The sequence below is a fragment of the Neomonachus schauinslandi genome, chromosome 11, assembly GCF_002201575.2.
Source record: "Neomonachus schauinslandi chromosome 11, ASM220157v2, whole genome shotgun sequence".
NCBI lineage: Eukaryota > Metazoa > Chordata > Mammalia > Carnivora > Phocidae > Neomonachus > Neomonachus schauinslandi.
The window spans coordinates 90,044,866-90,115,616 of NC_058413.1; the positions used below are offsets into that span (position 1 = coordinate 90,044,866).

General features: G+C 47.3%; 2 protein-coding genes across 3 annotated transcripts in view; one reads left to right on the plus strand and one right to left on the minus strand.

Moving 5' to 3' along the window:
• The first annotated feature begins 3,153 nt into the window (after positions 1-3,153).
• On the plus strand, positions 3,154-49,036 carry FEZ1 (fasciculation and elongation protein zeta 1). Of its 2 annotated transcripts, XM_021696358.2 has the most exons (10): positions 3,154-3,309; positions 10,398-10,753; positions 19,057-19,156; positions 34,223-34,309; positions 36,207-36,375; positions 39,457-39,728; positions 40,693-40,773; positions 41,890-41,965; positions 46,001-46,066; positions 48,688-49,036. In XM_021696358.2, the coding sequence occupies exons 2-10, from the start codon at positions 10,443-10,445 to the stop codon at positions 48,702-48,704; spliced, it is 1,179 nt and encodes a 392-aa protein (XP_021552033.1). In that variant the 5' UTR covers positions 3,154-3,309; positions 10,398-10,442; the 3' UTR covers positions 48,705-49,036. The 2 variants fall into 2 exon arrangements, with proteins under 2 accessions (XP_021552033.1, XP_021552035.1); XM_021696360.2 differs by lacking the exon at positions 34,223-34,309 and having other exon boundaries at positions 3,220-3,309.
• An 11,998-nt stretch (positions 49,037-61,034) lies between these two features.
• The window catches only part of PKNOX2 (PBX/knotted 1 homeobox 2), a 252,855-nt gene continuing 243,138 nt past the window's right edge, over positions 61,035-70,751 (minus strand). Inside the window, exons 11-13 of the mRNA XM_021696423.1 lie at positions 63,363-63,439; positions 62,281-62,459; positions 61,035-61,289 (exon numbers count right to left, since the gene is read on the minus strand). Coding sequence (XP_021552098.1) covers positions 61,063-61,289; positions 62,281-62,459; positions 63,363-63,439 — 483 coding nt within the window. The 3' untranslated portion in view covers positions 61,035-61,062. The remainder of the gene's footprint in view (positions 61,290-62,280; positions 62,460-63,362; positions 63,440-70,751) is intronic.

Here is a 70,751-nt window from a genome sequence, read left to right on the forward strand (position 1 = left end):
TCTCTCTCCTTCTCCCTCTGGCCTTCCCCCTACTCACACACTCACTTTCTCTCTCTCTCTCTAAGATAAATAAATAAATTTTTACAAAAAAAAAAAATAAACAGGGGCGCCTGGGTGGCTCAGTCATTAAGCGACTGCCTTCGCCTCAGGTCCTGATCCCAGGGTTCTGGGATCGAGCCCCTCATTGGGCTCCCTACTCCCGGGAAGCCTGCTTTTCTCTCTCCCACTCCCCTACTTGTGTTCCCTCTCTCGCTGTGTCTCTCTCTGTCAATTAAATAAATAAAATCCTAAAACACAACAAAACAGAATGTGGTATATCCACACCATGGAACATCATTCCATTTTTAAAAAGAATGAAATTCTGACCCATGCTACAACATGGATGAACCTTGAAAACATATGCTACGTGAAATAACCCAGACACAAAAGGACAAACTTAGAATAGTCGAATTCATAGAGACAGAAAGTTGAGTGGTGGTTTCAGGGTGTGCAGGGAAGAAGGAATGGAGATTTATTATTTAATCAATACAGAGTTTCAGTTTGGGATGATAGAGGTGATGACGGCAATAATAATGTGAAGGTACTTAATGCCACTGGATTGTGCATTTAAAAATGGTTAAAATGGTAAACTTTATGTTGTGTGTTTTTTACTACAATTAAATGAAAGAATATTTGCTGGAAGAATAACTTCGCTTGTGTTTTAGGACAATCTCATTCCAGATGCTTAGAGTATCAGTCATCAGCTTCTAGTTCCTTTAAATCCTCACAAAAATAAGAACAACAGAATTCCCTTACTGAATACTTACTATATGTCAGGTACTATGTTAAGCATTTTGCGTGCATCATTTTATTTAATCTGCACAACAACCTTGTAGGAGATATTGGAATCCCCACTTTACAGATGAGGAAACTGAGGCTCAAAGCTGGTAAGTACCTTGTGCAGGGTCACCAGCTGATACACAGAACACTGGGGTTTGACCCTAAATTTTCTGCAAAGCCCAAGCTCTTTATCACTTTGCTGTGCTTCCTCAAAAACCTCTCTCAAACCTGTGAGTCCCATGCTTTGAAAATCAGGACAGAAGGTGGCCTCTGGTACAGTGTCCCCAAGCTTCTCCTAAAGAGGATAATGGCCAAGATTTACATAGTGCCTTCTATTGTGCCTGAAAGTACTTTACATATATTAACTCTAATCCTACGACAGGTCTCAGAGGTGGGTGCTATTTATTTATCCTCATTTTACTGATGAGGAAATGAGGCACAAGAAGGTTAACTCGCCTAAGTCACAGAACTGGGTTATCATCCCAACAAAGTAGACTCAGGGGACCCTTTTAAAAAATTTTTATTTTAATTTATTTTATTTTTATTTTTTTTAAAGATTTTATTTATTTATTTGTGTGTGAGAGAGCACGAGCAAGGAGAGTGGCGGGCAGAGGGAAAAGCAGGCTCCCTACTGAGCAAGGAGCTCGATGTGGCGGCACTTGATCCCAGGACTCTGGGAAGGCAGGCGCTTAACGACTGCGCCTTCGGCTCATGTCATAATCCCAGGGTCCTGGGATCGAGCCCCACCTCGGGCTCCCTGCTCAGCCAGAAGCCTGCTTCTCCCTCCCACTCCCCCTGCTTGTGTTCCCTCTCTCGCTGTGTCTCTCTCTGTCAAATAAATAAATAAAATCTTTAAAAAAAATTATTTTAGAGAGAGAGACTGGGGAAGGGCAGAGAGAGAGGGAGAGAGAGAATCTCAAGCAGACTCCATGCCCAGCGAGGAGCCCAACCCAGGGCTCCATCCCACGACCCTGAGATCATGACCTGAGCTGAAATCAAGAGTCTCACCCTTAACTGACTGAGCCACTCAGGTGCCCCGACTCAGGGACCTTTTACCTACCTCCTTTTTTTTTTTTTTTAAGATTTTTATTTATTTATTTATTTGAGAGAGAGAAAGAGAAAGAGAGAGAATGAGCAGGGGGAGGGGCAGAGGGAGAAGCAGGCTTCCCTCTGAGCAAGGAGCCTGGTGCAGGACTTGATCCCAGGACCCCAGGATCATGACCTGAGCCAAAGGCAGACGCTTAACAGACTGAGCCACCCAGGTGCCCCTAACCACCTTCTTCTTTCCCCACTCTATCTGGTTGATGCCACCTGAAGGGCAAAGTGACCAACTCGTCCTTTCCTCTCAGTGGGACCTTATTCCCTTGCTCCACCTTTGTCTCATGATTGAAATGTCTGTGGAATGAATGCATGAATGAGCAAAAAAAGGGCTCCAGCTGCTTTCAGCTGAACCTCTCAGTGTTGCCCAGGGGTCCTTCACCACACTTCCGCCAGTTGATCTGACTTCATCTCTAACTTGACCAAAGTATTTGGGTTCTCCAAGCAGACATGCTCATCAGGTGCCTTCCATTGATACCTGCAGAGCCTGTGTTTTTAGTTATCTGCTTTCATGAATTACTAGACTTTGCATTGACAGCATCCATAAGGACAGACTTATGCATAGTGGACAAGATAAATGAATGACGAGTTAATTTTCATAAGACCCCAGGGTCCTTCCTTATAATCCCCTCGTGAATTATCCTCTATTACCTCAAGTCCTCCTGTGCCAGAAACCTCACTCAGCTTTATCAGCCTGGATCCAGCTCTCATCCTGCATCTTGGGGCGGTAAACGCCTTTATTACTTTTGGCTTGAGGTCTGAACTGGGTTCGGGCTGGCAGGCATCCCTCAGTTTGCCCACCTCAGTCTCCATTAGAGTAGAATGAGTCAGAGCCCAAAAAAGTCCAAGGGAGTCTTTGGTGTGTTTGAGGGCATCCGCCTGCCCATCCACTCAGCCACCTGCCTGTGTATTTATGGAGAATCTACAGTGTCAGGCGCTGTGAGGTATCCGTATTGAGAGTTACTGCACGCACACATCTTGGAGCTTCTGAATATTCATGAGGGAAGCAGAACGTCCAATGTTAGAGGCGGGAGAAATAGTAAGTCATAAATATTAATAAAGGCAGGCCACATGCTGCCGGGAAGGCTCGGAATGCTAATGAGAAGATGACGTCCGGCCCGGCGCGTGCCAGCGGGCCGGTGCCCGAGCGCGGGCGCGCCCCCGAGCGCCCGGGCACGAGCACGGGGAGGGGGCGGAGGGGGCGGGGTGGAGGAGGGGAGCGGAGCCCGGCGCCGACCGAGCTGCGGGGGGAGCGCTCGCTGGCTCGCCGCTGCCGCTGCTGCCGCCGCCGCCGCCGCCGCCGCGCTGTGCTCCGGCCGCTCCCCGCGGCCCGTGGATGGGGGTGTCCCGCTGAGCCCCGCGATCCGCCTCCCTCCGCCAGGACCCGGACAGGTGCCGTCGCGGGGGGCGACCTTAGCCCGGCTGACCCACTGCCGTGGGTGGGGGTTGGACGGGGGTGGAGAAGGAGGGGGTGGAGAAGGAGACTCCGGCTTCTCGGCCAGCAGGTCGGGGGGTGCCGAAGCCCCGCGCCCCCAGCCCGTCCCATCCTGGAATCGGAACGGAAGAGCCCCGAGGCCGTAGCCCTCCTGCCCAGCCCTTCACGGGAGCGCAGCGCCCGGGTCGGGAGCTGTGGGATGATGGGCACTTCAAGCATCATCAGATCAGAGCCTCGGCCCCCCAGCCAGGCCTGGCGTGCGTGTGCGTGCGAGTGTGTGTGTGTGTGTGTGTGAGAGAGAGAGAGAGCGAGAGAGCGAGAGAGAGAAGGGAGGCGCGGCGCGGTCTGGGGGCTGAGGGAACCGGGAACGCTGTCCGATGGTGTGGGGCAGTGGGTCTGTACCTCCTCCCTGGACCGTTATCTGGTCCGGCTACTCTTCAACGCCCCAGAGTCATCTATGCTCCTAAGAGCCTGAGCCCGCACCCGCCCGTGCCCCTCCCTGGGGTGCCGAGCCCGTCCCCAGGACCATGCATTCCTGCAGTGTCAGAACCTCTATCAGCTGCCGCAGACGCTGCGGGAACGATTGTTTTACTACGGACCAGGTCGCAGAAAGGACGAGGGTGGTGGTGGCTGTGGGGGCGCTGCCCTCCGGTGGGCCCAGGGCCTCTGGGGCTCAGGGGCGCGAGGCTTGACAGAGCCCCAGGACGGGCGTGTTATTCCAGCCCTCTCTTCTTTTTTGCCTATCCCTTCCCTTCTCGCCGCTCGACACCCCCGGAGCTCCCTGCCACTCCCGTGTCCCGCTCTTGTTTGGCCAAAGGGCCGTGGAGTATGTGTGCGGCCTGCGCGGGGTGAGCCCAGCTTTCTTGGAGCGCCAGCCATTGTGCTGCTTGGAAAAGCCTTTCTTTACCCCAACAGACCCGGGCGGGGGGGTGGGGGTGGAGAGGGGGATGTGAAATGAGGGTGAACGGAGCAGCAGGAGGAGGGGAAAGAGGGGGAAGCAGAACCGCAAAGGGGTTGCTGACTTATATGCAACGAAATACTCTTTTTGCGGAAATGGGAAGCTGGCACAGTCCTGTGTCCTGGCTGGTTTTGCTGAGCAGCAGTGGGACAACTGCGGTGGATCAGTGCAGGGCAGATTTTAGGGATGAGGCGGGTGAGGGGCTAGAAATCAACTGATCTATGGGACAGGTAAGAGGAAGAAGGGGGAGATGGAATGGGGCCTCTGTGGAGGTGCAGAGGCCCAGCAGGGGGAGGCATGGTGAATTCTCCTCTGCTCCGGCTTCACTCTGCTCAGCTTAGCAAAGCAAGGAGAGAAAATTTGTTACTGCAGCCCCAAGCTGCATCATTACGCTGCAAGGGAGAGGCTTCTGTGTTTCCTACCCGGTCTCTGTTAAGCTCAGAGCCGTCTTTTCTTTTCCAAATTATACCATCTATTGGGAGCCAAAGTAAATGGAATAGATTATAGGACATAAACTATAGCCCTGCACTGTGTTCTAGGATACAGAGAAAAAGGCAAGGTGACCCTTCTGCGGTTCCCTTTCCCTGCCATTCTTCCTGCCTGCCTTTTTTTAAAAGTTGGTTTGGGAAGCGTAGAGACAGAGGATAAGCTCTGAATTGTATTGACCCTAGCTTTTCAGGGAGGAGGCCTCTGAGATGAGTTGGGAGTGAAGACAGGGCCGAACTTGTCAGGATGCAAGAGTAGGACATTTCAGTGGGGGTGCAGAGGCACCTCACCAAGGGAGAAGAGCCAAAGAAAGTGAGCTAAATGAAGGACAGAAGGCGCACAGGTTCCAGAAGGGTGGCCAGTGCCAACCCAGAGCCCTTCCTTGAGCCAGACTCTCATGGCCTCTGCCACAGCCTGGGGTCTTTCTACAAATACCTGGCTCAGCTTGGGTGTTGAGTAACTTTCAGTTTCCAGTGCAGGCTTTCAGTTTATGTTTCATCTCCAGGTGGTCATTCATCCAGAGCTGCTTGGCTCCTGGGTCGTGAGTCAATGAAAAGAAATCAGGCTACATTGTGGATTGTTGAGATGACCATGTTTCTGAACTCTGGAGCTGTGATATCCCGTTCTTTTATCATCATCTAGGTGAATGCATTTTCTCCAGAGGCTGCCTGGGCTGAGGATAGGTGCTTTCAGCATAATCCTCCTGTTGCCAACACCCAAATCTCAATCTTTGTCTTAGATTCTGGTTAGATTGCTCTCTTGTTGCTGGTTAATAGTATAGACTGTGCCATTTCAAACTAGCACCCCACTGGTATTGCTTACTCTTTCCGGCTCCCCCTTCTGTCTTAGAGAAGAGTACAGATTTAAAGGAAGTGTAAATATCTGGAACATCAGCTGGTTAGCTTTCATGTCTCTCTGAAATGGGGCCAGTGTTCCAAGAAACTTTGACCAAATAAAATCGAAAAAAAGGTGATAAAGTTTATTCAGCAATAGTTCTCCCATTTGATCAACATTTGGAGCATTGCACGTAGACTGTCATGGCAGGGGGAGTTTTTTTTTTTTTTTTACTTGAAACATCCTCCCCCTACATTTCCATGAAACTGAGTTATCCTCATTTTCCTAAATTCATTGACATTTATTGGCCACTACATATGCCATACATTGTGCTTAGCACTCCCAAAGATTATCTTCATTATTCTACAAAATAACCTTCAACTTAAATACTATTTTATTTTTTTTAAAGATTTATTTATTTGAGAGAGAGAGAGAGAGCATGAGCAGGGGAAGGAACAGAGGGAGAGGGAGAGAGAGAATCTTAAGCAGACTCGCCACTGAGCATGGAGCCCGATGTGGGACTCCATCTCATGACTCTGAGATCATGACCGGAGCCCAAACCAAGAGTGGGATGCTTAACTGACTGAGCCACCCAGGCGCCCCTAAATACTATTTTAAACTTCATTTTATGGATGAGGAAACTGAGGCACAAATTTATCAGAGGCTGGTAATTTGCCCAAGTCTCACACCTAAGAAGTGATAGGATCAGGAGGGGAACCTGGAGTCCAGGCTCTTAACCATCACAGAGTCCCGCTCTAGCCCACACAAATCCCTCACCTGTAAAGCCTTTTCTTGCTCCCTGTTATACTCTGTGATCTTTTCTCAACTTACTTTGGCACTCAGGGATTCTCAATCTTTTTTGTGCTGTTGGCCCTTTTGGCAATGTAGAGAAACCTATGGGATTCTCCTCCAAATATGTTTTTAAGTGCATAAAATATAGTTATATTCAAAGAGCCCTTTTAGGGGTCTATAGACCCTAGATGAAGAATCCTCAGGAGGAGGCAGAGTCCCTGTGTCACTTACTAGCCACCTCCTGGGGTCTTAACTGTAGTCAATAATTGGCAATAGTTGTGTATTGTTTTATAGCTGCGTTGTCCAATATGGTAGCCATAGGCCACCTGTGGCTAGTCTAAATGGAAATGTACGGTGAATACACACTGGATTTCAAAGACTTAGTATGAAAAAAGAATGTAAATTGTTTCATTAATATTTTAAAATATAGATTACATTTTGAAAGGCAACCTTTTAGATATATTGGATTAAATGAAATACATTATTAAAATATATTATTAAAATTAAGATCATTAATAAGTTATTAAAATTAAATTGCAAAGCTATTAGCTCTACACTAACACCTTCATATTTTAACAGATGAGAAAAACAGGACTCATGATGCTTCTCACTTAGCCACACATTGGCAGGTCTGTTTGGCTCTTGAGCGTATGTTCTTTTTTTTTTTTTTTTTTTTTTTTTTTTTTTTCCCCTTAAATTTTTTTTTTTTATTCTTATGTTAATCCCCATACATTACATCATTAGTTTTAGATGAAGTGTTCCATGATTCATTGTTTGTGCATAACACCCAGTGCTCCATGCAGAACGTGCCCTCCTCAGTACCCACCACCAGGCTAACCCATCCTCCCACCCCCCTCCCCTCTAGAACCCTCAGTTTGTTTTTCAGAGTCCATCGTCTCTCATGGTTCGTCTACCCCTCCGATTTCCCCCGCTTCATTCTTCCCCTCCCGCTACCTTCTTCTTCTTCTTTTTTTTTTTTTTTCTTAACATATATTGCGTTATTTGTTTCAGAGGTACAGATCTGAGATTCAACAGTCTTGCAAAATTCACAGCGCTTACCAGAGCACATACCCTCCCCAGTGTCTATCACCCAGTCACCCCATCCTTCCCACCCCACCCCCCACTCCAGCAACCCTCAGTTTGTTTCCTGAGATTAAGAATTCCTCATATCAGTGAGATCATATGATACTTGTCTTTCTCTGATTGACTTATTTCACTCAACATAATACCCTCCAGTTCCATCCACGTCGTTGCAAATGGCAAGATCTCGTTCCTTTTGATGGCTGCATAATATTCCATTGTATATATATACCAGATCTTCTTTATCCATTCATCTGTTGATGGACATCTTGGCTCTTTCCACAGTTTGGCTATTGTGGACATTGCTGCTATAAACATCGGGGTGCACGTACCCCTTCGGATCCCTACTTTTGTATCTTTGGGGTAAATACCCAGTAGTGCAATTGCTGGATCGTATGGTAGCTCTATTTTCAACTTTTTGAGGAACCTCCATACAGTTTTCCAGAGTGGCTGCACCAGCTTGCATTCCCACCAACAGTGTAGGAGGGTTCCCCTTTCTCCGCATCCCCGCCAACATCTGTCATTTCCTGACTTGTTAATTTTAGCCATTCTGACAGGTGTGAGGTGGTATCTCATTGAGGTTTTGATTTGGATTTCCCTGATGCCGAGCGATACTGAGCACTTTTTCATGTGTCTGTTGGCCATTTGGATGTCTTCTTTGGAAAAATGTCTTTTCATGTCTTCTGCCCATTTCTTGATTGGATTCTTTGTTCTTTGGGTGTTGAGTTTGATGAGTTCTTTATAGATTTTGGATGCTAGCCCTTTATCTGATATGTCATTTGCAAATATCTTCTCCCATTCTGTTGGTTGTCTTTTGGTTTTGTTGACTGTTTCTTTTGCTGTGCAAAAGCTTTTTATCTTGATGAAGTCCCAATAGTTCATTTTTGCCCTTGCCTCCCTTGCCTTTGGCGATGTTTCTAGGAAGAAGTTGCTTCGGTTGAGGTCAAAGAGGTTGCTGCCTGTGTTCTCCTTTAGGATTTTGATGGACTCCTGTCTCACATTGAGGTCTTTCAACCATTTGGAGTCTATTTTTGTGTGTGGTGTAAGGAAATGGTCCAGTTTCATTCTTCTGCATGTGGCTATCCAATTTTCCCAACACCATTTGTTGAAGAGACTGTCTTTTTTCCATTGGACATTCTTTCCTGCTTTGTCAAAGATGAGTTGACCATAGAGTTGAGGGTCCATTTCTGGTTGAGCGTATGTTCTTTCGAAGATATCATACTGCTTTTCTATCTCTTTATCTTGATATCTTATCATGTTGCCTTTGCGAGCCATAAATACTTAGAATATGTTTTGATGGGATGTGATGGTAATTGGCTTAATTCCAGTATAATCCCAGTAAGAGCTGGCTAGGTCCTCGCCTGGCATGACCTTTGCCTCACTTATTTAGAGTTTAAGTTTTATAGACAGAGAGGGAGAACGGCACTTGCAGGGCAAAACCCCTGGTTTTTGCTGTCTGTCAGGTTCTCCTCAGGTGGTGGTTCCAATTTCAGCATCTAACTGGACCAGTAATCACACACAGGAGAGAAAAGTTTGGTTGCCTTTGCATTTTACAGGGAAGAAAGTGGAGTATGTAGGGAAGGGTATGCTAGACAATAATGCTGGGCTGCTGAAATGGAAAATGAGAAAATGTATGTGAGGGACAGATGATCATTTTTCAATGAGCGCACATTGATTGATTGCCTAGCTGCACACCAGGGGGTGCTAGGAGCCATGCGTGATGTCCAGAGGACGTCTGTGCCTCCTGAGGAATTTACATTAAAACTGGGGAAGGGCTTAGATATCCACATGGTTGGATAAATCACAGTTGAAGGCAGTGTATGAGGAGGACCGAGAGCCATGGAAAAGAAAGCAGGCCCGAGTATGCAGCCTTTCAGCGGGGGGTGCCCGAGATGGTTATGGAGGCTGGCCTTGCAGCGCATGGGTATTTGGGTCTCTCTCTGTCAGGATAACCAATCATTTGATCCATTCCTTTAGCCCCAGACAGAAGCTCTGTATCTTAGAAAAGCTCAGGTGCTTGTTTGAAAGTCTCTATTGGTCTATGATGTATTTATTGATAGTAATACCCAGGTCCATGAATCCCTCTCCAAAACCCTTGGGGCCAGGCATTTTAGAAAGCAGTAATAGAGTGCATATTCTGCATATCACCTCCTGGGGACTGGGGCAGCAATCACCGTAATTAAAAACATTAATATTTCCGCAGCAAAACACACTAAATGGGATAAATTAAAACCATAAGCAACTTTATATTCATGTAGATCAGCTTTAGTTGCCAAGTGAGGTCAGGTCAGGTTTTGCCACCAAATAAGTTATGAAAGACTTCTGGTTTTCAGAGCATGTGGATAAGGATGTAGACCTATGGTAATAATAATAATAATGATAATGATAATAATAATAATATTAAACGGAGAACGTATGGAACAACAATGATGTTTATTTTCTTCCAGGCACTGTTCTAAGCACTTACCTGGGTTTACTCCCTTAACCCTTAAGACGATCCCTTGCAGATTATTATTTCTGTCTTGAGAAAAAAATAAAAGGAAGTACAGAGAGTTAAGTAAGTTGTCAGGTTGCAACTGGTAAGGGTCAGAACAGGATGCAAACCTAGGCAGTCTGGTTCAGGGGCTGCATCTTAAACCACTGTGCTTTGTCTTTTGGAGCAGGGAACTGGAAGCAGGCATGTCTCCAAAGTTTACTCCTCTTAGGTTATTCACACTGACGACACTGTTTGAACGCTTCACGTGTATAACAGTGAGCAGCAGTGATGGATACCTGGAAAGTGGAATCTTCGTTTTCAGAGGGATCCAGAGTCAGGGACTACCTGGTTATGGCTCCTCAGCAGGGCTGGCACAAAAGCCCAGTCCCAGCTCACGTTACCTTGTTTATTTCTCCTAGATAAACGAGTCCTGAGAGTTGCCCTTGTCCTATCGCTGGGCAAGAATGGAGGCCCCCCTGGTGAGTCTGGATGAAGAGTTCGAGGACCTTCGGCCCTGCTGCTCAGAGGACCGGGAGGAGAAACCACAGTGTTTCTATGGCTCATCTCCCCACCATCTAGAGGACCCCTCCCTCTCTGAGCTGGAGAATTTTTCTTCCGAAATAATCAGCTTCAAGTCCATGGAGGACCTCGTGAACGAATTTGACGAGAAGCTCAATGTCTGCTTTCGGAACTACAACGCCAAGACGGAGACACTCGCTCCCGTGAAGAACCAGTTCCAGATCCAGGAGGAGGAGGAGACCCTGCAGGACGAGGAGTAAGAAGTCTTAATTGCCCTCTGTTGCTTCAGACGCGAGCCCCGTAGTCTGGGGCTCCTTGACATAGAACTGGTTTCTGTCCGTGGGCTCGTGGCATATCACTTAGACTTTTCTGTGGTGGGGCAGGGCCCCGGTAATTGTTGACATTATACTGTTGTGTCCCTGTACAGTGACCTGAAGAGCTTTCTTAAAATGGAAACCTTAACGGAATGAAAGATTTTTAGAAAATAGGTTTTCTTTTATACGAAATGGAATTTTAGGAGCATGATCCATTTTAGGGTCTGCTATCTTCAGTTTTCTTTTTTTTTTTCCTTTCCAAAGATTTATTTTGCACGAGCCTTCTATGGCTTTCTTTTTCCTCATTAAAGCACACATTTTACTTTGCTTGCATGTGGAGCTGTTTCCCTTATTATTTCTAGTAGCTTTAATTACATACATTAATTAGAATTCTTAACCCTTAGAAGGCTTGCTTTCTGGGGAAAACGAAGAAGTAAACAATGGTGAACTGTTTGTTATAACAGCATTCTTCAGACTGGCTAATTTAAGGATACATTTAATAATTTCTAGAAGCACATGTTACAGGACTTTTTCCTTTGGTGCCCACTGTTCTTGGTCACAGCGCTTTGAAGAATGAAGAGGTAGATGGGGCAGACTGGTGGGCAGCAAAGCAAGGTTTATTGAGTGATAGTACAAAGCTCCCAAAGAAGGAGGGGACCCGAGAGGGTTGCCCCTCCTTTTTTAAAGATTTTATTTATTTGAGAGAGGGAGCATGAGAGAGAGCACAAGCAGTGGGGAGGGGCAGAGGGAGAGGGAGAAGCAGATCCCCCGCTGAGCAGGGAGCCCGATGCAGGGCTCCATCCCAGGACCCCCGAAATCATGACCTGAGCCGAAGGCAGACATTTAACCAACTGAGCCACCCAGGTACCCCTTCAGTTTTCTTTATATCAGTAGTAATCCACCCAGATACTAGAAATAAGGACCAGGAAAAAATTATTTAACTGTGACAGAGGAATCTGTCACTGGAACAATTTGCTTCAAGAAACAGCAGAATTATGAAAATCACCCGTTTACAAACCCTCCTCAGGACTGGAAAGTCGTCTACAAATGTTAAGATATGTCCAAACAAGAAAGCATACAAACTGAACTGAGAGCCCAGGGAATTACCTTGGGCACAATAAAGGTGATAATTAGGTGACCTGGCTTTTGAGGAGGCAGCGTCCCTGTGTCACTTACTAGCCACCTCCTGGGGTCTTAACTGTAGTCAAGAAAAGGGCTTTGAGAAAAGTGCTGTTTGAGGAATGACTAGAAAAACAGGAAGGGGTTAATTCGGTACATAAATTAAAGAAGGGTGTTTTGGGCACTTAATAAAAACAGGCCTGAATTCCCTATAGAGAGAAAATATGCATCAATTGTTTTTTAAGATTTTTAATTTATTTGACAGAGAGAGACACAGTGAGAGAAGGAACACAAGCAGGGGGAGTGGGAGAGGGAGAAGCAGGCTTACCATGGAGCAGGGAGCCCGATGCGGGGCTCGATGCGGGGCTCGATGCGGGGCTCGATGCGGGGCTCGATCCCAGGACCCTGGGATCATGGCCTGAGCCGAAGGCAGATGCTTAACGGCTGAGCCACCCAGGCGCCCCTGCATCAGTCGTTCTTAAGGAATCACACAAGAAACGTCAAGTAGTTGTAATGCAACTTTGGAGCAATTGGGCTTTTGGTTTCTCTTTTTATGAACTTGAGCCGGGGGAGGGGGGAGTGTTGCCCATAAATAAGTGGGGTAAAAGGTCATGTCCAAGACAAGGGAGCCTGACCTGTGTGGGAGGTAGTTGCTGACTTGATGACCCTGTGAGTGTACCCGGGCTCTGTGTCTGTCTGTCTCATTCACTATTATATCCCCATGTCTAATATAGGGCTTGGTTGTGTTGTAAGTAATCCAGGAATATTTTTTGAATGAAATACTGAATGTCGAATGAATTGGGTGAGCCATTATGGCTGGCTTTGTAGGTGAAGGTAATGCATTTCCAGATCCACACCATTTCCTTCTCTCCTTTTTAATTAATGTTGGCCTGAAGTCATGATCAGAGAGAACATTTTACTCTGGTGACTTGGAAAGAACCTAGTTCCTTACCTCACCCAGGCAGTGCTCTGAAAATGACATTTTATTTATTTTTTTAAATATTATTCTTCTTTTGATTTTTTTTTTTTTTAAGATTTTATTTATTTGATAGAGAGAGACAGCAAGAGAGGGAACACAAGCAGGAGGAGTGGGAGAGGGAGAAGCAGGCTTCCTGCGGAGCAGGGAGCCCGATGCGGGGCTGGATCCCAGGACCCTGGGATCATGACCTGAGCCGAAGGCAGATGCTTAACGACTGAGTCACCCAAGCGCCCCTGAAAATGACATTTTAAGATGCGTCCCATTCCTTTGCTTCCAACAAATCATTTCTTCCCTATCTAACCACCCTCCCCCCCCGCCCGCCGCCACCGCTCCCCACTGCCTCATTAAAGATGAAGGCCCAGTGAGCAGGTTCTTACTCTCTTCTAGCACATTAGCAGAGGCCACTCAATGTTAATTACCATCACATGGGGTTATTGGTCCGCTCACCCTGATTTTTCTGACTTGCCTGCCTCATTGACTGCCTCAGCTAAAAGATCAAAGGTTGAATATTTCCTTAGAGATAAGGTACGGTTTGGGAATAGCATAGAGGGAGGAAGCCAGGAACAGAGAAATTAACACTGCGCTTTCTAGGCGGTCAATGTATCTAAACATTTCCAACTTAAAATAAAAATCAGAGTTAAATTGCACATTTTGCCTATAGATACCTATCCAGACACTGTAAAATTATAACCTATAAAATTATGATGGAGTAAGGAAAAAGATAATTTAATATCTAATCTGGTTATGATTCTCCTGAGCATAGCTTGTGATAAACTTGCTTAGGTTTGATATTGGGATGGGTATTTCATCCACAAATGGACTGAAAGTGTTTTGGCTGGGTTAGAGCTAAATAATAGAAACATAAAACAAAAGCTGTGGGGGCACCTGGGTGGCTCAGTCGGTTAAGCGTCTGCCTTCGGCTCAGGTCATGATTTCGGGGGTCCTGGGATGGAGCCCCGCATCGGGCTCCCTGCTCGGCGGGAAGCCTGCTTCTCCCTCTGCCTCTGTCATTCCCCTGCTTGTGTTCTCTCTTGCTCTCTCTCTCTCTGACAAATAAATAAACAAAATCTTTAAAAAAAAACCCAACAAACAACAAAAGCTGTGAAATTCTTAGTCAAACTGACCTCCTTAAAGATAGCACAAGTCATAAAGCGAGTGCAGTAATTCCCTTTAAAGTTTGGATTTCTTTCCTTCTCATGTGGAACTATTTGGCCAATAGGGAATTGGCTGAGATGTCAACTCTGATTTGTCAGGGCGTGGAAGTTTTAGATACTACAAGAGAGTCAAATTTGAATAGCTATTTCCTGGTTGTAAGTTTAGAAACTTCCAGAATCTATTCTTTGCACATGTGTGATCATCCTTTCCTTTGTCATAAGAGATTGAATATGGAGGCCAGAGACCCTTTAGGGACCTCAGCCCACCGCCTGCCTCACTGGGGTTGTGATAGGCCCTGGATGCAGGGGGGCCAAACATGTGAGAACAATCACAGTTTCCTGTTCTTTAGATAGAATTATTGGGTTAAAGGTGTTAAAAATAAAGTCTACATGGGGTTGCGCCTGTCTGGCTCGGTCGGAAGAGCATGAAACTATTGATCTTGGGGTTGTGAGTTCTAGCCCCACGCTGGGTTTAGAGATGACTTAAATAAGTAAAAACTTAAAATCAAATAAAATCCACACGGTAAATAAATACCCCGTAGTCAGCCATACTTGAAGGTGAAGACAAGTAAATACCAAATACTCAGGATAGGGAAAGCCGATGGATAACTGATTTTTAAGAAAGTTACTTCTCTTCTCAGAGATTGTTTCCCCAGAGGGCAGAGGTAGTATTGATTCCAGTTAAGTCCTTGAAAGAATCTAAAAAGTTGTTCAAAGCCATTATGTGCTAATAGTAATTCCTAAGTCTTAACTGCGAAACAAGTATTAACAAACTCACGTGAACACACAGCCAAGTGTGGCTATCGGCTTGACTGGACACAAAACACTGGCTGAGGGCAGGAGCCAGCCTTGAGGGTATTAAGGAAAATGTTATCAAATTGGAATTCTAATAAGCGCTCTAGGCTAGCTCCCTGCCATATTGTCAAGAAAAGGTACAAAGAGGGGTGCGTGCGTGTGTGTATGTGTGTGCGTGCGTGTGTGTGTGTGTGTGTGTGTGTGTGTGTTGGGGGCTGGGCAGGACTCACGGAGCCTTGATGGCCATGTTGCCAGTAGACCCAGGTCTTTGTACTCGGGTCCTGTCACAACCCATCCTGCTCAGTCCGTTTGCTCTGCCAGTGTCTGTTTCCGAATCCCCAGCCCTGTATGGTGAAAGAGAGTTTAGTCCGTTCCATAGGCACCTAACTAAGCCCAGGCCATAAACCACGCACATGAAGAACCTTTTCTGTCATTACAGGGACTGAGAGAGCAAACTGAATCGTGCGTGCCATGGCAGCATAATGACAGGAATTGAGGCAACCTGTTTAATCTTGGCTCTTTGATAACAGATCTAGGAGGTAACATTCAGAGTCTCCCTTCCCCAAGATAAGAGTAAGTAGCGGGGTGCTTCTCAGGGAAGTAGAATTTCACGGTCCCCCTCAGGGTGCCTATAAAAGGGAGTATATTCATTCCCAAGGCCCCTGCTGTGGGATAACAGATAGCCTCTCTCGGGAAGAAAGCCTTTCCCATTCTCTTCCTCACAAAAGCTTTGTGTTTTTCCCTCCCACCGCTGGCTCTTGGCTCCCCTGGCTGGCTGCCTGCCGTGAGTGTTCTGCCTTTGGCTTCCATTTAACCGTCGCTGGGGCAGGAGAGCTAGACCGGAAGCCCCCATGGCCCCCGCTGCCCCCACCGTTCCTCCTTTTGTAGACCGATGAAAGCATCCTGTCCAAGGATAATGTAGTTAGAGATCTTTCACGCAGAGCCGGTTTCTGAACTGCTGTTCTAGCTTGTGATTGGGAACTTGGTATATTATTCTCATGCCCCTGCCAGTGCCCATCATAAAATTATAAAGAATCGGAATAGTTATGTGGTTAGGAATATAGGCTCTGTAGCCACATTGCCCAGTTTCAAATCCCACCTCTGCAATTACTGGCTGTGTGAACTTAGACAAGTTAACGGACTTCTCTGTTTCAGTTTTTTTCCCCTTAGGATCTGCCTTATAGAGTTGTGAGGCATGAATGAATTGATCCACAGAAAGGTTTAGAAGAGTATCTGGCTTATAGTCAATGCCCATGAAGTGTTGGCTGCTAGTGTTGTTATTGTTACATGGGCACTGAATGCGTGTGGGAGTGTGGGAAGGTATGCGAGCAATTACAGAGAGATAGAGTCACTCCATCTTAAAGGTTCTTTATGAACCTCAAAGGGGAAAGAGTACTTCAGAAAAGAAGAAGAAAATTCGGACAAAACAGGAAAGAATGAGGATGGTTTGAAATCCTGAGGAGACAAGTGTGTATGGAATCATCCCTAAAAATCTAGAATTAGAAGATGAAATCCAGAGCATGTCAGTGAAGGCTCACATGAGAAAAGTGGCCCCTCCCTACGTGATTTGACAGAGTCCCTACTTGTCATTTTAAGAATGCACACAGTTTCAAGGTCATTGGCAAGTGTGCAGTTCATTAAAGTTCCCAGCTTCTGTCCAGCCTAGGAGAGGCACAAAAGGCTCCTGGCTATTTTGGGCTTTGCTGAATTTCATTTTCCCAGGCACTTGATGCAGGGACAAATCCGAAGGTCAATGCCCGCATGCTTGTTGTTGATTCTTGCAGCAGAGGATGTAACGCAGCGATGCAAGGAGGAGTGGTCCGCTGGCCTTCCCCGTGGGTGTGGTGCTTGGAGCTTTGTCTTGGAGACAGCAAATCTTGTTTGCCTCTTGGCTTTAGAATGCTACTGAGACTTGGCGTTTAGCATTAGGCTGGATTAATGAAGCTCTAATGGTGCCTGACGGAGATTGGATTATCACCCATGTTTAAGAAGCAGACTCTGAAATCCTGCTGAATGGATGTCTAATGAACACTTGATGAGTCCTCTCAAAGTGCTTTCTTGTAATTGTAGGAAAATAATGAATAAGCGGATCACCCAAGCACGGCTATAAAATTGTGTTTTCTTGAGTTCCTTCAATGTGCTTCATGACCAATTGTATACCTTGCGCAACTACGAAAAATCTCTTTGCTTCTATGCCCATAAATCATATATCATTCTGGATTTTACGTATGTTAAGAGCACTCCCCTGTCCAAATTTCAAGTGTCTGTGCTCTTGTCCATCCTGCACTTACCTTTTCAGCATCTTACCCTGGATTTTGTCATGTTTTGAATTTGATCCATATGTATACGTAGTTGCTTATTTTTAAATGGCTGTTTCTTTATATTAGTCAATCTAAATAAAGTTTACTTTCTTAGACCTTGTTTTCATAGGTATCGCTCATGTTTGACATGCGTAGGCACCTGAGGGAGATTGCATAGAGCCCTCATTTATCATTAGGTAATATTAACTCAAGCGTCACTGGCTACCTTGGATGGCATTATTTTAGGAATTTGGTTTACTGATTTACATTAATCTCTCAGTGTTGACTCATTTGTTTATTTTCCTGTGTGTGAGAGTTTGTGACTTTAGGTAATTTCCCCTAACCCCCAAGAACTCTTTCTGAGATAAGTGAATTAAATGACCTGAATTGTAGAAAAGGGTTTCTTATAATGCACATATCGGAATTTTTAAAAGAAATGTAATAAAGGGAGCCCCATCTTCCCTCACTAAAAACCAACTGTTAGAGGGTATTTTTTTTTTTTTAAAGATTTTATTTGTTTATCTGACAGAGAGAGAGAGAGAACAAGTAGGCAGAGAGACAGGCAGAGGGAGAGGGAGAAGCAGGCTCCCAGCTGAGCAGGGAGCCCGATGCGGGGCTCGATCCCAGGACCCCGGGATCATGACCTGAGCCGAAGGCAACCGCTTAACCGGCTGAGCCACCCACGCACCCCTGTTAGAGGGTATTGATTGATTCCTTTCATATATTTGCCTTAGAGTGTCCACGACGGAGATTTATATTGCTAGAGGGCGGCATTGTGCCACCTGTGGGCTCAATAGAGCATTTTGGGTAATAAGTAAGCACAAATAGCATGGGCATTATCCTCTTAGCTACATTAGATGTCAAGGAGTTAATTCTTGACCATTTAGATTGCAGGCCTCTGAAATTGAAATGCATCTAAACTCTATGATGGCCCTGATCTTAATGAGATTCAGCCAGAAAATCTACCTTGATATCCACCTGCCTCTATCTGTCTATCTATCTATCTATCTATCTCTCTGTCTCTCTATCTATCATGATCTTCCTCCTTCTCTCTCAATCTTCTTTGCCCATAGGAAAGGAAAGGAAACATGGGTATTTTTTTTTAAAGATTTTATTTATTTATTTGACAGAGACAAAGCGAGAGAAGGAACACAAGCAGGGGGAGTGGAAGAGGGAGAAGCAGGCTTCCCACTGAGCAGGGAGCCCAATGTGGGATTCTATCCCAGGACCCTGGGATCATGACCTGAAGCCAAACGCAGACGCTTAATGACTGAGCCACCCAGGCGCCTTCAACATGGACATTTCTTTCTTTTTTCTTTTCTCTTTTTTTTTAAAGATTTTATTTATCTATTTGACACAGAGAGAGAGAGAGCACAAGCAGGGAAGCGGCAGGCAGAGAGAGAAGCAGACCCCCTGCTGAGCAGGGAGGCTGATGCGGGACTCGATCCCAGGACCCTGGGATCATGACCTGAGCCGAAGGCAGACGCTTAACCGACTAAGCCACCCAGGCGCCTCCAACATGGGCATTTCTTAGGTTCATGACACATGAACTATTTGGTTGAGGGGCAGATTTATTTTCAGGGGCAATTTATTTTTTGCCAGAGGTGATTTGATTGTAGACTCTACCATTTATATCTCAATGGTGAGAAAGCCCTCTTCTCTTAAGCAAACACCTTTCATGCTGAAGCCCCTGGCCAGGGTCCATTCTCTTGGCTCTTTCTCTTCTGGTAGTGCCTCTAATTCCATTTCTAAGCTGCTTTGCTCTTGCATGCTGGAAGGCAGATGATCTCAGCCTGGCACACACAGAAGCCTGTCTCCTCCACTGGCCCAGCTCTTCCTTCCTCCAGGCGGGGCCAGGCCACAGATGTGTGCTAATAAGAGCTTCTCTTTGTTTACAGGGTTTGGGATGCTCTGACAGAGAATTACATCCCTTCACTCTCAGAAGACTGGAGGGACCCAAACATGGAGGCTCTGAATGGCAACAGCTCTGATATTGAGGTACCTCTCTGGGGCCCCTTACTTAATAAGGCTTGAGAAGATGTGGATTCCAGTTAGAAAATCATTCAGTAATTCCACAGTCTTCCCCATTAGGTAATGAAGCTCAGCAACAGCTCTAAAACATTGCTGGGAAGGCAGGAGTTGTGGAGGAGGTGAAGAGTAAGATGAGGGGACATCCAGTGTATACGAGGTGATCCAAATGGCTATCCGTAAAAAGTGTAAATGCACATTACTCTGTGGTTGATCTGTGTCCTGCAACGTGCAAAATAGGGTGGTCTGAAGTAAGAGAGTAGGAGAGTGACCATAACAGGCTTCTCTTGTGTTCAAATAATAATGATTTTTAAAAAAAAATCAAGTTTTTCTATCTAAAATGAACTGTTCAGTACCACCAAAAACAAGATGGCAAATAGTGATAGATTTGTGTCAAGGTCAAAGCCTGGCAAATGACCAAAGCTGGGGCCTAGACATTAGTGAGGTGGCCACTCAGTGGAGAGTGGCCAATGAGACGGTTATAGACTCAACCAAGAAGACGTTTATGCAGCTGAACCTGAGTCACATTCTGTGCTTACTGATGCCAAAGAAGAAAGTAGCCTAAAGGCTTCTGAATAAAGAGAATACTTGTTTTGAGTTGATTTGCATGGGCTAAGGAGTGACCTTTCAGAAGATCCAAATCGCCCTTCCTAGCTGAATCTACGTATAGAAAAGTAAAATCATTTAATAGCTCTGTCCTTCCTAAAAGCCGATTTCTGCCTTGCTTGGTTTTCTAGTTTCAGCTGTATAGGAAATTTGACAATTTCTTATCAGGAAGGGCTGTTACGCCCTGTGGGCTCAGCAAATGAGGGAAAGGGAGGTGGATCTCATCTTCCTAGGTCCTCCAGAATTGAGTCCAAGTAAAAGAGCAAGAGACACATTTCCCTTACTGGGCGATATTTCTGCAGATCATTGCCCCAAATAGCACAGCAAAGAGATCAGCAGTTGGCTGATTTGTTGAAAATGTGGCTGTACATCCTTAACTCGTTTAATAATTAGCAATCCAAAATTCTCAAAACCTCAAGGTTTCACTGATGGGGTAGGTAAGGTGGCGACTTTGACACAAGGAGATTCGGGACAAGCCTACTCAGTGTGGATCCAGGAGGCTGTGTCCCAAGTCCTGTTTTGGCTCCTGACTGCTTGTTTTCTCTTGAGATGCTAATGTATATCCTTACCCCAGATGCAAAGGACAAGGAGGCAACCATGGAATAAATCTAATTACTGAAATAAAATCAGGTCCATCATGGTGCAAAAGGCAGATTTTGCTTTGCTATCTCTTTGGCCACCTTTCCAACTCATTTTGTAGATGAAGCCAAAGGGTGTATAAGATAGCCTGCCCTTCATAAGTCTCTAATTTATCCTCATTTGCAGATTTCCCTCAAGAGGTTTAATATTTCAGGGCAAATTGAATGAACCTGAGAAGGATGATCTTGAGTTCCACTCCTTGTGAAATTTCTTCCATCCAACCCATGGGAAAATGACAGGGTAGCAAAAGTGGATGGATTAAGGCTGTTTTGTTTCATCTCCTTTATTATCGGGATTCAATACAGTAGAAGCTCTTTTAACTGACCTCAGTTTAAATGATTTGCTAGATTAACCAGCGCTCTGTATTCCTGTAAGAGAGCGGCCAACCCAGTGCCCTTGACTTGCTGAATGCACACAGCTGGTAGGCTTCTTTGAGCAAGCCCTCATAGCTCTTCTTCTACTTAAGTGGTTCATCGCCAAGAATCAGTTGTGTTTGTTCCCAAACCTCTTTTTATGCTTGTCCTTGTGACTCTAAGAAATGTAATCAAACATTATAGAAGCTGTTGGATTATGACAGCAAAGAGAGTCGTGTTTTGCTCTTTTAAATCAAAGTAACACATGTACATAGTCTTTTTCTTAAAAAATATTTTTTTTATTTATTTGAGATAGAATGAGAGCTAGAGAGAACATGAACGTGGGCAGGGGGCTGGGAGGGGAAGGGATAGAGGGAGAGGGAGACGCAGGCTCTCCACTGAGCAGGGAGCCCGATGCGGGGCTCAATCCCAGGACCCTGAGATCATGACCTGAGCTGAAGGCAGACGCTTAACCGACTGAACCACCCAGGCGCCCCATACATGTACCTAGTCTTAAAAGTCAAATAATACTTTAAAAATATTATAAGACCTAAAGCCTCCCCCACTCCCCTGCCACCAGCAGCTCCTGAATTGTCTTTCCTTACTCCATAGAGGCAACCACTTTTATTTCTTTTGGCATATACCTCAAATTTTCTAAGTAACACATTTATATTGCTGTTCGCTTGATGATTCAAATCAACAGTTTGGGCTGTTATCTATTAACTTTATACTATAGAAGATAAGATTTAACGTTTTCACACCACCTCAAATATTCACACTTAGCCTTCCCCCTTCTAATAGAGGGTTGTCACCAATTTATAGTGAAATCAATATTAAATATATAAACTATCATAGCTATGTAAATACTATTTCTTACTGAATCATATAGTGTTGTATAAGAATATTTCTTATCTTATACAACCTTTTGTTTAACTTGGAGTAAAGAATTACCTTGTTTTTTATTTGTTTAATTTTCTGTATACCTATCTATCAATAGTTCAACCCCAAACTCTGAGTGAAATTTAAATCTCACAATATGGTTAAAAAAACCCCAGACATTCAGGGGTGCCTGGGTGGCTTAGTTGGTTGGACGTCTGCCTTCAGCTCAGGTAGTGATCTCAGGGTCCTGGGATCGAGCCCTGCATCCGCATCAGGCTCCCTGCTCAGCGGGCAGTATGCTTCTCCCTCTGCGTCTGCCCCTCCCCCCACCTCCCTTGTGCTCTCTCTCTCTCTGTCAAATAAATAAATAAAATCTTTTTTTTTAAAGATTTTATTTATTTATTTGAGAGAGAGAATGAGATAGAGAGCATGAGAGGGGGGAGGGTCAGAGAGAGAGGCAGACTCCCTGCTGAGCAGGGAGCCCAACGTGGGACTCGATCCCAGGACTCCAGGATCATGACCTGAGCCGAAGGCAGTCGCTTAACCAACTGAGCCACCCAGGCGCCCATATATAAAATCTTTTAAAAAAAAATCAGACATTCTATCAATTCTTTTTTTTTTTTGTCTTGAAAACATCCAAATGAGTACCTCCATCTTTCTACTATAAACTAGTCTGGTTGTATTCTAGATCTAGTGCATGGCTATTGTTGTGGGACTTTCCTTCACTTTCATCCCCGAGGTTCTTCCTGCCTGACTGCTGTATTTTTTTATCTTTCTGGGTATATTCCCTTGTTTTGGTGGGAAAAAAAACTCACTATATTCTTGAGAAAGGGTATAGAGGAATATGTTTTTTAGACTATACTAGAATGTCTTTATTTTCCTGTCATATACTTGATTGAGAGTTTGATTTGATAATTATTTTAGATTGCAAATTTTTTTTACCTGGAATTCTGAAGGCATTGTTCTCTTATCTTCCAGCTTTCCCTTGCTGTTGAGAAACCCTCAAATCCATTCTGATTCTCCTTTTATATGTGACTCTCTTTTGGTTCTTTCTGAAAGTGTTTAGGATCTTCTTTTTTCTTTCTCATTTGAAATTTTCCATTGATGTGCCTTATAGTGAGATTCCCCCCCCCCCCATTCATTCTGCATTATACTTCATGGGCCCTTTCAGCCTGGAAGCTCATGACTAAATTGTGGCATGTTTTCTTGTGTTATTTCTCTGAAGATGAATTATTTCTGTTTTCTGCCTCTATTGAGATGATTATGTATGGAGTTCTCTCCTTTATGATGTTAATGGGATAAATGACATGAATTGATTCTCAAATATTAAGTCAACCTTGCATTATTGAGATAAACCCAACTTGGTCGTGGTGTATTATTCTTTTCTTTTATTTCATTGTGTGGTTTTCTTTTTTTTCTCATAGCTTTACTGAAGGATGATTGGCATACAATAAATGGCACATTTTAAAGTTTTCAATTTGATAAGTTTTGACATATGTATACATCCGTGAAACTATCACCACAATCAAGATACCAAGCATATCCATTAACCGCTCCCTTTCACCCCCGAATCTCCAGGCAACTCATTTCTGTCACTATAGGTTAGTTTGCGTTTTCTAGAATTTTGTATAAATGGAATCATGCAGCAGGTACTCTTTTTTTTTTGGTCTGGCTTTTAAAAATTCAGTATAATTATTTAGATATTCATCCATATTTTGCTTATATCAACAGTTCACTCCTTTTTATTGCTGAGGGGTGTTCCATTATAGAGATATACCATAATTGGCTTATTCATTCACCTGTTGATGAATATTTGGGTTGTTTGTGAATATTGTAAATAAAGCTGTTATGGATATTCTTGCCTAAGTCTGTTTGTAGACCTATGTCTCCATTTCTCTTGGGTAAAAAAAACCCTATGAGTGGAATGTTGGGGTCTTATGGTAAATGTATGACATTTTTAAGAATCTGCCAAACTGTTTTCCAATTTGAGAACTCCAGTTAGTCCACATCCTCACCAACACCTGTTATGGACAGGCTTTAACATTTTAGACATTGGAGTAGGTATATAGAGTACCTTATTTTGGTTAAATTTGCACTTCCTTAGTAACATGATATTGAACATCTTTTCATGTGCTTAGTTATAATCTGTGTATCTTCTTCAGTGAATCCTTTGCCCACTGTGTATTCTTGTTAAGTTGCTGTTGTTCTTTATATTAAAAGATAAAATAGGCATACTAAAATATTAAGAGTTTATTTAAGTAAGATCAAATTGGACAGCCCCAAACCCAAAGTGCTTAGGAGTGCTCCACCAACGGGAACTAGAGGAATAACTTTTATATAGAAAAGGTGGAAGCAAAGGAAGAAAATTATTTGATTGGCTATAGCTTAAATAGTTGTATTATTTGGGAAAGCCTAGTTGGCTGTTTGTGAATGGTTGTTCTTTGATTTGAATTCTTACCCTTGAGGCATTAGAGGCTTAGGTTTTGGTTTGCTTGGTAGGCTATTAAGGCATTAAAACCACCTCAGTCTAATGGCTTCCTTGTTTAATTAACACATACATTCTAGATATAGTCCTTTGTCTGATAAAGGTTTTTTTTTTTTAAAGATTTTATTTATTTATTTGACAGAGAGAGACACAGCAAGAGAGGGAACACAGCAGGGGGAGTGGGAGAGGGAGAAGCAGGCTTCCCGTGGAGCAGGGAGCCTGATGCGGGGCTCGATCCCAGGACCCTGGGATCCTGACCTGAGCCGAAGGCAGACGCTGAACGACTGAGCCACCCAGGCGCCCCTGTCTGATATATGTTTTATGCACATCTTTTTGTCTATGGATTGCCTTTTAACTTTTTTAACCTATTTTGAAGGTCAAGTGTTTTTTAAATGTGATGAAGCCCAATTTGTTGCTTTTTTCTTTTTATAATTTGTGCTTTGTGTGCAGTATTTAAGTAGTCATTCATTTTTTTTATAAGTCTTCTAGAAGTTGTATGGTTTTAGCTCGTCTGTGGCTTATGATTCATTTCAAGTTAGTTTCTGTATATGGTGTAAGGTAAGGGTCAAAGTTCATTTGTGTGTGTGTGTGTGTGTGTGTGTGTGTGTCTATCCAATTGTTCTGGTACTACTAATTGGAAATACTGTTCTTTCCCTATTAAATTGTCTTGGCGCCTTTGTTGAAAATCAATTGACCATATATGTGTGGATCTATTTCTGAATTCTTTATTCTGTTTCATTGATGTATGTCTATCTCTATGCCAATACCATGCTGTCTTCATTACTATAGCTTTGTGATAAGTCTTGACATAAAGTAGTACAGCTGCTGACCCTTGAACAACACGGGTTTAAACTGTGTGAGCCCATTTACATGTGGATATTTTGGGGGAAAAACAGTGCTGTACTATAAATGTGTTTTCTCTTCCTTATGATTTTCTTCATAACATTTTTTTCTCTCAAGCTTACTTTATTGTAAGAATACAGTATATAATACATATAAAATACCAAATATGTGTTAATCAGCTGTCTGTACTATCAGTAAGGTTTCTGTCAACTTAACTAGTAGTTAAGTTTTGGTGGAGTCAGAAGTTATATGTGGATTTTTGACAGTGCCGGGCATCCGCACCCCGAGGGTCATTGTCCGAGGGTCAACTGTATACGTCTTTCAACTTTGTTCTTTTTTTTTTGAAGTTGTTTTGGCTATTTTTGGTCCTTTGCATTTCCATATAAATTTTGGAATCAGCTAATTAATTCCTCTAAGTTGCTGGGAATTCAACTTGTGATGTGTTAAATCCATAGATCAATTTATATGTTAATGTGGTGAATTATACGAATTGATTTTCAAATATTAAACCAACCTTTCATTCTTAAGATAAACCCCACTTAGTCATGATATAGTGTCCATTTTATATAATGTGGGATTTGATTTGCTAATATTTTATTAAAGATTTTTGTGTCTCTGTTCACAAGGAATCTTTTTCTGTAATTTTCTTGTAATGTCACAACATGAATTGGGAATTTTTCTTTCTCTAGTTTCTGAAAGAGTTTGTCTTAGGTTCATATTATTTCTCCCTTACATGTTTGGTAGACTACACCAGCGAAACCATCTGGACCAGGGGTTTTCTCTGTGGAAGGTTTTTGATGACGCATTCAATTTCTTAAATAAATATAGGGGTGTTCAGATTTTCTGTTTCTTCCTTCAGTTGATTTTGGTAAATAGTGTTTTTCAGGAAATTTTTTCATGTAATCTAATTAATTGAAGTATTGACCACAAAGTTGTTTATGATATGCTCTTATTATTTTAATGTTAGTAAGATCTACAGATCTTACTATAGTGATATTCTCCTTTTTATTTCCGATCTGCTAATTTTTGTTTTCTTCTCCTTCTCTCCCTCTACTTCCCCTCTTCTCTCTTCAGTCTCGTTATGGGTTTATCACTTTTTTTTGTGGGGGCGGTTATCACTTTTATTAATCTCTCCAGAGAACCACTCTTGGTTTCTTTTTTTCCTCTGTTGTTTGTTCATTTTCTAATCTGTTGATTTCTTTCCTTAACTTTATTATTTCCTTCCTTATACTTACTAGGTCTTACTAAGCCTTTTAAGGTGGGAGCTTAGATCAGATTTTAAACTTTAAAAATAATTGTCTTAGTCCACCCAGGCTGCTATAACAAAATACTGCAGACAGGGTGGCTTATAAACAACAGAAATTTATTTCTCACAGTTAAGAAGCCTGGACATCCAAGATCAGGGTGCCAGCATGATTAGGTTCTGGAAAAGGTGCTCTTCTGGCTTGCAGACTGCCAATTTCTGGCTGTGTTCTTACATGGTGCAAGGAATCTCAGGAGCTCTGTGGAGCCTCTTTTATAAAGTACCAATCCCATTCATGAGGGCTCTACCTTTATGACCTAAGCAAATCCCTGAGGCCCCACCTCTTAATACCATCACGTTGGGCATTAAGATATCAACAAATGAATTTTGGGAGGACACAAACATTCAGACCAGCAACAACATTAAGCACCTTAAAATAATAAAATTTCCTTTAAGCATCGCTTTACCTGAATCCCACAATTTTAAGATGGTATGTTTTTACTAACCTCAGTTTGAAATATTTTCTAATTTCTCTTGTAATTTCTTCTTTGACCTATGGGTTATTTAGGTGTATGTTACTTAATTTCAAAATGTTTGGGGATTTTATAGTTATCATTTGTATTGATTTCTGATTTAATCTTATCAGAGAACACAATCTGAACAAATTCAATCTTTTAAAATATATTGGGATTGATATATAGCCCAGCATATGTTGTATCTTAGGAATGCATTATGTGCCATTGAAAAGCATGTATAATCTGTAATTATTGGTTGTAATGTTCTGTAAAGGTCAACTAGATTAAGTTGGTTTATAGTATTGTTGCATTCTTCTAGCTCTTAACTGATTTTTTTGTCTGTTTATCCATTACAATTTATTTTTTTGTTTTAAGTTTTATTATTGAAGTGTAGTTGATGCACAATGTTAAATTAATTCCCTTTTCAGGTGCACAACATAGTGAGTTGACAATTCTATACATTATGCAATGCTTAACCATTATAAGTGTAGTTACCATCTGTCGTCAAACAATATTATTACAATATTATCGACTATATTCCCTTTGCTATACTTTAAATCTCCATGATTGATTGATTGATTAATTTTAAGTAAGCTCTACACCCAACATGGGGCTTGAACTCACGACCCTGAGATCAAGAGTCACATGCTGTACCAACTGAACCAGCCAGGCGCCCCTTGATTTATTTTATAACTGGAAGTTTGTACCTCTTAACCCTCTTCAGTTATTTTGCCCATGCCTCTCCCCACCACCCTTCCCTCTGGCAATCACTAGTTTGTTCTCTGTATTTATAAGTATTTCTATTTTTGTTTGTTTTGTCTTTTAGATTACACATATACGTGAAATCATGGTATTTGCCTTTCTCTGTCTGGTTTATTTCACTTAGCATAATACCCTCTGGGTCCATTCATGGTGTCACAAATGGCAAAATCTCATTCTTTTTTATGGTTGAATAATATTCCATTATATATAGATATATATGTCACATCTTCTTTATCCATTCATCTATCAATGGACACTTGGGCTGCTTTCATATCTTGGCTATTGTAAATAATGCTGCAATAAATGTAGGGGTGCATATTTTTTTTTTGAATTAATGTTTTCATTTTCTTTGGGTAAATACCCGGTAGTGTAATTACTAGATTGTATCATGTTTCTATCAATCCTTTTACTTTTCACCTGTGTCTTTGTTTATTTTTTCTAAGATTTTTAAAATTTATTTATTTGACAGAGAGAGACACAGCGAGAGAGGGAACACAAGCAGGGGGAGTGGGAGAGGGAGAAGCAGGCTTCCCGCTGAGCAGGGAGCCCAGTGTGGGGCTCAATCCCAGGACCCTGGGATCATGACCTGAGCGAAGGCAGATGATTAATGACTGAGCCACCCAGGCACGCCTGTCTTTATGTTTAATGTGTGTCTTTTATAGATTGCATACAGTTAAATCTTTTATGTTTAGTCTGACAATGATGATCTATGCTTTTTGTTTATTGTGTTTAGTTCATCTGCATAGTATTCAGTTCATTAGCATTTAAAGTAACTTTAATAATTTGTGTTTAGGGGTATGATCTTGCATTTCTATTTGTCCTATCTGGGTTTTTTGTTGTTGTTGTTCCTCTGTCCCAACTTGCTTGCCTTCTTTTGTGTTAATCAAATTTTCTTGGTATTCCATTTTCTTTCTTCCATTGGATTTTATTATTTTTATTTTTTAAAGATTTTGTTTATTTATTTGACAGAGAGAGAGAGCAAGCACAAGCAGGGGGAGTGGCAGGGCAGAGGGAGAGGGAGAAGCAGATTCCCCACAGAGCAGGGAGCCCAATGTGGGGCTCAATCCTGCGACCCTGGGATCATGACTTGAGTCCATGGCAGACACTTAACAGACTGAACCACCCAGGCACTCCCTCTTCCATTGGATTTTAGCTATACCTCTTTGTGTGCTTGTTTTTTGCTTGTTTTCTTTTCGTTTTTTACTGACTGCTCTAAGGATTACACTCTGCATTATTAAGTTATCATAGTCTATTTAGGATTCATATTATGCTACTTCACATAAAATGTAAAACACTTTCAACAGTGTAAGTGTATTCCTGTCATCCTTTGGGCTCTTGTTGTCATATAATTTACATCAATCCACATTCGTACCCCACAACACAAATTATTATTTTTGCTCTAGACAGTTAGTTGTCTTTTAAAGAAATTAGGAGAAGGAAAAAACATAATTTTTTTATATTTACCATTTCTGGTGTTATTTATTTCTTCCTGTAAATCTGATTTTTAAGCATTTTTTTTTTCAGGCCAAAAAACTTTCTATAATATTTCTTATAGTGTTAGTTCACAGGTGACAGATTCTCAGCTTTCATTTATTTCATGTTTTCCCTTCTTTCAATGATCACAGCCTTGCACTGTCTGTGCCCAGTGCCTCAAAACAATCAGCTCTTAGATTTATAGTTGTATGTGGCAGGGAAAGTCCAGTACTAGCTACTCTTTTGTGGCTGAAAGAGGCCATCTCTTCTGTTCTTGCTTTTTGGAATTCCTTTATTCAAGTGTTGGACTTAAACTGATCTTTTGCTTTTTCTCCCCTCCCATTCTCTATCTACTTATTTTCTTTCACTCTCTAGGTGATTTTCCCAGCCTTATCTTCAACTCTTCTACTGAAAATATAAATTTTGCTACCATAATTTTGATTTCTAAGAGCTCTTTCTTGTTGTTTTTTAAAATTAATTCTACTAAACAGGCCACGTTTCAAGGAAGCAGTGTTTTCTTGGTATCCCTCTGAGTGCAGTAATGATAGGAAGGAGTCTCTCCTGCCCTCTGTATAGGTTTTGATTTACCTTTCCTATGTATTTGTTTTAGTCCCTGTTTTTCATGTCGGGGATTGTCTGCAAATGTTTGACAATCCTTGGGCATATTTAAAAGTGAGGCTAGACTCACAGAGATCTTTCTGTGGGGACAGGGCTTGTCTCCTACTGCCCCCCACTGTAATGATCAGTAAGGACCTGGTCATTTTGTTAGGAGACCCCAAATATTGGCATGTATCTGTACGTCTTTTATTTGCACAGTGAAACAGAAATGTATTGACCACTAAGTGGAGTCCTCCAGTGTTTTGCTTGAGGAGGATAAGCTTGACTGCCAGCATCCTTGGAGCCTAAGCAGGGCAGGAGGCTGAGGGTCTCTGGTGAGTGGGTAGACTTTCACTTAATCCCTCTGTTTTCGGCAAGATCCCTCACCCCTGCTTTCAGGTGGGCTGGTGTCTCTTAGGTCCAAGTCCTCCTTCGCTCAACCTTTCCAAAGTGAAACCTCCACCTCTTTTCATGGTGAGAGGGTAGTAGTTGTCTTTCTTCATGGGAGAGGAGAAGAGACTTGGGGTCTCACTGCTCCTATGAAGAATCCTGGCAGATCCTTCCTTTTGCAGCCCCACCTCCCAGTGCCCCCGAAGTCTCCAATTCTAGAGTCTTTCAGCATTTTGGGGGTGAAAACACATACTTTGGGAAGGTTTCTCCCATAGGGCTTAACCCTCTAGCCTGCTAGCTCAGCATCTGCTTTCTAGCATCTTGTTCGCTGTTGTCTTTCCTCGGGTTTGTTCTGTCCTTGCAGGATATTCTCTTTCGGTCCTTTTGCTCTCACTTTAGTAGGGTTTCAGAAGGAAGAGGAGATAAATGTGTGCTCAATCACCTATGTATTTTCCTTCTGCTGTTAAAAAAATGGAGGGCACCTGGGTGGCTCAGTTGGTTAAGAGTCTGCCTCCGGTTCAGGTCATGATCCCAGGGTCCTGGGATCGAATCCCGCATCCAGCTCCAGGCTTCTCCCTCTCCCTGTGTGCTCTCCCCCTCTCTCTTTCTTGCTCTTGCTGTCTCTCAGATAAATAAATAAAGTCTTTTTAAAAAGATAGAAACGGGGCCCATTTAAAAAAGGGTGTTCTGATGTGGATGGTAGAAGACAGTGTGGAACCTCTATTCAAAGGCCCATCATGGAGAAAAAGGCATTGACCTTACATTAGGAGCTTGGGGGAAAAATCAGTATATTCTTTTATTTTTAGATCAAAATAGTATGCTCAAGCTATGTAGTATTATTATTTACAACTCTCCACATTTATTGGGTTTTTCAATTAATCAATATTCTGTTCCTGACTTATATAAAAGATAGTCTCTTTTATCCCTGGAACTGTAATTAATAGCAGATGGTGGTTGTCTTGGACAAGAGGAAAACAAGTCCAGGACAGTGAGTTCAACGCTTCTGTTTTCCAGGTCACTGAGCAGCTAAGTTGTCTGTGGAGGCGGACTGACTGTAGGAGGGGACAGTGCAACCGTTCCTCCCTCTTCCATGTGTTCATTGAGTCTTTCACGAAACGTCTGTTGTCTACATGCTGTTTGCTGTGCTCTGGTGCGTCTCCCTGTGGGGATTCAGAGGCGCTGACTTAACCCCACACAGATGTTTCCTGGTTGTTCACAAGCATGGAGGGATATTGTTGTCCTTTCCTCGGGCTGGGTGCATGTCGTGGATTTTTTTTTTTTTTTAACTTGTTGACTGAAGGTGAAAATGGATCTTCGTTCTCTTAATTTTGGTCAGCAAGGCAACCACCTATGTGGAACAATTGTGATAGGGGGAGGGAAATACAATGGGGTAGAGACTCCCTTTCTCGTGAATAGAATCATCTGGATTGCTCTGACAAGAGACGCTGGTTAATAGTCACTTTCGAACACAAGGACTCGGTGTCATTTTAGTCCTCACTCAGACTGCTGTTCCGCAAGATTTAGCAGCATGGTAGGCCCCAGGGAAGGTTCCCTCACTTATTGCCAAACTTTAAGCGACCACGTCACAGCCTTAAAGGCCCACCCTTTAGGGAAAGCAGAAGGCAGAAACAGCTTGCCGAGGAGGATGGCCAGACCTGTTCTGGCTCTTGGTCTTCTTTCCTCCGTTCGGGAAAGAAGTCACTTGGAAGGATGATTTTTCTTGGAAGAGTCATAGTTCACTCCTGCGGTGTGGAACCAACTTGAGTTTCAGTTTACACAGAAATTCAGCCCCGAATGACCTGGCCTGAAGGTTGTTTGTGGCTCTAGCCTTCCCATTGTCACACGAGAGGCTAAAGAAACTCCCCCTGGTGATTTCTAGGTCTCTGGCATATGTTAAGAATAGGAGGATCCATATACTTGTCCACCTGCATAAGTGTGTGTGTGTGTGTGTGTGTGTGTGTGTAAACCATATAATCCTATCCATATACACAACTGCCATCATTTTCAGAATTCCTTCTTTTTTCCCCCTGTTAGTCCCCATCCAGCTTTACACTCTCTGTGCTAGATATTGTCCCGGTAACGAAGGGCAGGCAGGGATTCTGTAAGTGGCGTTTGTAAGGCCAGAGGGCTCATTGAGAAGTGACAGAAGCGGTTGGGGTGGAACAGAGTCTGCTAGGACCAGAGGAAATGTGGAAGGAGCAGTAGAGGGGGTGCAGAAGGATGAGAGCCTCAGACCCAAGACCTGGAGACCGGAGACCGAAAGTTAGCGAGGGTGGAGGAAAGGTCAGGGACAGGGTGGGTGTGGTGAAGCAGGCTGGGAATAATCCACACGGGGAGAGGGAAGCAGCCGGGGCTCTCTTTAAGTACCTTGTGTTTGCTTCTCCTTTTATTTTAGTTTTTAGTGGCGGACTTCTGAGGTCTGAGGAAATGTGGGGTAGGTGCAGCTCCCACAATCCTAGGAACTCAGGGCAACTTGTCAGTGATTATAGGTGATTCTCAGGTCTTTTTTCACCCAAGCCTGACAAGTCAGACCTGTAGGCTTTGTGCCAGGGACAGGGAGAGGAGAGAAAGCTCTAAGAGACATCCACGCCACTGCTCAGGTTCGCTAACATTTAAACAACAAGAAGAGTCTATCCCTAGAAGCTCCCTCCCGGCCTTCCACCAGGAACTCAGAGGGAAGACCTCGTGAGGGGGGACGGATTAGCTCAAAGATGCAGTATTAACAGTCAGTGAAAATTGGCCATATCTCAGAAGACATAAACCTTCCATCTTTAGAATACACTTACTGTCAAAAAAAAAAAAAATTCCGGTTATAGACTAACACTTGCTTATAAAAAAGAATCCAAACAGAAAGCAAGGAACTCTCACTTCCAGCACAGGCCTTTCTGGCCCCGAGGAAGTTTGCCCTAGGAGTGTAGTCATGAACAAACTGTGGATCCAGGAGCTTCGTTCTGCAGAGTTCTGGGAATGCGGAAGCCAGGCGGCTACCACAGGTGGTAGACTTGGCAGAGAGAGGAGCATATGGGCTCACCAGCAGAAATAGATGTCACCATCTGGCACACAAGCCCCTCAGCAGATCCCATTACCTCCCTGCCCTACCCCTATCCAGGTGGAGTGCAGATGGCATTTAAGATACATTTGATTAATTTTTTTAATGACAGAGTCCTGGTTTTATGCAAACGTAGATAGAAGGTGATGTGTTTTGTTAGGGGTGTCTGCCCAAGGTGGCGCTCAAAGAATAGGGGAGAAGTTTCTGAGGATAGCCCATCTCTGCCATGATTGCTTGGGATGGAACTGGGTGTCTTCTCTTCTAACAGCAGAAGTGTAATCCCCGGGAAAGAGGCAGATCAGCATGCCAGCTATCGATGAGCAAGTAAAAATTGATTCCTGGATGGGAGGTGTCACTGCAGAAAGACTTCCTGGAGGCATTCCTCCCCAGCCCCTATATGACTTTCAAATTCGACTTCCGGACACAGACAGATTGTTGGGTGGTTTAGTGGTTTATTTTGTGCAGGATTTGAACATAAATGCCAGACTGTGGCCGTTTGGGATATGGTCAGGAAAGCCAGATGTGCTGTGGATATCTTGTTGGATTGCAACATCTAGAATCTCAATGGTTGTGAACCTTCAGAATCTTACTTGGCACTATGGAATCTTGGAGGAATGGGGCACCTGTTTCAATGCTGTTGTTGTTGTTTTGTCTGTGCCTCAGTTCACGTGATCAGGTTGTTCCGTGGCACGTCTTGTGTAGATTCGCTACACCCTTCAGTGGCCGTGACACCATGCCTAGATTCCAGTCACAGGGTGGCCTTGCATCCAGTTCTAAAAGCTTGACTCTTTGGACTGGAACAACCCACCCCTTAAAATGCCTCATACAGTAAGCTCTGGAAACTAACCCCCAGATTGAAAGTCCTTGTCTAAATAAGAGAGCCTTCGCTGCTGGAATTGGTTGCGGTATCACCCACCTTGGGAAGGTTCCTTGTTCATGCAGGGATGACCTGTCTGTGGGCTGAAGAACAGTGCTCCTTCCTTCGAGTCAGACATCCCTTGCTGGACTCAGGGATGCATGCTGTGCAGAAGGGGTGTGTTCGGAATTGGATGAAACTCTGGGCATCTCTTCAGATTCCCTCCTTACACAGTGGATGGCCGGAGGGGCCTCTCAGTCCGTGTCTGTTCTAGAGACCAGACAGTAAAGAGAACCCTAGTTCTGCTGATGATCAATCAGAATTCCACCCCCCCACCCCCCTTCAGATCCATGAGAAAGAAGAGGAAGAGTTCAATGAGAAGAGTGAACATGATTCTGGTATCAATGAGGAGCCTCTACTCACAGCAGATCAGGTATGAATATTTCTCTTGGTTCTTGGGACTTTTTGTTCTTTGGATCAAGAAAAAGTCTAAGTACATACTTGTCTGTCCGTTTAAAGCAGAAGACAAATATATGGTCTCATGGTTGCCTGGGTCGATGACTTGGAGTGTCTTTGATAAGGGATTTCATGTCTCTCTAGGCCTCAGTTTACCCGCCTGCAGTAAACTGGAACATAGCTCCTGACACTCGGGTTGGGCGGGGCTCATGTTTGATCATAGCCAGAGATAGGCCTGGTGTTGATGGGCTTCACTTCTTGCTAAGCCTCTGAGTGTAATCTCATTAAGAGTCAAGACACTGAAATGAGGGTCTCAAATACCTGTTCTTGCAAAAATAGAAGTGACAGTTGAGGCTTTTGTATGGTGGGTATTTTCTCATATTTCATAGAACACCCAAAATGTTGAGCCTTCCAAAAGGAGTCTTAATGGACAGTTGTGTCTTTGTTAAAAAAAAAAAAGTAGTGCTTGACATTTGATTGAATTAATTATATTTTGGCTTTAGTCATTTATTACTTAGCGGGGAATAATCTTGGGTCTCTGGATTCTTTTTTCAACTTTTCGGTCGACAAATATTTCTGGGCGACTTTTTGAGCAGGTACCATACAAGTTTTTCACAAAGTAGTTTCGAAAAAGCTCCACCAGGAGCCTGTGGGGCCAGAAAGTGCTTTTCGGCCAAAGGAACTCTTTCATGTCTGTGGCAAAAAGGTGGGCTATTAAACAGGTAAGGATCAAGAGATTGAAGAGCACCAGATGAAAAGAGAAGAGGGGCTGACAGTTCTTCTTGTGAACTGTAAGGGATATACAATTCAGTGATCCAAGGTTAGCGATCAGTTCTCTGTGGGAGAAGGAGAAACTCAGCCATAAGATTCTGAAGGGGGTTTGTCATTTGCTTGTATTTTATAAACGGCTTTCAGGAAGCAAAGCCTAAGTATTCCCTAAATTTGCTGAATGGAGGTGAGAAGGTGTGGGAATAAAATAGAAATTATTCTTAAGGTGTGGGCCCCCTGAGTCTCCTTGTCCTTGGTCCAGCTAACGTGAAGAAGCCTGCCTCAGACAGAACACAGCCCAGGGGCCTGGAGACTGAATCCATCACAGAATTGAGGACAGACAAATGCAGAGTGCCCTGTCGTGACCAGACCCATCCATGGACGGCTTTCAGACTGTCTTTGCTTCTTCCATTTTCTTTACGTGTCAACAGTTAATGAACGCAGCAGCTCACCCGTCTTCCTCTGGCAATGCTCTGATTTAGCTCTCTCTTCTGGGGGCTGATCCCTAGTAAGAGTGGAGATTACAGCTGGGTTTCTTAGCTCTTTTCTGCTCTCCAGACCCTACCTATCCTTTTGTTATGTTAACCTCCTGTTTGGCAATTGTAGCTGCCCAGCTCAAGTTCCTATCCAGGTGAATTCTGGAGAAATTTCCTCTACGTAAAAAAACAAAAAAAGCCTCCCCATTTTGAGTTGTTCTAGAACAGCGGAAGCACTGTAACAATTAACGGACTGGGTTTTGTGTTAAAGTTGGGTGGCTAAAGTGTTTTCCCACTTAGAAATAAAGTGCTCAGCACATTGAGGTAAATGTTCCTTCCAGGCAGCTCTGCTTTGTTTCCCGAAAGAGGAGTTTATTTCCAATAAAGCACTCATCTAAATGGTGTTCTTGGAAGAGATTTCACATTCAAGAGTGCTTTACGTTAACGAAAGAGTGTGTGTAAGCCTTTGGTCAGATCTATTTTTATTATTATTCAACATTTATTAAATAACAATATTGCTTTAAGAATTTTATAGGCAGCAAATTAGAGACATCTTTAGCTGATCAAAATCCGAGCCGGGATGTCCCTCCAGCAGAGAACAGTTAGCACTCTCTTGCGTACCTTCTTCAGGTGATTGAAGAGATTGAAGAAATGATGCAGAACTCCCCAGACCCTGAGGAAGAAGAGGAGGTCCTGGAAGAGGAGGATGAGGGAGAAACCTCCTCCCAGGCAGACTCAGTCCTCCTGCGGGAGATGCAGGCCTTGACCCAGACCTTCAACAACAACTGGTCCTACGAAGGTGAGGGGCCTGGTGGGTGGGCTTGCCGAGGATGAGCCCTCCTGCCTGTGGGCCAGGCCATGGGCACACGCTTCACATGTAGCTAGTAGGACCTCCAATCCAGGGAGTTGGCAATCCCTTTCTTACTGGGCGTCAGGAGAGAACTTAGCAAATTTTGGGGGTGAGGGGGAAAGGCAATTGAGCAAAATCAAAATGGTAAAACTAACCAAAGAACAAGACTGGAGCAGAATAAGCAGAAGAAATCGGAATCCACTCTCCAAAATGATGCTACCATAAAATCAATGAAAAAGGTAATAATCATGATAGCTGATATTTTTGGAAAGCTCTCTATGTGCCAGACCCAGTTGTAAGAATTTCTGTGCATCATCTCATTTCATCCCCACCCCAACTCCATTAGGACTGGGGTAATTGAGGAGGCTGAGAGGCTAAGTGACTTGTTTGATGCCACTGCTGGGGACATATGATTAAAAACAGAATCTCCTCCCCACCCAGAAAACCTCTCCACAGAAGGAGAAGAGAAAGCCAACAATTTTATTACTGGATAAGCGTGAAGCCAGAACAGAGTGCCCTTCACAGGCAACTCGCTGAAGGGATTGCAAAACCAGAAAGAAATCCTACTCTCATCTCTGGCGAAGTGGATACAACCCATTACATTAAATCAGTTTAACAGTCTGGAGAAGGGCGACTAGTTAGGGCCCTGTCATCTTCCTTGATGATGACTTTTCCAACCTGTGGCTCCCAGGTGGTTGAGGAAATATTGCTGAGTCCTGAGACTGACAAGGGGCTTATTTTGCTGTTCGAATGATTGGCATCCATCTGCAAAGGACAGAGGAAGGCATTCGCAGAGAACAGGCAGGGGAAGGAAAGAGAAAGTCTCTTTCCTTACTTTCAACAGGGAGAGCCAAGCTTCCTATTTTTCATGTGTATCTGCCCCAACACCACATCCAGGTGGTGAGGGGTGGGGCCCACGAGCAAAGCCAGGCAGGTTAACGCCAGAATCCACACTTTTTTTTTTTTTTAAAGATTCTATTTATTTGTTTGTCAGAGAGAGAGAGAGCACAAGCAGGGGGAGTGGCAGGCAGAAGGAGAAGCAGGCTCCCTGCTGAGCAGGGAGTCTGATGCGGGACTCGATCCCAGGACCCTGGGATCATGACCTGAGCTGAAGGCAGACGCTTAGCAGACTGAGCCACCCAGGCATCCCCAGAATCCACACTCTTAATCTGTGTGTCGTGTTAGCTCTCTGACAGGTTTGTAGTAATTATGATCACGCAAAGAAAGGGATGGATGAGGTGTAAAATGAAAGGATATGACGCAGCGAAGGCAGAACTGAGTATAAAAGCCATCCATCTGGAAGGGTAACGGGGCCCGTCCTGCAGGAGGGGCCGCGCTCCTTGGGCGGAGATGCACCTGTGGGCTGGCAGAGCCTTAGAAACACCGCAGAGGGAAGGCCGGCCGGGCAGGTGTCAAGGTCCAAACACGGGTGAAAATCGAGGCCTGCTCTGAGGAACCATGTCCTGAAAACGAAACTCGGTGGTTCTAAAGAGCAGAGGCTGGGCCAGGGCAAAAGCAGAAGGAATGTACTCGCAACGATGGGGCAGATTTGGCTGCGGAGCTGCATTCAGGCTGGTCTCAGCCACACAAAGGCCCCAAACATAGCCGCGCTCAGCGGAAGACTCAGGAAAACAGCTGAAGTGCACAGTGAAATGGCAAACGCAGGAGGGGGACAGCTCCAAAAAGCAGAATAAAGGGGGAGGTCGAACCGAGTCAGCAAATCCACAGGCCACGGCAGAAACAGGGAAGTAAAATGGATTCTGGGGCAGAAACAAAAGATGTTAGAAAGAGACAAATTTGAAAAGATGCTCCCCCCCAATCTATTATTTTTATTATTTTAAGGAGGCTCCCTGCCCACCGTGGGGCTTGAACTCATAACCTTGGGATCAAGAGTGGCATGCTCTACAGACTGAGCCCACCAGATGCACTTTCCCCCCCAATCTATTTTTTTTTTTTAAGATTTTTATTTATTTGACAGAGAGAGACACAGCGAGAGAGGGAACACAAGCAGGGGGGGTGGGAGAGGGAGAAGCAGGCTTCCCACTGAGCAGGGAGCCCGATGCGGGGCTCGATCCCAGGACCCCGGGATCATGACCTGAGCCGAAGGCAGACGCTTAACGACTGAGCCACCCAGGCGCCCCTCCCCCCCAATCTATTTTAAATGAAGAAATTGGAAGGGAAAATAATTTAAGACAAAGTTTTCTGTACCCCATTATCTCAGCTTCCCTTTCGTTTTCTCTGACAGCAGGCTCGGTACCAGCCAGCCAGGGCGCACTTTTCAGTCTGCGGTCCCAGTCTGCCGCACGTTTCCCGTGTTTCTGAATATCTGCACTGTCGCGCAGGACCACGGGGTGAAGGGGGCTCAGATCGCTGTGCTTATTTTGTTGGCCGGCTAGATCTTGATCAGCTCTTGGGACAAACACCACCTCTCTCCTGTCTGCAGCACCTATGCCCAAAACCTCCTCTTAATGTTTTCTCCCCCGGTCCTTGACCCATTTCGCACCAGGAATATCAGAGACACAGAGGAAAAATAGGAAGAGGAAAAAGGGATCAAAAAGTCACATGTTTGTCTATGCACATTTTTTTTTTTTAAAGATTTTATTTATTTATTTGTTAGAGAACACAAGCAGGGGGAGTGGCAGGCAGAGCCGGCAGAGGGAGAAGCAGGCTCCCTGCGGAGCGAGGAGCCGGATGAGGGACTCGATCCCAGGACCCTGAGTTCATGACCTGAAGCCGAACGCAGATGCTTAACTGACTGAGCCACCCAGGCGTCCCCGTCCGTGCACATTTTTGTGAATGGAGTCCACGGGCTTCTGTGGGGGCGCTTTCTTCTTCCTCTTTTGTTATCCTGAGAGTGGTGTGCACTTTGGCTGTCGTATATGGGTCCCTTCCTTCCTGGCGTGCCCCTGAACTGCCAGTCCTGTAAGGAGGCGGGAGGGGTCCCCTCGGGGGCAGCGGCCCCGGGAGCCGCCCGGTGGGCTCTGGCTCGGCTGCAGGGATGGTCACCTGCGGGACGGTCTCCCCCTGCAGGCCTGAGGCACATGTCTGGGTCGGAGCTGACCGAGCTGCTGGACCAGGTGGAGGGCGCCATCCGGGACTTCTCGGAGGAGCTGGTGCAACAGCTGGCCCGCCGGGACGAGCTGGAGTTCGAGAAGGAAGTGAAGAACTCCTTCATCACGGTGCTTATCGAGGTTCAGAACAAGCAGAAGGAGCAGCGAGAACTGATGAAGAAGAGGCGGAAAGAGAAAGGTCTGAGCCTGCAGAGCAGCCGGATAGAGAAGGGAAACCAGATGCCGCTCAAGGTAGGTGAACCGCCCGCGGGAAGACGAGGTGCATCCAGCCTCGAAGCCTGGCCGTGTGGGGCCCCGGTACCAAGCCTGCGCAAGCCCCAGGAGCAGACCGGGATTGAGCACTGACTGCGAGCAGGACCCTTGGCAGACAGTAGGGCTGTAAAGAGAGAGAAGGCACCCCTTTCTCCTTTCCTCCCCTTGAGGACCTCGGTCTAGCTGGGGGACACCGGACATGGACATGGGAAAATACTTGCATGTGGTCTGTGTTCCCTGAGGCAAGACCTCAGAAAGAGGGGTGAAGGTGGCTAAGACTGAGGGGCGCTGTGCCCTGGGACTCAGGGTCAGCATCCCTGCTACTTGTCCTGACTGCTCTCTTTCGGATGGCGGGGGCGGGGGAGGGGGCTCGCGGTTGTTTCAGGATTGAAAATTCTGACGCCTTGCTGTAGACTAACAGGATTCTTCAAACCAGTGGTTCTTGATCAGGGAAGCTCAGGAGAATCCTCCAAGGAGATTGTTCAAAATACCTTGGCCGAGGCTCTGTCCCAGACCTCCTGAATTGGGCGTCGGCTTGTGCATTTTGGAAAAGCCTTCCCAGATGAGGACAGCAGCTTTACATCTGCCCTCCCCAGTGGCCGGACGTTTTGTTTTCCTCTGTGAGATGCTTGCATCATCACCTGCCCCAGGCGTAGGGTCCTGCTTTATTCTTTCTGTCCACACCGAGGCTGAAATGAGGAAACCAGGGGGGTGCAGGGCGACCCGTTGCCCCGAGGGACCTACTAAGAGTCTTTGAGACTCTACTTTTGGTTCTTGCAAAACTCAGGCTTAAATTTTGGCCTATTTTTTAGCCCAGGTTTTATCTGGGGCGGGGTGGTGGCCGATGGGTCTGGGTGGCTTAGGGAGGACACCCAAGTCCCCGGGGAGTGATGACTATGAAGCAGGAAGCATGGAAGGCATCTCCTTCCCCCTCTCTCCCCAGCGCTTCAGCATGGAAGGCATCTCCAACATTCTGCAGAGCGGCATCCGCCAGACCTTTGGCTCCTCGGGGACGGACAAACAGGTACAAGCAGTTCCCCGGCTCCCAGCTTTCCTCCTGGACTCTTGCAGGCCGGCCTCCCCTGCAGACCGGGGCGTGGTGACTCACTAGGGTTATCCCAATCCTCGGGCAGAGGGAGGTCTTAACATCTTCTTTCACTCAGAGGAAGGGACAGGCAGGTCTTTTACAAGGTGAACTGGGTTTTGTTTTGTTTTGTTTTGTTTTGTTTTGTTTGAGCTGTTGCTGGGCCCTCAGGTGCAAAGATGGGTCAGTCCTGGTCCCTGCTCTCACGAAGTGCATAATCTGATAGAAAGGGCATGTGCATAAACGGACAAGTTTGGAGTAAGTGCACGTAATTGTGTACGAATGTCAGACATCTTTGTAGCTGAATCCTAAGGGTGAGAATTCTGGCACTGTAGCATGCGAAGGGATTTGGGGAACATCTAATCCAGTCCCCTCATTTTGCAGCGGTGAGAACTAAGATCTGGAGAGATTAGGTCTTCTCTCAAGACCACACCGCTAGGGGCAGAACCAAGACCAAAATATAAGTCTTTTGGCGTTTGGGCTGGAGCTCAGTCCCCCAGGCTCCCCCCCCAACCTTCAGGATCTCTCTGGCACCCTGTTCTCGGGCCCCACCGGGCCAAGATGATCTTGTTGTAGAAGCACCTCATATCCAGCAGAGGGAGCAAACCCAACGCCCGAGACCAAGGGCGGGGTTGAGGTTCTCTCCCCTGTCATTTTTGACAAAAGAGAGACCGTTTGATTTCATATTGCACAGCAAAGCATACAAAAGTCTAATCTCCCCTTAAAATGTTCTCTGCGCTCAGCCTGAAGGAGAAAAGGCTCACCAGGATTCCTAAATATCCAAAAGCTTGTAGTGTCAGAAGAATGTATTCGATGGTATGGAGGGCTGATACGGGAAAGACTTATAAAATGAGACTTTCGCCAGAGATGGGGAAAGGGTCCCGAGGCAGTGGTGGGCAGAGTGTCATGGGGGTTGCTGAGAGTGTCAGTTTCGATGAAGCATGTTGGGGAGAGACGATCACAGTCCCCATGCAAGTTGTCAACGCGTCTCACCTGTGGAGGGACCAGACTTGTGTCTCCAGCCCTGCCTGGCATGTTTGTATGTTTATCTCGTAGTATCTGAACACGGTCATCCCTTATGAGAAGAAAGCCTTGCCCCCGTCAGTGGAAGATCTCCAGATGCTGACAAACAGTGAGTTCCTCTCATCCCCAGAGAGATGGGCCGCTTGCTCCGTGCCTCCCTTCCCGTGAGGGGCAGCATTAGATGGGTCAGAATGTGCTCCATGTCCCTGCGTCACTCCCCACCTCCCTTGTCTGTTCTCTTGGCAGCAACTTGCGGTTGCTTTGTCCCACCTATGGCCCCGCGGCAGGGGGCTTGGTCCATGGGGCTGGCTGCATTTTTAAGGAGAAGCAAGGTTTCTTGGGTGGCAGGGGTGGGTGACCGGAAAGGGTGGTTTTCCTTCCAGGAAATGACTGCCCCCTCTCCTCTGCTTTGGCTCTATTGTCAAATATTAATAAACATCCTGAGCGATGGGAGAAACCAGTGTGTGATAAAGAGCCCTTTGTAGGCAAAATCTTTTTACGTACATCAAGCACAACAACCCCCAAAGGGCTGGGGGCGCATAGTATTAGCCATCAGTGTTAGCCTGATTCTTTTAGGAAGAGAAAAATGTGAGGCCAAGATGGGGTGGCAGGCTCAGTGAATCACAAGAATGTCCATCTCCCTGGCAACCGTGCGCTGTGCCGAGTGACATAGTCACCGGGCCCGTCCAGCCCATCGGCGCCCCGCCTCTACCTCGGAGGGAATGGCTTGAGCAGCGGGCTGGGCTAGCGCAGGGCCATTTGCTACCCCAGGGGAGGGCAAGAGGAGTTTCTTCTGTTCAGCTGAGGAAGACAGACACCTGGTGCCCCCTTCTCCCCCCGACCCTGGTGCTATAAAGGTGACCAAACATTTTCACTGTTATCAATCTGGGGAACCAAAGCAGAAGGTTCTGGTAAACAGAAACCCTTCCTACATCCATGGATACTGCGTCCTTGAGAATCTCTCCTCTTCACTCCTTTTAAACTCCTTTATTTGCATACATAGGCACTAAGATTTTTTTTTCAAGGGAGCAGACAGCAACGAACTGACATTTATAGGTGTTTGTGTTTTCACAAGTAGTAAGGATTTGGAAAATAATTTGGATAGATTACGAGGGTTGATATATGTAAAGTACTCGATCATTTTTTTTTTAAAGGAAGAGCTATAAATTTATTACAGATACCCATTCAGGAATTCAGTGCGAAATCCTTTCATTTTAATTAAGAAACAGTGGGTTTATTTACATGTTTCAAGTTCGTCTAAAACATTTTAATTGGAGTGTATCCATCATTTAGAATAGTTTGGAAATACAGAACAGTGAACAAAAAAAAATAAATAATTCATTGTCCCCTCCACTGCGGTTACTATTTTGGTGTTTTCAGCCATAATGTTTTATGTCTTCTCCACATACTTGGGATTATACTGGCTATAAAATTTTGTATCATGATTTTAGTCATATCAGTTAACATTTGGTTAACATTCTTTTTATGGCTCTCTCTTCTATCATGTGGGTACACCACATTCCAATATTTTATTCTTTTTAAAAGAAAAAACTGCCATCTTCCCTGAATGTGAATTCTGCTGCAGGTTATAAAAGCTTTCTTTTTTTTTGGCCAGTCCTCATATGGATCTGTGAATGTCTCCTCTTTACTCCTGAACCAAGGATGTCCTGGACCAGCTCTTGGGACTGGACAACTCCTATACATTTTGGATTTTGACAATGAACTTAGACACATATTGGCTGAATGCAAGGATTACATTTTTACAGCTGTCTTCTTCTTTTTTTTTAGATTTTATTTATTTATTTGAGAGAGAGAGAGCACAAGCAGGGGGAAGTGCAGAAACAGATTCCCCACTGAGCGAGGAGCCGGAGGTGAGGTTCGATCCCTGGACGCTGGGATCAAGACCTGAGCCGAAGGCAGACACTTAACCCACTGAGCCACCCGGGCGCCGCCCACAGCTGTCTTCTTGGTGCAGCATTTTGTGTGCCCATATTCAGTTGTAAAGTACTTCCAGCCTGTTAGGTTGACAGGAATACACATCCAAAACTACAGAAGAAATAAAAGAAACCAACACCTGGAGGGCCCCAGTGTCAGGCTCTTTCTTTCCTCCGGACCTGGCCACTGACTCATGCCACCACCGGGTCCATCACCCACTCCCAATTTTTGGAGTCAAGTTTCGTGATCCTGACCTGAAGCAAGGCAGGGTCAACAATGGAGAGCAAGGCCATGGAAATGGATGGAGATCCATCCCCATATTGTCGCGGCTGCCTCCTCCTGGTGACCGGTGTCGGCTGAACTTTACTGCTTTCCCTGCTCGCAGAAAAGCAAAACGTACTCAATTGAAGAAGGCCAGACCCAGGGCGCCTGGGTTGCTCAGTCGTTAAGCCGCTGCCTTCGCGGCTCAGATCATGATCCCGGGGTCCTGGGATCGAGTCCCGCATCGGGCTCCCTGCTCGGCGGAGAGCCTGCTTCTCCCTCTCCCACTCTCCCTGCTTGTGTTCCCTCTCTCGCTGTTTACAATATCATAAGTATCTCTCTGTCAATACAATATCACATATATCTCTGTCAAATAAATAAATAAAATACTAAAAGAAAAAAAAGAAGGCCAGACCCTGCAGAAATAGGATGTAGAAAGGAGCATCCCCTGTGATTTTGCACCCAGAGATAACCAGTCTTAACACTTTCATGCACATTCTTCCAGATTTTTTTCTATGAATATTAGCATTTATTTATTAATTTAGAAGTTAATCCATAATGTTCTGCAGCCTTCTTGCTTCACTGGTAAATATGTCTTGTACCCATGGATCTGTTTCTCGTTTTTCATAGAGCTCTATAAGACTGCATGGGATAGGGGTGCCTGGGTGGCTAAGTTGGTTAAGCGGCTGCCTTCGGCTCAGGTCATGATCCCAGGGTCCTGGGATCGACTCCCGCATCGGGCTCCCTGCTCTGCGGGAAGCCTGCTTCTCCCTCTCCCTCTGCCTGCCTCTCTGCCTACTTGTACTCTCTATGTCAAATAAATAAATAAAATCTTAAAAAAAAAAAAGACTACGTGGAATAGATACACCATGGTTTATTTAAGGGATCTGTGATGAAGAATACTATCGGTGCATTCTCTCCTTCCCTCATTTTATGATATTGTAAACAAAGTCCAACAACATTCTTAAAAGATTTTCTACAAAGCTGACTTCCACAATATGAATTATGAATATGAGAAAGCGCTACCTCGTTTACTAACAGAAAAAACTATTGTCAAAACTTCTATAAAAAAAGCCTTTACGCTTTTGTAACTTCCCTCTTGTTTGCCTTATATGTGTGTAAATCATCAAGTGTCTCAATGAGAAGTCTATGAGCTCCTTGAGGGTCCATAATTCTTCTGCATTTCCACAAATTCTAGCACTGTAGTGGGCATAAAATAGAAAATAAATTATTTGTTAAAATAAGTTCATTTGTTATTGATAAATAGGAATAATAATTTATGATTATAATAATTACAGAAAATTTTCCAATATCTGCTTACATGAATAGAATGTCCTTAAAGAGTTTTATTGGTGATTCAATAATGTGATGACTGTTATTCTTTTTTTTTTTAATATTTTTTATTTATTTATTTATTTATTTATTTGAGAGAGAGAGAATGAGAGACAGAGAGCATGAGAGGGAGGAGGGTCAGAGGGAGAAGCAGACTCCCTGCCGAGCAGGGAGCCCAATGCGGGACTCGATTCCGGGACTCCAGGATCATGACCTGAGCCGAAGGCTAATGTGATGACTGTTATTCTTAACATTTAGATTGCATCTGAAAGCTGATTCTTTTTTAAATTGCTTTATTTCTTTTCATGCTTATTAAAGATAGATACTTAGGAAATAATGTGGAGATATAGATGAGCAAAAAAAAAAAAAAAAAGTAAAATATAAAAGAAAATAAAGTCACCAAAAGGCCACTCAGACTTTTTGGATGTATTCTACTCCATCAGCATGTGGAATGTTGATGCTTGACAGAAGCTTCCAGACGTTTGCTCCATACTCAGTGAATGTCTGGTTTTGTTGAATCATTTCTCACTCTTGGGTTGGTGGGTTGTCTCCCTAGAAATGAGCTTTATGCCCTGCTGGCATCTCGGCTCATCTCTCTCTCTCTCTCCTTCCCTAGTTCTCTTTGCCATGAAGGAGGATAATGAGAAGGTGCCCACTTTGCTAACGGACTACATTTTAAAAGGTGAGAGCAGCCCCTGGGGCCCCTGGAGCGGGGGCTTCCCGGGGTCCCCTCCCCCAGGCCTGCCGCTGAAGGGCTGGGAGGCCGCTCTGCTCCGCAGCCTTCCCAGAGCGTCCTTCCACCCAGACCGCGCAGGGCACACAGGGCCAGGGGCCGCCGGTGGGCGATTATAAGGCCCTCACAGGAATGGGGTTTTGTCCTTGCATGTTGCCAGGAGGCGGGAGAAGGAGATTCCTTCACCCTGGAGTCACCAGAGCGCCTCCACATTAGAGCAGTGGAACCAGATTGTGGAAGTTCTGGAGAGTTCAGGCTATTCCGTGGGGAAAAACCAGAGCCCCGGGCTACGTGTACTAGTCTCAGCTGCTTGAAGTCATGCCTAGCTACATCCTTTCCTGACTTTTGTTTTATCTTTTATTAAGGAAACTGTTAACATTATGAGTCGAGTGACTGGAATAATGAACTCTCATGCACTCATCCTGCTTCAGTGATCACTGACTCATGGCTGATCTTTGTTCACTTACACCCCTACCCAGCTTCTCCCCTCCATATTATTTTGAAGCAAATCCCAACCATCAGTTTTCTTAATCTATAAGTATTTCAGTGTACATTTCTAAAACATAAGGACTCTTTACAAAAAATCCTAACCACAATATCATTATCACAACTAGAAAAATAAAAAATGTCTCGGGGCGCCTGGGTGGCTCAGTTGGTTAAGCGACTGCCTTCGGCTCAGGTCATGATCCTGGAGTCCCTGGATCGAGTCCCGCATCGGGCTCCCTGCTCGGCAGGGAGTCTGCTTCTCCCTCTGACCCTCCCCCCTCTCATGTGCTCTCTCTCATTCTCTCTCTCTCAAATAAATAAATAAAAAATCTTAAAAAAAAAAAAAAGAAAAAGAAAAAATGTCTCAATATCTTTGACTATCCAATCAGTGCTCACATTTCCCTGTTACATTTTCTCAGTCTGTTTGAATCAGGATCCAGTGAAAGCCCATACACTGCAATTGGATAATATGTCTCCTAAATCTCTTTATATATATATATGTTCCCTTTCCTTTCCTCTCGTTCCTTGAAATTTATTTCTTGGAGAAACCAGGTTGTTTGCCTCATAGAATTTCCTTGTTTCAGCTTCCGCCAGTCGGTTATGTCCCCATGGTTTAATTTAATATGTTCTTCCATTTTTTTTTTAAAGATTTTATTTATGTATTTGACAGAGAGAGACACAGTGAGAGAGGGAACGCAAGCAGGGGGAGTGGGAGAGGTAGAAGCAGGCTTCCCGCGGAGCAGGGAGCCCGATGCGGGGCTCGATCCCAGGACCCTGGGATCATGACCTGAGCCGAAGGCAGACGCTTAATGACTGAGCCACCCAGGCGCCCCTGTTCTTCCATTTTTTGTATTTCTTGTTAGCTGGCAGAGCTAGAGGCTGGATCAGACTCATTCTCAAATCTTTTGATAAACATTACACGATCAGTGGTGCTAAACTTCCATTAAGAGACACATATTCTCTGGTTGTCTTTCTTTTTGTGACGTCAATATCTGTATTAGTCTGCTCAGGCTGCTACAACAAAATACCGGGGTGGTGGGCGGGGAGGGGAGGGGCTTCAACAACAGAAAGGTATTTTCTCACAGTTTCAGAGGCTAGAAGCCCATGATCAAGATGCCACCAAATCCAGTTCCTAGCAAGGGCTCTCTTCTTGGCTTGTAGACAGCCACCTTCTTGCTGTGTCCTCACGTGGCCTCCCTCTCCTGTGTGCATGTGAAGGGAGAGAATGCTAGGGCTCTCTGGTGTCTCCTCTTATAAGGACACTAATTCTATCAGAGCAGAGCCCCATGCTATGACTCATTTAACCTTACCTCCTTAGAGGCTCCATCTCCAAATACAACTGCACATGGGGCGCCCTGGACATTCAGGCCATAACAATATCCACTGCTGGTCATCCATTGTCTGGATCTCGATTTCATTCAGCTTTGCCCCACATGCACACACGACGTTGGGTACAGTTCCAGTAGGCTTGTGGATCTCGGTTAAGAACCTCTGGGTGGTATTGTTTCCATAAGGATCAGAAAGATTAGTCTTAAATTTCAGCAGGAGGACTTCAGGCTAAACATAGGGAAGAACTTCTGCCTCTTAAAGGCTTTCAAAGCCAATTTCTCAAAGGAGGTCTGTGGAAATGGGTTCGGTAAGTCTGGGAGCCCGAGGGCTGGACCCCTTTTCCCACCGTGATCCACGGAAATGTCAGTGAATTCATAAAACTAGTTAACATTTACTGAGCGCTTTCTATTTGCTTCTGAACAACCCTGTGGGGTAGGCAGAAGCACCGTCTATTGTACACACGGAAGAGCGAGCGCAGAGAGGTGGAGCGATTTCCCCAAGGTCGTAGAATTAGCACAGGCCAGATCCAGGGTTTGAACCCAGGCACACAAGCATCCGAGACCTAATCAGCGCACCAGACGGGCCACCTCCCATCGTCTCATCCTTCTTCCGGAAGGAAGACGCAGTTATTCCTGGGTCCTGGGGGGCGGCTCTCTGCTCCGGATAGGACCGCTTCTCGGCCGGGGCCACCCTGGGCTGGCAGGTCCTGACCCACGCTGTGCTTTGACCTCTCTCCTCTCGCCTTTTCTTTGCAGTGCTCTGCCCCACCTAACCTTGCCCTCAGGGCCAGTCTTGCTGCGGAGGTCACAGAGCAAGAGTCATTCCATCCCAGGGACTGCATGACACCACGTAACCTCCGACGTGTATTTAAACGTGTATAGCTTAACCTGGATTAAACATGAGCAAGCGCGCGGGGTCCTTTGCTGTTGGCTTCTAGTCCTAGTGATCATTGGATGCATGACCGAGGGGCAGGGCTGGTGAGGCGCCTCTCGGCCCCGCCAGGGGGAAGGCGGGAAGGCAGGCGCTCTCACCGCTCACGATGTAGCCTGGCTCCAGCCCTCGAAAACAGCTTACTCTCTAAGACTAATTTTGAAATAAACCTTCATTTAATTAATATTCTTCATGTGCCCCAGAGTGTGGTCTGTCATACCTGGAGAGAGAAAGGCTGCGGAGCTGCCTTTGTGAGACGTCCCTGGGCCTACGGCAGATGGCCGGGCATGGAGGGACCCGAGCGTGGGCCCCCCCGCCGTGGGCCGTGGGGGCGCTGCACGGGGCACAGTCAGAAGGAGCAGGCCATCCACAGACCCCCAAGATCTCGCTGCTTGGCAACTGTAAAGGGAGCTGCGCAATGTGTTCTAGGAACTACTGATGGGGGGTGTCAGACCAGCGGGGGAGGGGGAAGTTAGAGAAGTGAGTCTCGAGGTGCAGCCCGTGCCTCCCGCTGAGATGGCCACACTGGCCCTTGCCAGACCCTCCACGGGGACCCCGAGGCTCGGGGGCTGGAGGGAGTCAGCTCTGCTAGCAAGCCCAGCTTGGGGGATCGCGGCCATTGCCCCAACGCCCCAGTGACCTTGGGGAATGGTGTCCTGTGGCCGTGCGCGCCCTCCCCTGCCCTTCTGGCAGCCGCAGAGGTCCGACTCCTGGGTGCTTTGCTGCTCCCGGGACCAGCAGGTGACTGCTGTCCTCACACCTGGATGCTGCCTTGATTTCAACATAGCCGGAGCTCGGAACTCGCTTGGCTTCCATCTTCTGGCTTGAATGACAAAAGCCCCATGAATTCCCACAACCCCATCTTTTTTTTTTTTTTTTAAGATTTTATTTATTTATTTGACAGAGAGAGAGAGAACGAGCAAGGGGAAAGGCAGAGGGAGAAGCAGGCTCCCCACTGAGCAAGGAGCCCAATGCGGGGCTTGATCCCAGGACCCTGGGACCATGACCTGAACTGAAGGCAGACGCTTAACCGACTGAACCACCCAGGCGCCCCTCCACAGCCCCATCTTCAAACAAAAACCTTTATAGAGCCCTTGCCATGTGCCTGCCGCTGACCCTATCACGTCATAACCGAGTGTCCCATCGGGAGGAGGCAATGGTGTCGCCCAGATTTTACGGAGAGGAGAGCAGCTAGCAGCGACGTTCAGAAGGCGTAGAGTCAGACTGCCCCCTTCCACTCGCTCTTCGTATGGCGTTTGCTTTGACCGAACGTGCCAAACAGAAAGCCATACTTTAGCACACCAGCAGCTCCACGGGAGGCTGTGGGTCAATGTGGGTGACAGTAGAAGGCATCCCTGGTGCCCTGCCTCTCACTTCTTGGGCCTCTGCTTTTCTGGGAGCAGGGCCGCCGAGCAGGAGCCGTCTTAGCTTGGGGTGAGGGGGCCCTAGTCCTCCAGGAAAGCTGCTCCGGGGCCTGCAGCTCTAGCTCAGGCATGCACCGGGAGCAGAATGTCAACACGGTAGAGCCCTGGCTGCTATGGGAGAATCCAAGCAACCACAGGCACCCATGCAGATCCTTAGGGGCCAACACGGACGAGTCCCAGGGCTTTGACAGAAGGAGAGGACTTCAGTTCTGCATTCATTGTCACTGTGGTTAAGGATGCAAAGGGTCACTGGGGGCGCCAGGTCATTTGCCGGCTGGGGGGTTTTTCACCCGTCTCAGCAAAAAGGAAGCAGAGAATCCTCCAGAGCTTTTCTTCCTGCCTTGCATTTGTCAGATCTGGGTCAGCCATTCCTTCCCCCAGTGTATCCTGTCAGCAGGTGTCTGAGGCAGCAGAGACAAGCTAATCAAAGTTGCTGGCAGTTAAAAATAAATCTCAAGTGTCAGGGATACACTCAAGCTAGAGGAGGTGAGCGGGCAAAGGTGGGGACAGTGGTTCCTCTTGTCTCGCCTTTTGTCCCCATCAGCAGTCTTAGCAGGGAATGTTCGGTCTGATTGTCATGGTTGTGCATGTCCTTCCCTCTATCCTTGCTCCTCAGCGTGGGGAGCTGACTGTGAGAAAACGCCACGGCCCAGACCTCCCACATCAGAATCTGCATTTTAACAAGCTCTCCAGGCAATCGGTATTTGCGTTAAGGTTTGGAGAAGCTTTGCATGGAGGCTGAACATGAGTGCGAAGTGTGGTGCTCAGGTGAACGCGATTCCCCGCCCCCAGCATTCCCCTCTGCTCATCCTTCTGGTTACAGAAGCGCGGGGGAGGCGCCCCAAGGGGGACTGACGCTTCAGACTGCGGGTGGCCCTTGTGGACAAACTCAAGTCCAGTCTCGGCTGGCCGCACACAGCGAGGGTACCGGGGAGCCCGGGTCTGCAGGCAGCCTCCTCAGTAGGTAGCAGGTGGGCTTTGAGGGACGTGGTAAAGGCCCCCAGTGTGGCTTTTGCCGAGTGTCACGTGATCAAGTCTGGGTAAGGAAACTCCACCGTACAGCCGGACACCAGCCTTCGTTTACGTGCGGTTGAAACAAACAACCACGGGGGGACAAGCCGTTTTCCAAACATTCCCTGGCCTCGTCTCTTTCAGGAGGGAGACAGGTGTGAAAACTCAGCAGGAAAAGCTAACAGGGAAGAGTGTTGTGGCCCCAACGTTTGTGGGACAAATTGGCTTTGAAAAATTAAAGAGAGCTTTTTCGTGCCTGCTGGACGGTCTGGAGGATGACTTTGTCTAGCTGGTGGCTAGGGAAGAAGAGATGTGGATGGTCAGTGAGGAGGTGCATCTTGCAGGTGTCTCAGGAGGAACCATAAATCAGGTTCCGATGAGCACCCAGTCCTTCCGTGCCTGCTCCAAGCACCCGCAGTGTCCTGCCTCCCACCTCACCCAGGCACCGTGGCATCGGGGGTCTCACCAAAGGCCCAAGAGCACGGAGCACCCCGGGACGTCCAGCCTGCCTTGCAGCAGGAGCACAAAATAGGGAGAGGTGAGTCCCTTCACCGAGCCAGCCTCCGTGATTAGCATGCGTGGAGGGCAGAGTAATTAAATGCTGCTCTTGGAGAAGAGACTTGCGTTCTTGATGGCGCCTGATTATTTATTTCCTTGAGAGGATGAGAGGATAGTCTCCAGGCCTTCTGTCTGAGCCTCAGCTTCGCTCTCCTCCTCCCTCGCGAAGGGACGGGAAGCAGAGGCCCCTCTGCTGACCAGAAAGGTGCCTTGGCTTCGTATCAATGCCTTTCTGTTAAAAGAACAATGAGCCACCTTAGCCCACAGCCCAGCAGCTCCACACCCCGCCCAACCCCTCATGCATATTCATCCTGCTTCAGCGAGCACAGCATGGAGTATGCAAATTGGCCAGGCAGGAGCTGGTTGGCATTTTGATAATAGCTTTGTCTGAAAAACCCCAGAGACACATGCACATCTAGTTCCTCTCTCCCTCCCTCTCTCTGGCTCTTGCCCCTACGCTTATTATGTCCCCCTCCTCATTCTCTCTTCCACCCTACAACCTGCCTGACAGCAGCAGACCGCAGAAGCAAGTTAGCGGAAGAGCAGGGGTCTGGGCTCCAGTCCGGAGCGTTTCTACCCCATCCTCTCCTCCCCTCCTCCTCCAACAGAGTCACGTTGGTGTTCTCCCTGTGGAGGGTTGCCCGGTCTGACAGTGCCCCTGGGCTCCCGGCCCGTCCGCTCTGTCTGGGGACACATTCTCTGCCATCTCCCTTCCAACCTGCTTTTGCCCTTACTCTCGGCAGTCAAGCCTAAGAGCCCAAGAGCCTAGCCTTGTCCTCTGAATGGGAGGGAAGGAGTCACCTCACGGGTAGGAGAGGAGGCTTGGATGTCAGCTGTCATCACTGACAGATCGCAGGGCCTCAGTGGTTCCCGACCTCACGCCGTGGTCTCTACAACACACCCAAGCAGCCGTCAGCCACAGGCCAGTTGGCCTTGCTGTTGGCCACTTCTTTATCCCAGTATGTGGATGGTCAACAGCAGCCTCTTCTCTAAGATGAGCTCTGGGGCCCCCCTTCCGAAGCACAGCTCCTAGAAAAGTGTGCAGAGGTCCGGTCCCTCCCCCACCCCCCGCTCCTCCCCCAGATGTAGTCACTCAAGTGAGGAGCTGATGGGCTATGGGGTAGGTGCTATGCTGGGTCGGGGGAAGCAGGCTAAGGTTTGGATCCCACATCTTTGAATGCTGTTGCATGTGGGGTCCTCAGAGGAGAGAATGGAAGGCAGGTGCAAGGATGCAGGCATGTCTGAGATTGCAGGGAAGAGGAGGGCCTCTGCCTCTGACCCTGAAGGCCGGCCCTGGTCACGCTGGGGCTTAGGGAGACAAATTACCTCATAGGAGGAGCATGGGTTTTGGCCTTGGGTTCAAATCCCAGCTCCACTACGTTTTAGCTAAATAATTTTTAAAAAAAGATTTATTTGTTTATTTGAAAGAGAAAGAGAGCAGGAGCGAGAGCAGGGGGAGGGGCAGAGAGAGAGGGAGAGAAGCGGACTCCACACTGAGCGTGGAGCCCAAAGTGGGGCTCGATCCCACGAGCCCGAGATCGTGATCGGAGCCGAAACCAAGGGTCGGCCGCTCAGATGACTGCACCACCCGGTTAGCCCCCATGTTAGCTAAATCATTTTTGAGACAATAATTTCTCTGAGCCCCAGTTTCCTCATTTTAAAAATGGGAATACTAATATCAGTAATTGTCCCAGGGTTATTCTGAATACAGTGTCTCGCATATCTGCGAAACGCTCCATAAATTGTACTTTTTACTAGTAAGCTTCGAGGAACATAGAGAAAGGGCCGGGTGCTGTGGCCTTCCTATTGTTGGGGACCTGATCATGTTTTCTTTTTTTTAAAGATTTATTTATTTATTTATTTGAGAGAGAGAATGAGAGAGAGAGAGAGAGCATGAGAGGGGGAGGGTCAGAGGGCGAAGCAGACTCCCTGCCGAGCAGGGAGCCCGATGCGGGACTCGATCCAGGGACTCCAGGATCATGACCTGAGCCGAAGGCAGCCGCTTAACCGACTGAGCCACCCAGGCGCCCCTGATCATGTTTTCAATCCCTTAGGCTCAGAGGACCTGAAAACAAAACAAGAGAAGGAGTGGGCTATTCCCCTAAACTCAGCCTTAGCCCCTACCCTCTATCCTCACTAAATCCTGCTTTCTGGTGGCCCAGCGAGTACGGCGCCTGCTGGTTCCACAGCCTGTGGCCTCCGGGCACTGCTGGACAAGGAGACAAAGCAGAGGCAGGAGCTGGGTCATATTCTGATTTCTCAGCAGGTTCATTCAAGGGGAGTGGTGCAGGAGGGAGGGTGAAAAGTCCCATGTATTTCTGCACTTAGCGAAAAGATTCTATTTTCACTGCTAAGGAGGCAAGTAGAGCGACAGAAGAGGAAACACACAGACCACCCCAGACCCAGAGAAGCCTCACGTGCCTTATGATTAGGCCAGACAGGTGGGAACGTGAGGACTAGCTCAAGAGGTTCGAGAAAGGCATTGCAGGTCTCCTAAAATGCTGCTCCCCACATATTCGCTAAGCCTCGAAGACCACATTTAACCAGTCTGGAGAGGTTCTGCTGCTTTGGGCTGTCTCCGGAAGGCAGATCTGGGAACCTGGTGGAAGGCGGAGGGATTGAGTGGCTCTGTGTACCATGTAGCCTTTCCGCCTGGGAGGCATGGGGCACCCGCAGGCTCGGGGTGGGCAGTAAAGGCAGATGACAATATACGGTGTGTGTGTCCCTATATGGGTCGAGCAGGTTGGGTTTCCTGACCCTCTCCGGGCTAAGAAACGATTTTTTTGCCTCTCTTCTTGGATCCCTGCTGTGGACAAACACCCCTGGGAGGGGCAATACTCAGAGCATCCGGCATTTTCTGCTCAGGGCACGTGCTACCTCGGACCCTTTTCTGAAATCGGGCCTGGGTGAGGCAGGGGTTCAGAATCGCTGGGATGCTGTCTACAATGCACCTACCTTGGTCCCAGCCCGGGAGACTCTGATTTAGCAGAGAACAGAACTTGGGCACTTGCAGCTCCAGATGGCCACCCAGCAATTCCAGGTGCTCTGGGCCCAGAGCTCCTGGGTAGGGCTGCACGAGAGGCAAGGATGCCTCTGGCCCCGAGGTGCTGGGAGATTCCAACACGAGAGCCAACTTATTCCATCTCCTTCCAAAATGTGACCCTGCGTGGATACACAGTGAGACCCCGTCAGAGGGCAGCAGAAGCGTGAAGCCCCATGGCTTCTGGAAGCCTGGACGGTGATGTCAATCTCAGCTTCTCCAGCAGGGGTGGCAGGCTGTCCAGAGAGTGGAGCAGTCCCCCCCAGGAGAAGCTGGGGACCCACGTCATCATCCGCAGGACTAGTTTCATGGAGCATCAACTGAGGGGAGCTTAGCGAACATCTCCTCTAACCCCTCAATGTGCAAGTGAGGAAGTTAACTTAGATGATCCATGTATGTCTGAGGGTGAGCTCTTAGCAGAGTCTTGACCGAATCCTGGAGAACCCAGGGCTCTTCCTCTCCCTGCAAAGGAGCATGGGAGGCCCATGGGGGGGCGGAGCCAGCCTTAAATGAGCTCCATGTAATGAAAATTTTGCAATGCTATGGGAGAAACCACCACCCTGAAATTCACAAAATAACAGGTGGATGTGAGATATGCACACCTGACGTGAGTTCTCTGAATAATGCTTGGGTGTAATAAGATGAAAAAAAAAAAATCTGAAAATGAAAAGGTATAATGAGATATACACAACTGAAGGGAATTGTCTTAAATGGCTGATTGTAATGAGATGTACATAAATTGTAAGGCTTGTAATGAAATGAAAAAAATATTCTTGCCTGATAATACTGGGTGTAATGTCTACACCTGAAATAAGTCGTCTCACCGCGCTGAGTGTAATGAGATGCACATAATTTTAAAGAGTGTAATGAGATGAAAAATAAATCAAACACTTGTCTTAAAATGAAAGATGTACAAAGATGCACACACCTGAAGGGCATTGCCCTAAATGGGTTTGCTTTAATGAGCTGCATTTAATTTGCAAGGGGGCTAAATGAGATTGGCCCAGGAGAGGCTGAGAAATATAAAACTATAAGATATGTACACTTGAAAGTGGTATAGTAAGATCTGCCTCATCTGTGGGATGGAAATAAGATGTCAGAGTGGAAATGCAGAGTATGACGCGATCGATCGGCATTCTCTCTGCCAGTCCTGCTCGATCCCTTGCCCGTGAGACTCTGCAAAGTTGAATTGCCCTCTGTCCCCTGTATGATGCCAGATACCTAGTAGACACCTGCGAATCTCACTGGCTGAATAATGGGGCTGCAGTCTATATAGCGAAAGGAAGTTAAAGGGAGCAGCTATAAACAAGTAACTTCTAAAAGGCAACATAAAACTATTTCTTTCTTTTTTTGAGAGGAGAGGGCGGAGGGGTGGGCAGGGGGAAGGAAGAGGCAGAGGGAGGGAGAGAGAATCTTAAACAGGTTCCACACTCAGCACAGAGCCCATGGCAGAGCTGGATCTCACGACCCTGAGATCATGACCTGAGCCGAAACTGAGGGTCCGCTGCTTAACCGACTGAGCCACTCAGGTGCTCCAAAAACTATTTTCTGAGAGTAGTGTTTCTCAAAGTCCTTAGGCATCTCGCCTTGGAGTCTGGGAAAAGGTCATGCGATCGAATCTGCATATAACAAGCAACGCTGGCAGGTTTTATGCCCCAGGGTTAACGTTTGCCTGTAGAGGGCAGGTAGGCAGGTAACAAGAGTGAAGATGTCTGATGCGGGACACAGGCATACTTTGCAGTGAAAGGTAGGAATATCTTCACTTCCACAGATACGTTCTCTCGGATTTTTTTTTTTTCAAAGGCAGAGCCTCTTGGACTGTTTTGTTTTATCACACTTGATGGAGCAGTGGGTATGGAGAAATAGTTCCTTTCTTAAAAGCAAGAATGCAGATATTGGAAGGAATGTCAAAAAAAAAAAAAAAGGAAAAAATAAAAGGGAGTGGGGAGCATAATTAACCAATGAGCAACCAAGCAGTGACGACCTGACCTGAACGTGGCAAGTGGCACTCAGTGTCAATGTTGGGGAGACCAGGTGCATGGCCAATGTCGTGACAGCCTGGAGAGCACATCATATGGGGTAGCAATGATTCGATTACACCCTGATGTGTCTGTGTAGGAATATAGGTCCTGAGTCGCAGTTCTCTATCTTTTAAATGTTGGCACAAAAATTTTTAGAAACAATATTGGTCCAAACAGAACATATCTGGGAGCTGTATTTGATCCGAACGCCACATTGGACCTGAGAGTCTTGTTTGCAACTCTGAACGATCACGTTTGAGCTCACTGGACCAGGATGAGGTCATATTTTAACCAGTAGGGGGATGTTACTAACACACATTCAGTCTCAGTGTTTTCCTAGGATGTGTAAACTCCCTGAAGGCCAGAACTTTGTCTTTGTTGATCACAGTTGTATCCTCTGTATCGGAAACTGCCTGAGACAGAGTCGGTGCTCAGTAAATACACGTCGGGTGAATGAGTGAGTGTGACAGAACCATTGCCCTCATCTGGCTGTGTTCAAGGTAGCAGAGGGATCTCTTGGTCAAGACAGTATAGCTCTTGCTCTGGCCATCAGCTCCCAGGAGCAGGAAGCTTCCAACCTGAAAGGTCTGCCCTGCTGGGATAGGGGTTGGGGCCAGAAGTCTGCCGGCCCGGTTTCCAGGGTCCTGACACCAGCACCCAGTCCCCTCCTGCGTTGTCCCTTTTCTTGTACTTCCACAGGGACTGTGGCACATCTTTTCCGTGGGTTGGGTAGGACTTGGTCATGCACAGAGAGAGAGGTGGCTGCCACATCGCAAATGGTTTGGGAAACCCCTTTTTCATTGGTAGCATGGTTGAAAAGCTGCCAGAACTTGATGGAAAAACTGAGGAAGGGGTGAGAGAGGCTGCGGCAGCTACTCTGTAATTTCTTAGAGGAGTGTTGCGTAGACTGTATTTTGTGGAATACCAGTAAAACTCGAATAGATATTACTTGGAAAAAAAAGGCAAATAAATCTGGAGAACAGGATAAACAGGTTTCTTCCTGCAGGACTCCTCAGAGCCTTTACTATGCTGGTGTGCCTTATGGAACCCCACCAGCAAAATAGAATATGCAGTTCATCCTAGATTAATCTGGCCACAGATTTTTCGTATTTTTGTGTGGTTTTTTTTTTTTTTTTTGATGGCATGTCTTTTAACAGTGTCTTCCTTGGAAAACACTTCTTTGAAAGTCTGCTGGTTTCCCAGCTCTGGGAGATGGGGCTCTAAGGTACCCTCTTCTTGCGGGTCTTGAGACTTTCTTACTGCCTAGCGGTGGGGGTCTGTGTTTGCAGACTCTCTTGGAATGACGGGAGGCTTGGGGTCTTTGAGAGCGGTGACCTAGGGAGCACAGAGCTGCGTGCAGGCCCATTTTGCCCATGTGAGCACTCCCTTCCCCACCTTCAGCCTGGCTGGAGGGTGTCCACAGGTAAGTGCAGACTCCCCAGCCTTTGTGAATGTGAACAAGGGACGGCCCCGCTTGCTCCTAAACCGATGCCCTGGACATCTCACCAACAGTGCCCAGGTAAGGAAAACTCTGGGCTGAAAGTAACAAGAAAGCTTGCTTACTTGGGGTTAGGAGCTGTGCCTAAGTTTCCACTTGCCCCCGGGGGATACAGTGCTGAGCCCTGGGGTTCAGAGGGCAGGCTCCTCTCTGGACACAGCTCTAGGATTAAAAGTGACAGTCAAGACTTCCTCTCCTTTCCAATTCCTGGGCCCTGGGTGGACGTGGGAGAACTGGGGGAGGGGCAGTGGTGCCACCAGCTTTGAGGATGAAAACCCTTGGAGCCTAGGATGCCTCGGGGGAAAAGCAAAGGCCTTTGAGGGAGGTAGGGTATGGTGCAGGAAGGGACCGCATTCTGAGCGCGCCACTGCTATGGGGGAGAATTGCCAGGAGAGGGCAGTGCAGAGCGTCCTCCGGTCTCCTCTCCCTTACCTCTTTGTCTTTGAGCCAGACACGTATGCAGCGAGTGTGCCGAACATGGCTGTCTTTTTGCCCAGACAGGTAAACTGAGGTCACTCAGAGAGCCTTCTACCTTGTTCCCTTCCATAGGTATTTAGTTCAACAAGAGGTAGGCTGAGGCCTCCAAATTTTCTCCGGTCCAGGGTCCCACTAACCACTAACCACGGAAAAAGAATTGCGCACCAGAATTATGGTAGGTAACAAGATTTACTGAAAACTTCTCGGCCACATTCGGTACTGGTTTGGTGGATACATCAGAGGGAGGTTGCATAACAGTAGGCAGGTGGAGGGGCTGGGAGGAGGATGTGTGGGCCTGGGTGCCGTTTGCCTGTGCTGGGTGGATTGCCATCCAAAGTGGTAGGTGAAAGGGGGTGTGTGTGTGTGTGTGTGTGTGTGTGTGTGTGTGATGTGAGAGAGAGAGAGAGAGAACAAGAAAGACGAACCAGAAAAGGAAATGTATTTTATCCCACTGCACATTGCAAAAGTCTCACGCCAAAAAAGCTAGACTTTCCTCTACTTATGGCATCAAAAGGGAGTAAAAAATGATTGGATCACCCAGATTATAAATAAGGTTATTTGTTTCTCAAAAATCCCTATTAAAACATTAAATATCAGCTCTTTTGGGGGAGAAATACATTCATTTCAGGGAGACCTCAGGAAAGCGACCATCTTTTTGCTCCACCCCAACCAGGTGGGGGAGGGGAAGCCCCCCCCAGAGGGCCCTGAGGGTCCCCTCAGGTTGAGCCAGGTAGCCACTCGCATCCTGCCACTGAAGGAGATGGCCAATGCACAATTTACAAATGAAACGGCAAGTCCATTAAATTAAAATCCAATGGAAAACACACGTGTGATCAGTCCTGTCATTCACAGCCAAGGGGTGGGAGAAGAGGAGAGGAGGGGGTGCCAATCATGGGGGCCTGCAAGTTGGGGTGGGAGGGTGTGAGTTAGGGCAGGTGATGGAAAGCCTCCTCCTCGAGGGAGCCCCAGTTCCTCCAGTGCTGTGTGTCATGGTGGTGGGTAGATCAACCAGGTGTGTGGGGGTGGGGCACCACTTAGCGCTGGGGCACCATTTCTCTGGGCCCTCGCCCACACTTCGGATATTGATGGGAAGAGGGATGTAGCACCTTCTCCAACCCCTGGCTTCCCACTGGACTGGATATTTCTTTTCCAATGTTTCTTCTGCCTTCTCTGAAGGATAGAATGAAGAAGAGAGCAAAATGGGGGCTGGTGGAGCCAGCCTGGGAGCAAGGGGACAGCCATGGGGGGCTGAGGGCCGGGACATCTGAGGAGCTCCATCTGAGGGCTGGAACATCTGGGATAAGACACCATTGTCCTGTTGTTACAGGAGCTGAGTTCTGTGACCACCTAGGGATGGCTGTGGTCCCCAAAGTCATCTTGATATGGCTCCTAGCTCAGGTTCTGCCATCTCCTTGGGTCCTGGAGCCAACCCGGGGGAAGGGATTCCTCTTAACCCCCTACAATCCAAGCCTGCCAGCTTACCATTCATTCTAGGGGGGGAGAGAGAGAGAAGGTGTCTGTGGTGGCTCCTGCCCTCTCTCCCAAGTCCACGGTTGCCCATGCCTGAGACAGGTTCTTGGAGGAATGAGCTGGAGCCTTCGGGAGCCCAGGTCCCGCTCCGATATGCAGGATGTTGCGCCTCAGGTCCTCCCACTCTGCTAGCCACTGGTGATGCGTCTGGGCTCCTCCTGCCCTTGAATGTCTGTCAAGGAGCTGAGAACCTCACAGGGGTGGAACCCAGACCCCCTTGACTCTCCCTTTCCTCCTAACTCTGTCCCTGGCAAGGCTCACTCTGAACAGCACCGATCCGCCTCACAGTACAGGGCTTGTAAACAACTCAAGTCCTTCAGTGGGGGGGGCGGGGCATGGGTGCCATCTGTCCTTAGGGATTTGGTGAGTCCAGCTCTCACTCCTGCCATTCCGTGTAGGCTGCTTGACCGGCCCCACAAACGGAGTCCTCTGCAGTTCAGGGAAGTGGGGCTGGGTGCTCATTGAAGCTTGGTAGTTGGGAAGGAGCAGGTGTCTCCTCTGCATTTCTTCAAGCTACTGATTTGGGGAAGCTAGGGCCAACTTCCTCGGTGCTGCCTGTGGTGCCCCCCCCCCCCCCCCCCTGGAGCCTTCCTGACGACACTCCTCTCCTGCTCGGTGACCAGTGCCATCTGGGCTGCCAACTATTCCAGGGAGTCACTGTGTTCCAAGCCCAGGTCGCTGACATTTGTCGTCTGAAGCTCGTCGGCCTCCTCCTCCAGCTCCTCTTCCTCCTCCTCTTCCATCTCATCCTCATCCTCTTCTTCTGTCCCATCCAATGAGTCATCGTGTGCAGCCATCATGGCCTGTTGCATGGCCATTGTGGCATTGTCTGAGGACAGGGACTGCAGGTTGTCCAAGCTGATGGAACCTATGCGAGAGGAGAAGACAAGGGTCAGGCCCAGGAACCTCAGTGTTGGATAGAGTGGCAGAGACTGGCTCATGGAGTGGTCGACAGTTCCCAGGTGTGAAGTCCCCTGGCCCATGCGTTTGTCAGCCCCTCCCTGCCCTATCCCAAGCAGCAGCGCTCCTAGTTACCGTTCACTGAGCATCTTCTATGTAAGTATGTGAAATACTTCGACTTTCTAACAATTCTGTACAGTAGGTCTTATCATCCCCATTCTAAAGAGGAGGAAACTGAGTCTCAGATGGTTAAGGCATTAGCTCAAGGTGACGGTCAGGCATGGTGGAGTTGGGATTCTCCCCTTGGTCCGTCTAGCTCAAAATCTGTGTATTTCCGCTACACCTGACATGGCAATTGTCCAGCACAGAGGAACCTGAACGCAACCATAGAGCTGCACATGAAGGTATGTACATGCACACACACACCTCCACTCCACTTCCCACACAGAGCTATCTTCACGTGCCAAGCTATAAAATGTCTGGCTCATTGAATTATTCATTGTGCACCAGGCGACCGGCAATTAGAAAAGTGTATATGGAGGATGTGATGGAGAAGCTGGGAAAACAAAGCTCTTCCTGGCCTCCGTTCACAAGCCAGCTGCCTGCTTCGGTATTTATAGATGGCCCCGGCTCTTGGGGAGCCGTGCAGACACTCATGGGCGCGACAGAACTTCGGGAGGGTGTGGGAGTGAGGAGGGGGCTCTGCTGAGCAGTCATTGACTCAGATGACCATGGACTCCCACTAGTCTTTGTGAGGTTGCTTTTTGGTTTGTGAAAATATATGCAAAAACATCCCCCTCTTTCAGGCCTGCGCACACCCTTCGATGGAGATCACTATTGTGACCAAGCTGTCGCTGCCACGCAGGCAAGGGGATGGCCAGCGCTTGCATCTCTGCAGAACCTGTCCAGGAGGTCTGCCCACCAGCCCCAGGCTAGAGCACACCACGCCCGGTTCTTACCGTCAGGGTTTGTTCCTGGGGCTCCGCCCTGCTGTTGCAGTACCCCTGCAGCAATGGAGTTGGGCCAGAATCTTTGGGTGGGTCGGTGCTGCGACTTGATCTTCTTGGCTTTAGGGGCAGGGTCTGGGTTGCTGGCATCAAGCATGGGCTGCAGGATGCGCCTCCGGGCATTGATGAACCTGCCCAGGGGTAAAGGTAGAGACCTGGTTAGTCATCCCCCACCCCCGGGGTTGTGGGGTTTGTGTGTGTGTGTGCATGTGCATGTGTGTGTGCGTGTGCGCATACAGGGAGTGAGAGCCTCTTCCAGACTCTCATAGGCTGATCCACTGTATAGAACAGACTGGGGGCTCATCTAGGGTGTGAAAGCCTAGCTGGGAGAAGAGCCCTGGGCACTGCAGGGCTCATGGAATCACCTGGAGCTTGGTAACCACAAAGCAGCATGGGAAGGATGCATGAGGAGGGTCAGAAATCTCTACTCAGGACTCATCAGGATTGAACAGAGGAAGTAGGGGTCCCCTTAGAAGCACTAAACCCTGACTTTTCTCCAGGTCCCAGGGCTCAGATCAGGGACTCCAAATCTTGGGTCTACCCCCACCCAATCAGACCTTGCTCTCTGAGATTTCTGTGACAACCCAGCCAGACACAGAGAAGGGGAAAACAGATGCCTGTGAAGTCAGAACAACCAACTCTCCCTCCTCCTTCCCACCCCAGCTTTGCAGAATGTTATAGTTTTTCAGTTCACAGAGGTGGTGGGTAGACCAGATGACCACTGGCGGCTCCTCCAGAACTTGGACGCCTGCATTCCTCCTCTGTGTGTCTGCAGTGCAGGCAGGGCTGGGCTTTCTATTCAGCAGGAAGCTTCCAGTGATGTTCCTGACACAATCTCCCAGCAGAGGGCACTGAGAAGCTGCAGATGAAGCTCTAGGCAGTTGGGCTGATTCTAGCTTTCTGCTTCTAGCCCAAAGGGGAGGACTGCTGTGGTAGCTGGGCTGGGCTGAGCTGTCTCTGTTCCCTGCTATGCATTCCCTTGTCAAGCAAGTGGCCCCCGGATCTGAGAGCCTTTTGGGCGGGTGATAACTCACCAGTTATTTACTTGCAGGAGGGTGAGGTTTGTCTGGGCTGCGATCTGCCTCTTCTCATCCTCCGTGGGGTAGGGGTGCTGAAATGAGAGGTGAAGGGCTAATGCGGGGTGGGCACATGGTGGCCTGGTCCCTCTAGAGACCATGCCTACGTCACAGGCGCTATCTTGGCCCAGGCAGCCCAGCGGTTTGGGAGCCTAATTGGGGAAAGTACAATTTTTGTTTCCCAAAAGCAATGGGACTAGGGCTTGGGGGAGGCTGCCCCATGTCTGTGGCTCCACAGTCAGGACCATCAGGCCCTCAGTGCAACCTCCCCCCCAAGATGGGAGACCAAACTGCTTTCCCAAGAGTCAGTACGGCCCTATATTGATAGCTTCCAAGGCACTTTCACATCCTGACTTGGTCCTCACAGCCAACCCCCAGCAGGCAGGTCAAGCATTATTAGTATTAGGTTGACTATGGCCTCAAAAGCCCACAGGACTATCAGAGGGTGGTAAATGGGGGTATCTGAACCAATTCAATTTAAATTGACTGAAATTTACTGCATATCTACTCTGTGCCCAGATTTATGCAGGCATCCCAGGAGACAGAAGATAAACATAATGATAACTACTAGTTGTAGAATACTCGGTAACCTGTGAAAGGTTGTCGTGCACTTAATTTCATTTAACGAAGCACATCGCTAACATTTTATCAGGTAGGCAGGTTAAGTATTGTTATTCCCACTTTACAGCTGAAGAAACTGAGTAACTTCTCCAATGTTCCCTCAGGGGGTGGCACCAGCTTGGGACTCAGTTCTTTTCATCTTGGTCCAGTCTCCCTCCCTTAATCATGCTGCCACTTTGTAAGACTGAGTCTGTGTCTTTGTGGTGGTGAGTGAGGAAGTGGTGTCCCCGGGCACTTCAGTCCCTGCATTGATGACATGCTTGTCTCCCACTCTTAGGCTGTGCTTCATGAGGGCAGAGACCATGTCTTATTAATTCATCTTATTAATGTATCCCCAGTGCCTTCCGCATGCAAATGACATGCAAATGACTCCTGAGTGAAAGAAAGCAGAAAAAAGCAAAGGTTGGGTGGTTTGGGTAATGGGCCCTATAGAAGGTTAGAAGGAGAAATGCGTTGGCCAGAGCATTGGGAAGGCTGCACAGGTCCCATTAAGATGGGAAAGTTTTGGGTGATGGTGGAATAGGGGGTCCTTGTGGGTCCCCCTGGGTGGTGAGCTGCATGGTAACTGGGTCTCTGCGTCTTTGTGTCTCCCCCAGGTCCCCGCACCCACACCTTGCACCCAGTAGGCATGCAGTAAAGATGTGACGACTATCGGAATGGGTGGGAGCCTTGCCCTGAAGCGAGGGGAGATCTGGGCCTCTTAGGGCAGAGGACCAAGCTGTCCAGCCTCCTCCAGCCAGGGCCATTCCTCATGACTGAGGTGGCATTACACAGAGCTGCTTGGGCTTTCTGAAGTCCCAGAGACTGGGCCTCAGATTCTGGCTCTGTCACGACATGTTGTGAGGTCTCAGGCATGTCCCTTAGCCCTACATCATAAAGTCGTCTAGTGATCAAATGAAATTGTACTCGTTAAAGTGCTCGCGAGGAGGTGGCTCTTCACACTATTATTATGGGATGATGTGGGCGAGGGGCTTAAGGCTGTCTAAGGAATGAGCGTGAGGGCAACAGCCTCGGAAGTGCTCTCATTATCAGTGACAAAGGCGAGCAACCTCTGCAGTTGACCCCAGCAGCCCCTGACCAAGACAGTCAGGGTCATGTGTTGTTTTAATTCACACCTCTGACCCTGGCCGCCATGCCAGGGCAGCTGGGCCTTGGGATTCATCCAATATTAAGATTCTAACAAGGAGGAAAACACCAATGGGACCACCACCCAGGTCAACTAGGAGACAACTTCTTCCTGACTGGGAAGGAACACAAGAAGGCTGGGAGGCAAGATTTCAGGCCCCAGGGGGCAGAGGAGTGGGGGCTCCATGCTTCCGACACCTTCTGGGGAAGGGGTGGGGCCCACGCCCTATTTTCCTGCTGCATGGAGTTCCAATTCCCCTAGCCGTGAGAAGGAGCCACGCAGCCTCCCTGTCCATGGCCACTTGGTCTGCGAACCCAGCAAAAACAGGGCAACTCTCTGGTCTGCCCGGACTGCACTAGCCCCTTTCATGCCTTCTTGCACCTGCTGTTCCCTCCGCTGCAACGCTCTTTCCCCCACTTTTCCACTGTGTGTGTTTCTGAGCTTCTGGAAAGACCTGCCAGAGATCAGATCCTCTGTGAGGCATTTCCCAACTTCCTGGGGCAGAGTTCATCATGGCTGTGTTTGAATAATGGCCTTTAGCCCGCTATATGGTAATAGGTCTCCCTACGAGACTGGAGAGCTGCTCTCAGGGAGGACTTCCGGTGGCACTTCAGCTGGACTTTGAAGAATGGCCAAGCCATCCCAGCAAAGGCGGGGATGGGCCTTCCAGGCACGAGCCTTGCACCAAGACTTACACTGAAGCCAGCTAGATGCAAGTCTCTTCTTCTACTCTTAAAGACCTCCGGGGAAGGAAATCCTTCAGCCTCCCATGGAGGGATAGTGTGTGCTGTCTCTAAGGAGGTTCCTGGCGCAGGCCTCTGTTCTGAGTGGATGCCGTAAATCCACAGGTTAACATGCTCTCATTGAATGGAGAGGGTGGGAGGCAGTGTCACGGAATCCGGCTGGTTGTCCTCGTATGAGGACACAAAGCAAAATAAACCTTTTATCCTCCCACTGTGCAAATGCCACCACCCATCCCGCCTGGAACCAGCATCTCAGGAGGCACGCGGTGGGGGCCACGGGGTGAGTGGCAGCTTTGGCCCGGCTCTGGGGACAGGTGTGTCGGCCAGAACATTCCTGGCACCGCATCTGAGTGCTCACAGGAGCAGTCCAGCTTGTACATGCCTCAGACCAGATGATTCCTGAGGACAGAGTCAAAATAGTCCTGGCTCCTGGACAGACCTCGATTTGCTCAGTGCTAGTTTTAGCACAATTGGAAAGGCTCCGGGCCAAGGACGGGAAGAGGAATCAAGTGAGATCGTGGTAAGCCCCCAAGCCATGGTAGCCACTCTCTGGGCACTGTTTGGAAGAACTCCTCTGGAGTTGGGAGGGAAGCAGGCAGCAGCTTTCTGGAAGCAGATAATCCTTCCAGAAAAAGAGATACAGAATGGACCAGAAAATGACAGATCCTTCTCAGGGTGGGCATGGAGCTTCATGCGACGAGGCAGAGCTGCCTGGTGGTCAAGAACACGGCCTCTGGAGAGGTCAAGTCCTGCACCCCCCCACTTACCAGCTCTGTGAGCTTGGCGATTTGTTGTTCTCCATTTCCCATCCTTAGTTTCCTTGGCTTAAAATGGAAATAACAGAATAGCGTGTACCTCTGGGACTTGGGGGCTGATTTAATGAGATAACACAGGTAAAGCATGTGTGCTTCACGGACTCACTCTGGACAATGTAGCGAAGCCTCCCAGATGTCACAGAGCCTGCTGTGCAGTCTCCAGAGAAAGGAACTGCAGAGTTTACACAGAATGGGTGTTTCGTGGTGGCCCAGCTGCCATCAGGAAGTTCCTCCAAAATCTGACCTAAACTCTTTCCTGCCTCTTTCTGACACCTCGCTTTGCAGCCTCCTAACTCAGGTCTCCCCTGCCCTAAATTGAAGCTGAAGGCATCTTTCAGTTGAAGGCTGAGTTCCACCTGCAGTGCTGGGTCTGGAAGAAGTGTGGCCAGGGCCGATTCATGGGTCCCTGGCCACTCCCATCACTCCGAGCCCACCCCAAGACTGTCCTTCCTCCTCCTGGGGCAAGCAGATGAGCATGAGGCTGGCAGTCACCGAGGGGCAGAGCACAGGGGAAGTGGGGGCCTGCTGGCATCCGTGGCCTTGTGCTGCTCGTGAAGCAGGGTTTGGAGCCAGATTTCCTTCCTCACTTTCCCTCCAAGACCAAGCACCGCACTGGCATCAACAACAGCCGTCTTCCCTTCTGGCTCCTGACCAAATGTGGGCACGCACCCTGCGGCAGCCCCAACTCTGAGGGCCTGGCCTTGCTCTAGGAGGGTCAGACGCCAACCCCACGGAGGCAGTTGGCATGGTGAGGGGCCCCAAAACAATCACATTTCATCACCTCTGAGATGCCATCGATGGCAGGGTGCACCCTGATTTCACAGATGCTAAGTGGGAAAAAACAAGTCTTCTAGAGTGGACAGAAGCCCAGTAAGCTACCAGAGGAATTCCTCTTTCTTACTATCATGTACCTCCTGCAGACCTTCCATTCTTTTATCTCTCCTTCTTACTCCCCTCCCCCTTATAATTATACCTGCACAGAAAGGTCCAGAGAACTAAAATGTATAGCTTTATCTATCATCACAAACACCAATGGGACCACAACTCAGGTCAAAAAATAAGATACTACCAGCACCCAAAAGCCCCCCTTGTACCCCTTCCTAATCACTACCCTCAAAGATATCCTCCCCAAAGATAACCTGGTTTTTACGGTAATTACTTTCTTGCTTTTCTTTATAGTTTTCCTATCTATGTTACATCCTTAAACATTATAGTTTACTTTTGCCTGGTGTTTGGACCCTATATACATGGAATCCACTGGCATGCAGGATTTCACTCCACAGTACAGGTGTGAGACTAATCTATAATTACTGAAGCTATTCATTTTCATTGCTGCATAGTTTTCCCTTATAAAAAAATCTGCCACCTTTTGGTTCTTCACCCTCTCACAATCTTGGAACTATTCTCCCTCCCTCTGGTTTCTATTTCAATCCATCCTTCCTGCCGCAGCAAGCAAGACTGGTCCTTCCTAACCTGCCCCCAGTGCCTCATGCCCACTGAGACACCTCTCCTCTGAGCTAAGCATTGACCCTACCCAGGGTTTCACACGCTACATGGATGATTTGTTTAGTCGTCTGTCAGCCCAACCAGACATGCTGCATTTTTTGAGGAAAAGGACCCCCACCTTTCTTTCCACCCCCACCTCATCAGTGCCAAGGAAAACGCCCAGCACGTGCTAAGTGTTCAGTATGTATTTGTGGAATGGATGATCATAGGAACCTAAGGGGGTAACTGGTGGCTGTCACCGTTCCCTGTAGGCCTTTGTGAGTGAAGATGAGTGGGAGAGGGTGGGGAGCATCAGTGAGTCGGACTCCCCGGGAATTCTCCCCAGAATCAGGCTGCTCTACTTGCTACAAGGGCCGTTCCTGCAAGTGATTGTTCCATGCAGGTTTGTGGGGAGGAGAGTGGGGTACTTAGGGTCTATGGAGGCACACCAGCCAGCTTTCTAGAGGAGTCTTCGGGGCAGCACAGTAAGAAGTGGGTAAGAACATGAACTCCAGAGCTAGGCTGTCTGGCTTTGAATACTGGTCTCTCACCAGCTCAAGACCTTGAGCTTGTTACGCGGGTTCGTCTTCTGTAAAATGGGGAAAATAATTCCACCTGCCCGAGGTGGCAATAAGGATTCAATGAGTTAATATTTGAAAGGTGCTTAGAACGGTGCCTGGCACTCTGTGAGTGTTTTTTCAATAAATAAATAAATAACAAATAAAATAAACCTGCTGCTTGGTACATGTGGCCCCCTCTGTGCGAAAGCCACGGGTTGTTTTTCTGACAGATGGCGAGAGCCTCCAGCAGCTCCTTCCGTGCATGGAGAAATGCGCTCCTTCTTTCAAATCGTTTTATTTCCTGGATTCTGGGACTGCTCCAGCCCCTGTGCACATATGATGGGGTGTTTTCCCCTAGCCTGGGTCTCAGGCTTCTTGGGAGGATGCTGGGAAGCTGTGAATCTCCCCTGGCCATTTTTCAGGTGGAATCTTTGAGAGCTGCAGGCCCCCCATGGAGTGTCCCGGGGCTCAGGGCAAGCTAGCGGCCCCCCACACCCCCAGTCTTCTCGGACCAGCTCCATCCAACCCTGCAGCTGACCAGCCAGTTGTCAACAAGACCCTGTCTTTGATGGAGACCACCAGTCTCCCTCCTTCCCTGGGACTCCCTGCTGCTCAAACAGCCGGTGTGGCCCACACCCTAGGACTATGGCTTCCAACACTCTCCATCTGTCCTGGGGAGTTGAGGGCAGCTTCCAGGGGTCTGTTCTCTCTTTGTCCCTACAGTGAAGGGTGGGTGGGAGAAAACAGTTTCACATCACAGGCAGGCATCTAAGACTTCATGTTTCTCTGGCACAGAAAGATGAATGCAGCTGAGCCATGGCCAGCCTGACTTCCAGGTCCCAGTGTACCTTCCACCGAAGCTCTACATACAGATGCCTGAGCAGCAGGGGAGAGAGACAGCAGTCATGGCACGGCAAGGAGCCACACAGCTCCCCAGGCTCCAGGGGGGCGAGGAAGGGGAGAGGAGGATTTCATGCTCATGACCCTAGGAGGAGGGGTCCGTCTCTTTGGTCAGCAACAATCACGGGCCAGACAGGGCCACTGATGGTCAATCAGGAGAGAATTCTCATCCAGACAACTCCTCCTTCTCTTCCTACTCCATCCTAAACCGTAGCCACCCTGCCAGGCCTGGCCCAGATCCCAGGTCCTCCGCTAAACCCTAACTTTGTGCATCAGCATCCTGTGCAGGGCTTGTTAAAAGCAACATCTCACTCATGCCCAGAGCCCTGGAAGTCCCCGAGGCCATCTCTCCCACTGGGCAGGCGTCCCTGACACCAGCGCTTTCAGTGGTGCCCCCAAACAAGTTACCAGTGTGCAGAGACAGTGCCAGGGTGGCTCGGTGGGGTCTGGGCCAGTGGGAGTCCCCCAGCTGGTCTCCAGCGGCAAGCAGTGTGGTTGGTTGGTTTCCTATCATTTTCTGTGCGCGCCGTCCTGAAGAAGGCGGGGAAGCAAGGCTCTGCGGTGCCAATGTACAGAGGGGCAGCCCTTTGCGCTGATGGTTGGGAGGGTCTTTCTACCGAATGCAAGTCTTCTCCCTACTCATCCAGCCAGAGAGCCTAGGCTGTCCTCCGGAGTCACACAGAAGCCTATAACACTGCCTCTCACTTCATAACAAGAGTTATCACCACTTACTGGATGCCTACAGTTTTTGGCTAACTTTGAATACTTACAATATTCACGAGTACTCTGTCAAAGTACCTGCCATGTATTCTCATTGAATTTCCCAGGCACCTATGAAGCAGGCATCATTATTCACGTTTTACGCGTGAGAAAACCCAGCCCAGAGGGGTTAAAGAACAGGCTCCGGGTTACCCAAGCAGTGAATGGCAGAGCTGAGACTCACACCCCCTATATCTTTAACCACGTCCGCTCCACCTCTGGGCCAGACCATCTGTCAGGCACTGTGCTTTTTAACATATTATTGATCATCTTCACCATAGGTGGGTACCATTATCTCTACTTTATGAAGAGGAAATTAACATCAGAGATGCTAGTTG

Bases quoted from the DNA above. Each gene is read 5' to 3' on its own strand.
- FEZ1 (XM_021696358.2), top strand. From the start codon at position 10,443: ATGGAGGCCCCCCTGGTGAGTCTGGATGAAGAGTTCGAGGACCTTCGG. The intron at 19,157-34,222 runs GTACCTCTCTGG...ACCCCCCTTCAG, and splicing joins GCAACAGCTCTGATATTGAG to ATCCATGAGAAAGAAGAGGA. The intron at 34,310-36,206 runs GTATGAATATTT...TACCTTCTTCAG, and splicing joins CTCTACTCACAGCAGATCAG to GTGATTGAAGAGATTGAAGA.